This window comes from Nicotiana tabacum, chromosome 10 (assembly GCF_000715075.1).
Source record: "Nicotiana tabacum cultivar K326 chromosome 10, ASM71507v2, whole genome shotgun sequence".
NCBI classification, from domain to species: domain Eukaryota; kingdom Viridiplantae; phylum Streptophyta; class Magnoliopsida; order Solanales; family Solanaceae; genus Nicotiana; species Nicotiana tabacum.
In genome coordinates this window covers 89433177-89505265 of record NC_134089.1, presented here as the reverse complement: position 1 = coordinate 89505265, position 72089 = coordinate 89433177, and the positions used below count along the sequence as shown (strand labels likewise).

General features: G+C 37.4%; 3 protein-coding genes across 4 annotated transcripts; 2 read left to right on the top strand and 1 right to left on the bottom strand.

The window, feature by feature from the left end:
• The first annotated feature begins 25297 nt into the window (after positions 1-25297).
• LOC107767707 (uncharacterized) lies at positions 25298-40866 on the top strand. Of its 2 annotated transcripts, none has more exons than XM_016586793.2 (11): positions 25298-25590; positions 26385-28523; positions 29663-30355; positions 30668-31357; positions 32373-33717; positions 35831-36180; positions 36266-36463; positions 37893-38050; positions 38280-38371; positions 38448-38554; positions 40518-40866. In XM_016586793.2, the coding sequence occupies exons 2-10, from the start codon at positions 27834-27836 to the stop codon at positions 38489-38491; spliced, it is 4260 nt and encodes a 1419-aa protein (XP_016442279.2). In that variant the 5' UTR covers positions 25298-25590; positions 26385-27833; the 3' UTR covers positions 38492-38554; positions 40518-40866. The 2 variants fall into 2 exon arrangements, with proteins under 2 accessions (XP_016442279.2, XP_016442281.2); XM_016586795.2 differs by having other exon boundaries at positions 25301-25590; positions 26385-28520.
• Positions 40867-49927: 9061 nt separating this feature from the next.
• On the top strand, positions 49928-52569 carry LOC107767708 (putative L-type lectin-domain containing receptor kinase S.7). Its single transcript, XM_075223110.1, has one exon. The coding sequence runs from the start codon at positions 50187-50189 to the stop codon at positions 52200-52202; it is 2016 nt and encodes a 671-aa protein (XP_075079211.1). The 5' UTR covers positions 49928-50186; the 3' UTR covers positions 52203-52569.
• Positions 52570-54731: 2162 nt separating this feature from the next.
• Positions 54732-60215, bottom strand: LOC107767706 (poly(A)-specific ribonuclease PARN). The gene is made up of 7 exons (XM_016586792.2): positions 59725-60215; positions 58758-58888; positions 57399-57727; positions 56995-57108; positions 56452-56578; positions 56100-56370; positions 54732-55739 (listed from the first exon to the last, which is right to left on the bottom strand). Exons 1-7 carry the CDS (start codon positions 60090-60092, stop codon positions 54953-54955), a joined length of 2127 nt encoding a protein of 708 aa, XP_016442278.1. The 5' UTR covers positions 60093-60215; the 3' UTR covers positions 54732-54952.
• Positions 60216-72089: the final 11874 nt, after the last annotated feature.

The window sequence follows — 72089 nt, the reverse complement described above, 5'->3', positions numbered from 1 at the left end:
ATTTTAAAAGATGCATGCGGACCAAAAAATCCACTTAGGTCATCTCCAACCTTGCCTCCATCCCCCATAATGGGGGAAATATTTGGGGGAATTTAGCTCCAACTCTCCCCCATTTTTGTCCCCAAAATGGGGTATGAATAGTGTTCCATCAAATATGGGGTACACTATTCATCTCTCCCATTACTATTCATCATTTTTTATTATTATTTTATTATTTAATCTTTTAATTTATCTCTTTATATATACCTAATTATGTTTATGTAATGTCTTTATAATATTAATATTATATCTTAACTTTGGTGTATAATTTTGATAAATTAATTTTCGTGCATTTATTATTTTTATGTAGAAATGGCAGTAGATGAAAATCAACGATTTTAAGAATTTTTATTTCGACATAGAAGAATTAAGGACAACGATGCTCATTTTGCACTTCGTAATGTATTGATAGATAATTTATGGGAGAATACTAGAGGTTGAAGTTGAATATTTATCTAGTATTTCGAATGAATTTTATCGTTATGTAATATGTATTTAATTAATCTTGTATTGCAATGACTTCACTTTTGTTTGAATTATTAGTTAATTAATAATTTCTTACAAATTATATTATTTAAAATTTTATGGAATTGTTTTAATTATGGAAATTACAAATTAATAAAAATAAAAGATGGAATTTGTTTAATGGAAATTAAAAAATGAAATTGAAATGAAAGATAATAATATAATATAGAAGAATTAGAAGAATATAAAAAAGATTGGGGAAAAAAATGGGGGAATGGTTGGAGTAAGTTGTCCCCAAAATAGGGAAATCCCCACTTTGGGGACTAAAAATGGGGTAAAGGTTGGAGATGCTTAGGTCATCTCCAACCCTCCCCCATTTTCCCATAATTGGGGTAACTTTTGCCATAATAAAGCTCCAACCTTCCCCCATTTTTGCCCCTAAAATAGGGGATGAATAGTGTTCCTCCAAATATGGGGATACACTATTCATCTCCCCATTACTATTCATGCATATTTTATTATTTAACTCTTTTAATTCATCTCTTTATATATACCTAATTATATTTATGTAATATCTTTATAATATTAATTTTACATCTTAACTTTGGCGTATAATTTTGATAAATTAATTTTCGTGCATTTATTATTTTTATGTTAAATTGTAAGTTAATTTTACTATAAGTTATGATTGTACAAAAAATATATAATCATAATTATTACAAAAATGTATAATCATTTAAAAATATATAATTTTAAATGATTTCACTTTTATTTGAGTTATTAGTTAATCTATAATAATCGCTTACAAATTATATTATTTAAAATTTTATGGAATTGTTTTAATGGAAATTACAAATTAATGAAAATAAAAGATGGAATTTGTTTAATGGAAATTAAAAAATAAAATTGAAATGAAAGATAATAATATAATATAGAAGAGAGAGAAGAATATAAAAAAGAATATTCTCTTTTGGGGGAGGGAGGAGGAATAGTTTTTTCCCATTTTGGGGACAAAAAATGGGGTAAAGGTTGGAGATGCTCTCAACAAAGCTGCAAAAATGATGGTACATATTTGATATTCCTTCTTTGTCGCGGCGTCGAATCTTTAAGGATTTAAAGATATCAACTTGTATGTCTGGGTTTTACAATATCCATTTAAATAATGATATTCTATTTAATTCACTTGATTAAAGAAAAGGTTGCCCCACAAAAACATTCAAATACTTTATATAATTTCGATATATGGGTGTCACCTCCTTTTTTCCGGGAGTTGTGGAAAGAAATAAGTTTTTTCCCGATTTAAGTAATATTATTTGAAAAAGGATTGAGTTTATTTATTATTAAGAGTCATCGCTTGAAATAAATTATTAAGGTGTTTCAAGTCACCAGTTTATTTTAAATCTCAATTCAAGGAAACTATGACTCTGTTTATGGTCTGAAAACACAAAAGACCAGGTAAAAAATTCTGTTAACCCGGGAAGGTGTGAGGCACTCCCAGATTCTGTGTTTCTCGCACTTTTGTTTTACCAGTTATACTTAGCTTAATTATTTGAATCATTACATGTTTTAAAACCTATGTAGCTTTTACCTTCTACCACTCATAATTATATATTTTAAATAATTATAAAATTTATTTAAAACAAGTCGCATTGTCGTGCACTTGTTATTTATGTATACATTGTAAATCACGCCATGTGAAATTACCCGTGATTTATAATATGTTTATTATTCTTCAAAGTTGATTAGTCAAGTCACGTGAACACACACATGAATTTGAGATTACGTATCATAGTTATGCCATGGGAACCGTATCCATAATCTTGATAATTAAATTATTAATCGTGCCTACAAGCAACTAACATATTTACAAGTTTTTTTCCTAAACTACTTTAACATTATTGTGAAGCTAAACTTATGAAAGATTATTGTGGGAGAGGTGTAGATTTTTATTTCATTGTTACCTTGGCTTTGGGCCCAACTTGTATTCGAGCCCGAACCATAATCCTTGTTGTGACGTATCAAATCTGAAAGGGGCCTCAATCTAAAAACCCAAAATTCCATTAATCTCACATCAAAACTACATGGCACAATTGCTCTAATGCACCACAATTTCTTCAACTTAAGATTTCATGTTTTTTAACTTTTATGTTAGATAGCTAAAATAACTTTAAACATAATATCATATGTTATTTCATGAAACAAGAAATCAAAATAATAGAAGCGAGCAACAGAACATCAACTAAGGATAAAATACAACATAAACATTATTGATAAAAATGAATTTCTTTTAAAACATTGACTTATTTACGCTCCAAATCTAACATGGACTTATAAAATTATATTAACCTGACAACATAGATGAGAAGTTCGGGTTTTAGTTACTTGCGAAACTAATTTTAATCAAACAAACAGAAGAAAAAAAAGGAGAAAAAATAATGAAACATTTAGATAGATCTAAACCAAAACATAAGCATTATAAGAAATAAACATTAAATTAAAAAGAATGAATCCTTCATTGATAGATTTCTAACCTTTATTGTGTACAGAGAAGACAAGAGTTTTGATTTCGAAAATGGAAATCAACAGCGACGTTTCACCCTAAACTTGCTGACCGGTGCATCGAACGAGAACTCAAAAGATCTTAAACTTCGACCTCTTCTATCTCGACCAAAATAAGGTGACAAAGTCGGACCTTGCTGGGTTTAATTATGAAAGAAAACAATTGATTTCGATCTGTTTCGTAGCTAATATCTTGGCAGATTTTGGGGTTGTTTTAGAGTGACATTTTGGGACTATATTGAGGTGTTTTTAAGTAGTGTTACACTCTGTTTGGATTATTGTTCTCTATCGTTTTATAATGTATTGTATTGTATCGAACGAGAACTTGCTGACCGGAGCATCGAACGAGAACTCAAAACTTGCTGACGGTAGTGTTACACTCTGTTTGTATTGTATTGTATTGTATCCACCCTAAACTTGCTGACCGGAGCATCGAACGAGAACTCAAAAGATCTTAAACTTCGACCTCTTCTATCTCGACCAAAATAAGGTGACAAAGTCGGACCTTGCTGGGTTTAATTATGAAAGAAAACAGTTGATTTTGATCTGTTTCATAGCTAATATCTTGGCAGATTTTGGATTATTGTTTTAGAGTGACATTTTGGGACTATATTGAGGTGTTTGTTCTGTTTAGATAGATTGTATTGTTTGTTATTGTTATATAATATTTTGCTGTTTGGTTTGACTATATCGTACTGTACTGTAATTGATAAGTTTTCTAAAATATCCTCAATTATTTAAATATTAAATTTATCAAAAATTATGCATAAATAATTTTAAAAAACAAAACAGAAGGAGGCAAAACAACTTAAGAAAGCAGAACAAAGGAGCGAGATAGAAGAAGGCAAAACACAGCTAATTAGAATTGAGTTAAAAGCAAATTAGGAGAAAAAATAAAACAGAAGGTGGCAAAACACTTTTAACGTTGGCGGCAGAAGTTCTGGAAAAAAATAAAGTAGGTTATAAGTTGAGATTTGGAGTTAAAATAGAAAAAAAAAGTAAAGGTTAAAATAGAATTGTGGAATAATAAGTTAGGGCATAATTGGAAAGAAAAATAGGAAACAATCCCACCACACTAAATCGGTTGTTTCAAAAAATGGGATTTTTCATTGTTCCGGAACAATGAATTTAACAATACGATAAAACCAATTTTAATGAAACAATCAAAACAAACATTATTTTGGGATAACAATACAATACGATACAACGGGAACAACTATCTAAACAAGCTGTTAGAGATGAATTTTGAGGTTGTTTGTTGCTGGTTTTCAGCTAGTCTTCGAGATATTTTCAGGTGGTGTTAGTGGCAAATTTATGGTGGCTTTGGGGTTGAATTTTGGGTTGTTTTGGGGTTGAATTTTGGTGGAGGTGTTGGTTGATTTTGCGGTTGAAAGTGATGGAAAATCAGTTGGGTTTTTAGTTTAAAGATAGAGCTCACATAGCCAAAGGTGGGGATGATTTACGTGAGGAAAAAAGAGGGCTGACGTGGCGAGTGACACTATTTTAATATAAACTTACCATTATAGATCAAATTGGTATGCATTATTTAGTCGGTTCGATCCATTTTAAATTAATTCGATTCGGATCGATTTGATCTATTTTGAATAATTTAGTTCAATGGACAAGATATTTGGTACATAAATAAATAGGTAATCACCAAACTGAATAAGTTTTATCCAATGAAATCTAATTCTCAATTCAAATTAAATAATATAATGAAAAGATATAAATAATAATTTAAAATAAGCGAATACATCTCTTCAATCTACATATAGCTAGATTTATATCATCTCTGTTCAAAGCAGAAAAAGAAGATAAAAAAGTGAACAAGTAAAAAGTAGTCTGGTATAACATATGCAAGTGAGTATCGATTCTGCAGCAAGCATATGGGAAGTTGGCACCTAAACCTAGGCACCTAGAGTGGATTTGCTTATCTGGGTGCCATCGTTTAATTATATACTTTTTGTGGTATAAAATATTAATACATACATCAAATTTTACCCGAGCAAACGAATGATGTACCACCCATTATGCTCTACATAGATCTGCCTCTGGCTGTCGATGCTCTTTCCTTTCTTTTTAGCTCTACGTTTTTCTCTCTATTGGTCTTTCTACCTGTCTCCCTTTTTTTTTGAGTAACGGTGTGTATTTGTATTTTGTTTGTGACTTGGGGAGAAAGAAAAATGAGCACATAATTTTTTGTAAAAGAAATCCAATGTGTAATGTGTGGATTAATGGGAAATTACCAAGAAAGTGTCATGTGAGTTTGTTACCAAAACATAGGAAAGCATATTTGTTAGGTGACATTTTTGCATTAGTTTTTATTTTGTCTTTCCTTTTTTAAAGATAAGCTAAAATTATAAATACTCTACTAATATTTTAAACTAAAAAATTATAATAAATTAAACTACTAAGAAAAATTTATAAAATTACTAGTGTTACAAATTAGAAGAAAAAATATTTTTGTGATTTTTTTTGTACAAATGAAACACATCTAATATCTAAAAGCGTGACTTTTTTGTGGGTTATTAATTTTCTCAAATAAAACCTATAAAAAGGTAAAACAAAAGCTAAAATACAAAGAGTGAACTTAAAACTATCTAAATACTAGAAATTGGTAATTTTTTTTAAAATATAGTAAAAAATTAGGTGCTCACAATGGGTTCTGCATTTGCTTTAGAGTATAGACAAAACAGCACAATGTGCTTATTTATACTTAATTAAATAATAAAGTTTACATGTTTTACTTTGTTAAACTCAAAATGAAGCACTAATAAATTTGACATTAAAAAAACTATTTTTCTCTTTTTATTCGTTTTTCTTTTCAAGTTGAAGTTATCAAGATATTTTGGCCTTTGTAATATGGAATCTTTAGCTGCGAGGAAAATAAAGTAAAGTTAATTTTTTTTTAAAAAAATAAACTTCTCTAGAATGTTCTAGTCTAGTATCCTTGATATGTATCTAGTAGACAAATCTAGATGTTCTAGAATGTTGTGGGAAGATAAGGTTATCTAGTATACACATCTAGATATTGATATTCTAGAGTGTTGTAAGAAGATAAGGTTAGCTAGAATCTTACTTGTACATTATCTAAAATCTTATCTAGAATCAATCATAGACAAGTATAAATAGGGGGTGTCTTGTTCATTTGTAACTGTTAGATATGTACATAGTGTAGTCTTGTCCCGCATTGGAATATGAGTAGTATGTCCTTGTATAGTATAACTATAAATAAGGACCTCTTGTATTGTATTGAACACACAATATCAATATGTCATATTTTCTTCCGTGCCTTCTCACATGGTATCAGAGCTACGAGATTTATCGTTGTGCATAAATTCCAGCGATTTCGGTAAGTGAAATCAGTCACCAGAACCCTTTTTTTCCGGCGATTTTTCAAAGTTGTTTTGCATCTGCTCTGTCTCGGTCAGTGTTGTGAAAAATCCAACACTACCACAAGAGTAGTCACTGTCCGGCGACCAAACCCCAGTGAAAATCTCAGGCGGTACTGTAGCTGTCGGAAGAAACTTTTCTAGCGAAGTTCCGACGTCGCGTGGACCACCTTGCGGCCATTTTTTGGCGACGACTTTTCAGGATAGATTGTTCCCCTTGCAATTCCGAGCCTACCCATTCATGTTACACCAAATTCCGACCACTTTTATATTTTTCCGACGTGAACAGTGATTTCAGAAGTGGACTGTCGGCCATTTTTTGAAAAAGTTTCTTCAGAACAGTTGGGTCGTCTCGTAATTCCGATCTTACCCCTACTGTTTTATTTCATTCCGACCACTTTGAATTTTTTCCGATTGCTACAGTATTTCTGGTGTGAACAGTGTTTTCCACGCAGAAACAGTGTTTTCTTAGCGATTTCTTCAGTTTTCCCAAAGAAGTTACTAATTTCCACTATTTCAAGTTAACCCTACTACTATTAATTGTAGCGACATGGGAACCGATACTTCGAATAGTCGGATGGTTTCTTTAGCGGATTATTTTGAGTTTCTTCAGTACAAAGTAGGTAAGTAGACATCTTCTAAAATAGCTTCTGTTGTTCAAACAGGTAATATCGTGACTTGTGTCTCTCAATCTTCATCCTCTGAGTCTTGGGTCATTGATTTAGGTGCATCGGATCATATTTCTGGTAACAAATCTCTTTTCACTACTATTTCGTATTCTCAATTTCTTCCAAGAGTCACAATGACCAATGGGTCTCAAACCATGACAACTGTAATAGGTCAAGCAAGCCTAATTCCTTCTTTACCTTTATATTCAGTTCTTTATGCCCCTCATTGTCCTTTTAATCTCATAACGGTTAGTTGCTTAGCCAAACCACTTAAATGTGCTGTTTTATTTCTTGATGATCATGTTTTTATATAGGAATGCAGTACATGGAGGATCATTGGTACCGAGCGTGAATCAAATGGACTTTATTACCTTATCCTTGTTAAATTACATGGACTCACATCTTGTCTTCCATTACCAACTTGTCCTGTTACTGATTCACCAGCTTTATTACATAAACGGTTGGGACATCCCAGTTTGTCAAAACTTCAAAAAATGGTACCTGGTTTATCTCACTTGCCAGCTCTAGAGTGTGAGTCATGTCAGCTCGGTAAGCATACTCGCTCTCATTTCCCTCGACATATTGATAATCGAGCAGAGTCACCTTTTACTTTGGTCCATTCAGATGTTTGGGGTTCTAGTCGGGTCAGTTCTACATTAGGATTCTGATACTTTGTCAGTTTCATTGATGACTATTCTAGGTGCACCTGGATACTTTTGATAAAAAAACCGATCTGAGTTGTTTTCTATTTTCCAGATCTTTCACGCTGAAATTCAAAATCAATTTGGGGTTTCTATTCGCACATTTCATAGTGATAATGTCCGAGAGTATTTGTCTTCCCCATTTCAGCAGTTTATGAAATCGCATGGGATTATTCATCAAACATCTTGTCCGTACACATCTCAACAAAATGGGATAGCTGAAAGAAAGAATAGACATCTTATTGAAACTGCTCGTACCACACTCATACAATCTCATGCTCCGTTGCGTTTTGGGGGGGGATGCAGTTCTTACATCTTGCTATCTTATTAATCGTATGTCATCTTCAGCTATCCAGAACCAAGTTTCATTCTCTGTCATGTTTCCCCACTTATCTTTGTTCTCTTTTACTCCCCGTGTCTTTGGAAGTACTTGTTTTGTCCATAACCTTACTCCAAGAACAAATAAGTTAGCTCCCCGTGCTCTTAAGTGCGTATTTCTTGGTTTCTTGAGAATGCAAAAGGGGTATCGATGCTATTCTCCTGACCTCCAACGGTACCTTATGTACGCTGATGTTATCTTTTTTAAAACCCAATCATACTTTACAGGTTCATGTAATCGCTTAGATATTTCTGAGGTACTACCAGTCTCTTCTTTTGGAGATTCAGTCACTATCTCCCATCCATCTTCCTCTACATCTCCAGCTCCACCATCTATAGCTCCCGCTCCACCATCTATAGCTCCAGTTCCATCACCTATAGCTCTAGTTCCTCCACATAATCCAGTTCAACCTTCTGCAGCTCTACCACTCTTGACTTATCATCGTTGTCCATATTCAGCATCAGGCCCAGATGATTCACGTCCTGCATCAGATTCTACACCTACTGCGGACTTGTCTCCTCTTAGTCAACCAATTGCACTCCGCAAAGGTGTACGGTCCACACTTAATCCTAATCCCCACTATGTTGGTCTACATTATCATCGTCTGTTGTCACCTTATTATGCTTTTATATCTTCTTTGTCCACTGTTTCTATTCATAAGTCTACAGGTGAGACACTATCTCATCCTGGATGGCGACAGGCTATGTTTGACGAGATATTTTCTTTACATGCGAGTGGTACTTGGGAGCTTGTTCCTCTCCCTGCAGGTAAGTCTACTGTTGGTTGTCGTTGGGTTTATGCAGTGAAAGTCAGTCCGGATGGCCAGGTTGATCGACTTAAGGCTCGTCTCGTTGCAAAAGGATATACTCAGATTTTTGGGCTTGATTAAAGTGATACTTTCTCTCCCGTGGCTAAAGTAGCATTTGTTCGTCTTTTTTGTCCATGGTTGTTGTACGTCATTGGCCTCTTTATCAGTTAGACATTAAGAATGCTTTTTTCTACGGTGAACTTGACGAGGAAGTTTATATGGAACAACCACCTAGTTTTGTTGCTCAGGGGGAGTTTAGTGGTTGTGTATGCAGATTGCGCAGGTCATTATATGGTTTGAAACAGTCCCCTCGAGCCTGGTTTGGTAAGTTTAGCATAATTATTCAAGAGTTCGGCATGACTCGTAGCGAGGCTGATCACTGCATTCTGCTCCGAATTTGTGTATTTATCTGGTGGTTTATGTTGATGATATTGTTATTACTGGCAACAATCAGGATGATATTACTAATCTAAAGAAACATCTCTTTGAGCACTTCCAAACTAAGGATCTGGGTAGTCTGAAGTATTTTCTAGGTATTGAGGTCGCTAAGTCTAGCTCAGGTATTGTTATTTCACAACAAAAGTATGTCTTAGACATTCTTGAGGAGACTGAAATGGTGGGTTGCAGACCTATTGACTCTCCTATGGATTCGAATTCTAAGCTTCTGCCTGGACAGGGGGAGCCACTTAGAGACCCTACGAGATATAGGAGGTTGGTTGGAAAATTGAATTATCTCACAGTGACTAGACCTGACATTTCTTTTTCGGTGAGTGTTGTAAGTCACTTTATGTATTTTCCCTGTGATAGTCACTGGGATGCAGTTGTTCGTATTATTTGGTATATAAAGTCAGCTCCAGGCAAAGGATTACTATTCGAAGATCGAGGCCACGAGCGGATTGTTGGGTACATATATGCTGATTGGACAAGATCACCTTTTGATAGACGATCTACATCTGGATATTGTGTTCTAGTAGGAGGTAATTTGGTCTCGTAGAAGAGCAAGAAACAGAATGTAGTTGCTCAATCTAGCGCCGAAGCCGAATATCGGGCCATGGCTATGGCAACGTGTGAGTTAGTTTGGGTCAAGCAGTTGCTCAAGGAGTTAAAGTTCGGAGAAATCAGTAGGATGGAACTAGTGTGCGATAACCAAGCTGCTCTTCATATTGTGTCAAATCTGGTGTTCCATGAGAGGACTAAACACATTGAGATCGACTGTCACTTTGTCAGAGAAAAAATACTTTCAGGAGATATTGTTACAAAGTTTGTAAAGTCGAATGATCAACTAGCAGATATTTTCGTTAAGTCTCTTACTGGTTCTCGTATTAGTTACATGTGTAACAAGCTCGGTACATATGATGTGTATGCACCGGCTTGAGGGGGAGTATTAGATATGTACATAATGTACTCTTGTCCCACACATGTCCTTGTATAGTATAGCTATAAATAAGGACCTCTTGTATTGCATTGAACACACAATATCAATATATCATATTTTCTCCCGTGCCTTCTCATAGTAACGAAGCCAAAATCAAGAAATCTTTCTTTCCTAAATAAAGTTTCCCTCTCCAAAACTTTCCTTCTCGTGTGAGAGCTTTCCCTTCATTAGTAGAATCTTCCTATTTTAGTTAACGTTCTTGGGCTCTCTTGAGTTCAAGTTGCTCACTGCCAAAGAACCAATTATCAAAAATAAACATCCAATTAGAATTTCATGGTATAAACCTTGGAAAGGATGGTGCAAACTGAAAATTGATGCAGCCTTTAATTCTAGTAAATTGCAATGTGGTATTGGATGTTTAATTCGAAACATTTGTGGTGAATACATAGTAGTCTTGTACAAGTACACAAATGCACAATCTTTCTTGCATGCAGAATTTTTGGCATGGAGACAAGGTCTACAAATGGCTTGTGAAAGTAGAAACTGGTTCAAGGAAGGTAATTAAACTACTAACCAAAGGAACCCTGCTTATTGGCATTATTCGTGAATGCTGGTTGCCAATGTTGCGGCTGAAGGACCCGACGATCATGCATAACTTCATACAGGGTAATAAAGTAGCTCATCTACTAGCAAATTCAGTGGGCTCAGATTTAATTTTTTTCTTCCTATGCATTTCTGTTTCTCTTTTACTTTACAGAAATTTTCTGATTTTGAACACAAATTATTAACAAGCTTAAGGAACTTAATATTATTTTCTGTGTTCATATTAACATCTATTGGGGACGTGAAAGAAATTTGGTTTTTGGATGGTTGATACAGAGAATATTCAGTGAATTTATGAAAATAAGCAAGCTGTTTTGGATGGTATTGAGCGAAATATGCTTACTGTCTTTGATGTTGTTTGGTGGTTTATATATTTACACAAATTATCATCATTGCAAGTTGAATACTAATGACTTTGACCGACCACGTGGAAGAGATTGAAACTAAATAATTGATCATTAGATTCCAAGAAGCCATAGCCGGATCGGTAAGAAAGATTGAGATTTTCTCTTTTGAAATTCACGTTGGTTAGGCTTTAGTGATTAAATTTCAATGACATCCCTTGCAAAAGTTTAAGTCAGATACGTTATTGGAATTTGGGAGTATTTGAGACAAAGAATAATGGTCTCAACCATAATAGTAGTTTTTTAGCATTTGGTAGTACAAATACACACTTCCAAAGTGCATTTGCAGTATTGGAACAAAGGTTGTTGGCAGCCAAGTTGATTGTAATTATAAGACTATGACAGGCAGTGAATCTAAATTCGATGTTTGACGGAATAGCAGCGGCTCTTTAAATATGAATCCAACAGGAAGGCATATTACAAAGAAGTCCAAAGATATAACTCGATTTGCATCTCAAGTGTAATAATGATGGAAACACCCTTATGTTTAAATTAATGGACAATCCTTTGGATTAAATAAGGAAGCGACTGATATATGAAAGGGATGTGATGAACCGTTGCAAACGAATGATACAATGTCGCCATCCAAGAAGAAAGTGGACTTCATAATTTATATATATATTTATTCTTTGTGAAATCTGATTTCATAACTGTTAGGATAAATGGCTTACTTATGTAATGATCTCAAATATATATTGTCTTGCATGCATGCACATTAATTAGGAATAACTAAGGTTATATTGGTTATTTTTTTTGGTATATAACTTTGGTAGCATGCTTGGAATTTGTGAAAAATTATTTTCAAAGTTATAAGATATGAATGAGGTTTACATTAATACCTTTTTTTTTTTTGAGATCATGAAGATGATATGCTATATGTATATACTTTTGGATCAATAAAGATATACATATGTTAGTTTGATAAGAATAATATATCAAATTATTGAATTATTTAGGGGTTATAATGGTTAGTTGGAAAGCCATTTGAAAAAAATAATCAAAATACTTGTATTTTTACCCCTGTTTTGGAGAAAATTAAAATTCTCTTGATTTTCTACTCCCGTTATGGAGAATAAAATCTTCGTAATTTTTTACTCCTACTTTGAGATTAAAATTTGCGTGATTTTCTACTCGATCTTTGAGATTAAAGTCGTGATTTTATACTCCAATTTATTACTTGGTTTAAGATTAAAAACTTCACCGTTTATTAAATTTGGTCGTGCCAGATATTACTCGGTTTGAAGATTAAAAACTTCACCGTTAATTTCTGGTTGTGTCATATTGGTTTGAAGATTTAAAACTTCACCATTATTAATTCTGGATCTATCGTGGCACAAACAACAGATCATGTGGTTGTCTCTATAAAGTAATAGGGGTAGCAAATATGAATCTTCTTTTGGAGAAATATGTTTGAAATATGATATTATTCATCAAACAACGGCCACATACACGCTCCAATCCAATGGAATTGCGGAAAGCTTGAATCGATCATTAAATAAAATGATGAATTCTTTGTTGATAAGTTTTGGTTTACTTCAGAACTTGTGGGAGAGGCTATTCTTATAGCTAACTGAATATTCAGTCAAATTCCCCATAGCAAAATGCAATCCATTCTAAATGAAAAATGGAAAGGAAGGAAATCCAACTTGAATTGTTTTAAAGTGTGGGAGTGTTTGGTAAAAGTGTAAGTTCCTAAACCCAAAAAGGTAAAGATTGGATCGAAAATCGTTGATTGTGTTTTCATAGGATATGCAACCAGTAGTAAGCATATCGATTTCTGGTTCATAAATCAGAAATTCCGACATTCATATATTAATACGATAATTGAATCACATAATGCTGGATTTTTTGAGAATATTTATCCGTATAAAAAGGAATGTGAGTCATGTAGTGAAAGATCTAAGCGACCTCGAAAATAAGCAGAGGAAAGTACCTTTAATGAGGAAAATTCAATATATAGTAAATGTCAAAGGACAACTAATTCCTTTGGATCAGATTTTCTGACATTCTTGTTGGAAAATAAACTTCAAAATTTAAAAGAAGTTATTTCTTTCTCGGAAAGAAGCAGTCAATAGTGAGATAGAATCCATATTAAATAACCATACTTGTGAGTTAGTTGATCTTATTCTAGGAACAAACCATTGGGTTCCAAATAGATTTTCAAGAGGAAAATAAAAAATGATGGCACTATTGACATATATAAGGCAAGACTTATTGTCAAATGGTATAGACAATGAGAAGGCCTTGACTATTTTGGCACATACTCGTCGGTTACGAGTATTACGTACATTTAGATATTAGTAGCATTGGTTATAGTGTATGGTCTTGAAATCCATGAAATGACTGTAAAAACAACCTTCTTAAATTGAGATTTAGAGGAAGAAATTTATATGGAACAACTTGAAGGGTTCGTGGTTCCTGGAAAAGAAAAGAAGGTGTGTCGACTTGTTAAGTCACTTTACAGACTAAAATAAGCACCCAAACAATGACGTGCGAGATTTGGCCAAATAATATTGTCAAATGATTTTAAAATTAATGAGTGTGAATAAATGTGTTTACGTTAAGAATACTTCAAATCATATAGTCATTATTTGATTATATATGGATGATATGTTGATGAAATATTTAAAATGTGGGGGCTTTTAGTTTATGCATGACAAAAGCCAATGTTAGACGTAATATCTAAATGATATAATATTTGAACCCCACCAATCCTTAGTGGATATTGATATGATAGTCAGTGAATTCATTACTTGTTTAGTCTTAGTGATGACTAGTGATGCGAAAGTTATTTACATGTCTTTCCAGAAATAATTTGTTCTTTCTTTAACATTTATAATGTTTAGCTCTTTTATGAAAGAGTGTCACCTGAAAGGCTGTGACTTTTTATGAAAAGTGTGTGTGTATGTTTTGAATAAACATAATCATTCATGAACGAATGTATTAATATGTTGGTCAATAATTGTCACGGCCCAAATTCCATTATAAGTTGTGATGGCGCCCAACACCGTTGTTAGGCAAGCCAGCACTGATTAACTAGTGAGTTTCCGTTTATTTTATTAAACAATCCCAACATCTAACTTAACTTAAATTTAAAACATTCGATAAATAACGGATTTTTAAGGCAACTGAAACGGAAACAACTAAAAGAAATCATAATTACAGTAATACAACCCAAAAAATCAAGTCTACTAATATGTGCCAAGATCTAGTGGCACAAGTGTGTGGGCAACTAGTAGAATATATAAAAGATGACTATCCTACTGTATGAAATAGAGTAGATAGATACAAGCAAAAGAGAAACTCTGGCATGCTGCTGAATGGCTAGAAAAGGGGCAGCTCACCGTAAGTCTCAGCCCGAAACAAGTATGCGCGCCTGGTGTATAACTAGATGTGCCTGCCTCGGATCCTGTACAATTAAGTACAGAAGCGTAGTACAAGTACATAAACAATATGTACCCAGTAAGTATCCACTCCAACCTCGAAGAAGTAGTAACGAGGGGTCGACCTGACACTTACTAGGGCCAACAATAATATGATTAAAGTGTTATACTAAGCATGTATATCATAAAAAAAATACCGACAGTAAATATCAGAAAGTGACAAGTTCTTCTTTCATAAATATAATGTCAATTTCAGTCATATCAGTTGACAATTTACATTTAAGGCATTAAAGCAGTACAAATCATAAAAAGTTCCAAATAAATAATATGCGCAAGTTATGCCGAGGTCGTACGGCCCGATCCAACATAATAATAAATTGTGCACTGCCAGAGGGTTGAACGACGCGAACCATAGATGTATCTATTCACCCCGCTCGCGAATCATTTATGCGACGCAGTCAAATATAAATTTAATCATTTAAATCAAATTCTTTCTTAAATTCTTTTCTTTAAGAAAAAGGCAATTCAACTTGAAGCTTTAAATCCTTAGAAATTCTCAACTTAATTCCAGTTATTAAAGATAGCAAGTATCATCAAATAACAGTGTTCACAAAGCATGGTGTAAACCTAAAATACCCTGACATAATAAGAATAGTAGCTATGCACGGACTCTCGTCACTTCGTGCGTAAGTAGTCCCCACAATTAGTCTTATTTATAATCAAATTCACCTATGGGGAAATTTCCCTCTTACAAGGTTAGAAAGGAGACTTACCCCGTCTCAAGCCTACTTTCAAATTCAAGAACGCGCCAAAATCTCCAAATTTGATGCTAAACGACTCGAAACTAGTCAAATATTACATAAACTAATCAATCTATGCTCAAACGTTCACAATTCTCCTATTTAAGTGATTACCCAACCTAAATTGCAAGATTCATAAAATTCACCCCCGGGCCCATATGCTCGAATTTTGTAAATTTTTAAATGAAGTTGTTACCCATAATCTAAGGAACATAAATATATGATTTCTACAAAATTCTATAACAAATTTTGTGGTTAAATCTCAACAACAACAACAACAACTACCAAGTAAAATCCCACAAAGTGAGGTCTGGGAAGGGTAATGTATACGCAGACCGTACCCCTACCCCGATAGGGCAGAGATGTTGTTTTCGATAGACCCTCAGCTTAGAAAACAAGAAAAGATAATTCATTAGTAACTCCAGTAGAAACCATAATAGTAATAGAAACATAACAACCAAACGATAAATGACATGCAATAACAGTAACCTGTAACTAAGGCCTGGGGCTAAGATAAACAGCAATGAGAGTGTAAATTCAACATAAACTGCAAGCCATCTAAGATCAACCCTAATCCAACTCCGCCTCACCCCCGGTATGAAGTAAGGAAAATTCTACTACCCCCTAACCTACAACCCTAATGCTTGACCTCCAAACCTTCCTATCACGGGCCATGTCCTCAGAAATCTGTAGTCGTACCATGTCCTGCCTGATCACCTCTCCCCAATACTTCTTAGGACTCCCTCTACCTCTTATCGTACCCACCACGACCAACCGCTCACACCTCCTCACCGGAGCATCGGGGCTTCTCCTCCGCACGTGCCCGAACCATCTGAGCCTTGCTACCCACATCTTGTTATCCACAGGGGCCACGCCCACCTTCTTCCGAATATCTTCATTCCTAATCTTGTCTATCCTAGTGCGCCCGCACATCCACCTCAACATCCTCATCTCTTCTACCTTCATCCTCTGGATATAGGAGTTCTTAACCGGCTAACACTCTGCCCCATACAACATGGTCGGTATAACCGCAGATCTATAAAACTTACCTTTGAGAATCGGTGGCACTTTCTTGTCACACAAGACTCCAGATGCAAGCCTCCATATCATCCAGCCCGTCCCTATACTGTGAGTGACGTCCTCGTCGATCTCTCCGTTCCCCTGGATAATCGACCCAATATACTTGAAGCTATCTCTCTTGGGGATGATCTGTGATCCAAGCCTCACGTCTCTGCCTACTTCCCTCGACTCAGCGCTAAACTTGCACTCCAGGTACTTTGTCTTAGACCTGCTCAATTTGAAACCCTTAGACTCGAGGTTCTGTCTCCAAACCTCAAATCTCTCGTTAACACAAACCCTCGTCTCATCAATTAGAACTATGTCATCAACAAATAAGATACACCATGGCACATCCCCTTGAATATGGTGCGTCAATGCATCCATCACCAAGGCAAATAAGAATGGGCTAAGTGTAGAGCCTTGGTGTAATCTCATAACAACCGGGAAATGCTTTGAGTCGCCTCCCACAGTCCTAACCTTAGTCTTAGCTCCATCATACATGTTCTTGATTGCTCTTATGTAGGCTATCGACATGCCCTTTGCCTCAAGACATCTCCAGAGCACCTCCATGGGGACCTTGTCATACGCTTTCTCCAAGTCAATAAATACCATGTGCAGATCCTTCTTCTTATCCCTGTACTGTTCCACCAACCTCCTAATAAGGTGGATAGCTTCCGTAGTGGAGCGACCCGGCATGAACCCAAACTGATTGTCGGATATAGATGTCGTCTTCCTCACCCTCACCTCCACCACCCTCTCCCAGACTTTCATGATATGACTAAGTAACTTGATACCCCTATAATTTAACATGGTATGGTTAAATCTCATTTTTAGTAAAACCCTAGGTTTTCACCTAAACCCATGATTTTTGCTAATTTATATGTCTGCCCATAAACTATGTATTTAACTAACATGGTGTAGAAATTACTTACCTCAAAGTGCTAAGTGAAATCCCCTCTCCAAGAGCTCCAAAAATCGCACCACTTTGGAAGAAATGAGCTACAATGGCCTAAGTCCCGTTTTTAAAAAGTTCACTCCCAGGTCTGCCTTCTTTGCGGTTGCGGAAGAAGCCTCGCGATCGCGAAGGCAAACGGTCCAGACCTAGGAAGCTTACTCAACGCGAATGCGACAGGAGCCTCGCGATCGCGGAGGCTCACATGGCCTACCCTACATGAACGCGAGGGCTACTTCGCGAATGGGAAGAGTCAATAGCGGCCACCGGCTAAGCCTCCTCCACGCGAACGTGAGCCAGGCCTCGCGAACGCGAAGGCTAGAGGACCTAGACCTCCGCGAACACGATCTTCAGCATGTGACGTGGAGGGCAAAAGCTTCCCAGCCACATTACCCCAAATCCTTCATCGCAAACGTGAGGATGTGATCGCGTTCGCGAAGAAGGAAACCAGAAGCAGCAAATCTGGTGTGTTTCATCTCATCTCCGGGTGGTCCGAAATGCACCTGAGCTCCTTGGGACCCCTTCCAACAACTCCAACAAGTCTATAAACATAATACGGACTTGATTTAACTCTCAAAACACGTAAAATAACAACAAAACCAAGAATCACACCTAAAAACCAAATTGAATCAAACTTTGAACTTTAAGTTTCTAAATCGCTCCGAACGCGTGGAATCATGCTTAGACTACTCGGATTGACACTAAATTTTGCGTGCAAGTCTTAAATGACATTACAGAACTATTCCCAGTCTCGGAATTCTGTTTGGAGCTTGACATCACAAAAGGCCCGTTCCAAACCAAATTTAAAGAACTTCTAAAAACCTTCAAGAACCAAATTTCACTATTAGGCTCCAAAACGCTCCCGTGTCATCCAAAACCCGATCCGAGCATAGGGCCAAGTCTAAAATCATCATATGAACCTGTTAGAACCTTCAAATCCTGATTCCGAGATCATTTACTCAAAATGTTGACCGAAATCAAACTTGGCCTTTTAAGCCAACTTTAAGGAACCAATAAGTGTTTCGATTTCAACCCAAACTCTTCCAAATTCCGAACCAACCATCCCCGCAAGTCTAAATCAGTAAAAGCAAGAACTAGAAGTCTTATTTAGGGGAACAGGGTTCATCGTTACATTCTCCACTTCTTAAACAAACGTTCGTCCTCTAACGGGTTTAGATTCATACATGAAGTGTTGAATAAGTGTGGGTATTTGCTCAGCATGTCCTCCTTGGACTCCCAGGTCGCCTCCTCGACTAGTTGGCCCCTCCACTAAACCTTTACCGCAGAAATCCTCTTGGATCTCAACTGGCGATCCTGTCTATCAATAATAGCAATTGGCTCCTCCTCATAACCCAAGCTCTCATCTAGCTGAATAGTGCTGAAGTCCAACACATGTGGCAAGTCGGCGTGGTACCTCTGGAACATAGACACGTGAAAAACCGGATGAACTCCTGATAAGTTGGGAGGTATAGCAAGCTCATAAGCAACCTCCCCAACTCGCCTCAACACCTCAAATAGGCCTATAAACCTAGGGCTCAACTTGCCCTTCTTCCCGAACCTCATAATACCTTTCATCGGCAAGACTTTCAAGAGAACCTTCTTGCCGACCATAAATGATACATACCGCGCCTTCTAATCCGCGTAACTCTTCTATTTGGACTGTGCTGTGCGAAGTCGCTTTTGGATCAACTTCACCTTTTCTAAGGCATCTTTCACCAAATCCGTACCATATAACCTAGCCTCGCGGGGCTCAAACCACCCGATGGGAGAACGATATCGCCGACCATACAAGGCCTTAAATGGAGCCATCTCGATGCTGGATTGATAACTGTTATTGTAAGCAAACTTGGCCAAAAGCAAGAACTGGTCCCACTGCCCTCCAAAGTCAATCACATATGCCCCGAGCAAGTCTTCCAAGATCTAAACTGTCCGTTCTGACTGCCCGTCAGTCTGTGGATGAAATGTTGTGCTGAGCTCTACGCGGGTCCCTAACTCACTCTGTACGGCTCTCCAAAAATGGGAAGTGAACTGAGGGCCTCTATCTGATATGATGGAAACATGCACACCGTGAAACTGCAACTGGTCAAACAAATCATCGATACGCGGCAACGAGTACTTGTTCTTGATGGGGTGACCTTGTTCAACTGGCGGTAATCAATGCACATCTGCATAGTCCCATCTTTCTTCTTCACAAATAATACTAGTGTACCCTAAGGTAATATACTTGGTCTCATAAACCCCTTTGTTAACAACTCCTCAAGCTGCTCCTTCAACCCTTTCAACTCCTTCGGAGCAATACGATACAGTAGAATAGATATAGGCTGAGTGCCTAGAGCCAAATCAATACAAAAATCAATATCACGATCGGGTGGCATGCCTGGAAGGTTAGAAGGGAACACATCGACAAACTCCCGGACTACCGACACTATATCAATCATCCGAGACTCTGCGGTGGTGTCCCGAACATAAGCTAGATAAGCCAAAAACCCTTCTCGACCATATGTTGAGCCTTCAGAAAAGAGATAACCCGAACATATGTACTAATGAAGGAACCCTTCCACTCCAACCTCGGCAACTCTGGCATCGCTAAAGTAACAGTATTGGCATGACAATCTAGGATGGAGTGATATGGGGATAACCAGTCCATGCCCATGATGACCTGAAAGTCAATTATATCAAGTAACAGAAGGTTTTCTCTAGTCTCGCAACCACAGAACGTAACCACAAAGGACCGATAGATCTGATCCACAACCACAGAATCACCAACAGGAGTGGACACATAAACAAGAGTACCCAAGGACTCATGAGGAATATCCAGAAAATGAGTAAACAGAGATGACACATATGAATAGGTGGACCATGGATCAAATAATACCGAAACATCCCTACCGCGGATAGAAATAATACATGTGATCACGACATTTGAGGCCACCGTATCTGGTCTAGCCGGAAAAACATAGAATCTAGCTGAAGTGCTGGCTGGCCTCCACCTGATTGAGTAATAGCTGGCTGAACTCCCCTTACATGGCCTCCATATCTAGGACGACCCCTACCAGCCTGCCCTTCGCCTCTGGGCGGCCGGAAAACCGGTGCTGAAATCATAGACTGATGGCCCTACTGCACTACCTTGCCCCGAAGTCTGGGGTAAGTCCTTTTCATGTGACCCCGATCTTCACACTCATAACAACCTCTCGGTACCTTAGACTATTGTCCCAACGTCTGGCCTTGATGGCCTGAATACCCACTAGAAGAACCCTGAATGGCTGACGGGCGGTATGAACTCTCTAGCATGGCCTGAATACCCACTAGAAAAACTCTGAATGGCTGGCGGGCGGTAAGAACTCTCTGGTATGGTGCTGAAATAGGGGCGCGTTGGAGCACCTCGAGGAGGTGGTGGTGCTGAATATGGGGGCCTGCTAGGCTGACCCCTCCCAAACTGACCTCTACCCCTAACCGGGGCACCTCTGAACTCTCCAAGAAAATGGGCCCTCTTGTCTTGCTGTATCTACTCTCTACCCCTATGACGGTAGCCCTCAATCCTCCAAGTAATCTCCATTACTAGCTGATAAGAAGTCCTCATCTCAACCTCTCGGGCCATGTTAGCCCTAATACCGGAGTGCAACCCCGCAATAAATCTCCGCACTCTCTTTGCATCAATAGGAAGTATCATGAGTGCATGGAGAGACAACTCAGAAAACCTCACCTCATAGTCGGTCACTGACATCTGACCCTACTTAAATTGCTCAAATTGATACCGCAACTCTTCCCTCTCGGAGGGTGGAATATACATATCTAAGAAAAGATGTGTGAACTAGCCCTAAGTAATGGGAGGGGAACCTGCTGGTCTGCCAAAAACATAAGACTGTCACCATCTACGGGCCCTGCCCTCAAGGTGGAAAGTGGTGAAGCCAACCCCATGAGACTAAAATATCCTTAGGTTGTGCAGTCTGTCCCTGCACCTATCAATGAAATCCTAGGCATCCTCATGACACTCACCTCCGAAGACAAGAGGGGGTAGCCTAGTCCATTTGTCCAATAACTTCTGATGATCGCCGTCCGCAGATGGTCTGGCTTCAGGTGCCACTGCTGCAACTGGCTAGACCCCATCCATGGGTAGTGTGCCCGGAGTCTGATACACTACGACTGCATGCCTAGGAGCCTGAGTAGTAGGGGTCTGTGCTCCCCCTGCTGCTTGAGATGTGGCCGAGTCTACTGGAAATAAACCAGCATGGGTCATAGAATCCATGAACCCCAGCATATGGCCCATGACCTCCTGAAAGCCCAATTCTATCATAAAATCTATCGAGGTTGGCTGTGTTGTGGGCACCTCGCCCTGCTCCTCAATAACGAGATCATCTACATGATCCACTGGTGGTGCAACTAGGCAACTTTGGGATGCCCTCGTCCCCTACCTCAGGTCGGTGCCCTCCCCCGGCCTCTGCCTCTAGTAACGGGGGGGTGCAACTCCTTCCAGGTATGGAACGTCATCCGAACGCGTCCTCACCATCTGTGAGATAATAGAAGAAGGAAATTTAGTATACCATCAACTTCACGATAGAAGATGAATAAAGAGTAGTTTCCTAACACCCTATAACATCTCGAAGATAAGTACGAACGTCTCTGTACCGATCCGCAAGACTCTATGAGGTTTGTCCATCACTTGTAAGACCTACGTGAACCTAGTGCTTTGATACCATATTGTCACGACCCAAATTCCATTATAGGTTGTGATCGCACCCAACACCGTTGTTAGGCAAGCCAACACTGATCAACTAGTGAGTTCCCATTTATTTTATGAAACAATCCCAACATCTAACTTAACTTAAATTTAAAACATTCGATATTTAACGGATTTTTAAGGCAACTAAAACGGAAATAACTAAAAAAATCATAATTACAGGAATACAACCTCAAAAATCAAGTCTATTAATATGTGCCAAGATCTAGTGTCACAAGTGTGTGGGCAACTAGTAGAATATACAAAATATGACTATCCTACTGTCTGAAATAGAGTAGACAGATACAAGCAAAAGAGAAACTCCGGCATGTTGCTGAACGGCTAGAAATGGGGCAGCTCATCGTAAGTCTCAGTCCGAATCAAGTATGCGCGCCTGGTGGATAACTAGATGCGCCTACCTTAGATCCTGTACAATTAAGTATAGAAGCGTAGTATGAGTACATAAACAATATGTACCCAATAAGTATCCAGTCTAACCTCGAAGAAGTAGTGACGAGGGGTCGACTTGACACTTACTAGGGCCAACAATATTATGATTAAAGTGTTATGCTAAGCATGAAAATCATAAAAAAATACCGACGGTAAATATCAGGAAATGACAAGTTCTTCTTTCATAAATATAATGTCAATTTGAGTCATATCATTTAACAATTTACATTCAAGGCATTAAAGCAGTACAAATCACATAAAGTTCTAAATAAATAACATGCACAAGTTATGCCGAGGTCGTATGGCCCGATCCAACATAATAATAAAATGTGCACTGCCGGAGGGTTGAACAGCGCAAACCATAGATGCATCTATTCATCCCGCTCATGAATCATTCATGTGACGCGATCAAATATAAATTTAATCATTTAAATCAAATTCTTTCTTAAATTCCTTTCTTTAAGAAAAAAAACAATTCAACTTGAAGCTTTAAATCCTTAGAAGTTCTCAACTTAATTCCAGTTATTACAGATTCATCAAATAACAGTGTTCACAAAGCATGGTGTAAACCTAAAATACCCTGACATAATAAGAATAGTAGCTATGCACGGACTCTCGTCACTTCGTGCGTAAGTAGTCCCCACAATTAGTCTTATTTATAATCCAATTCACATATGGGGAAATTTTCCTATTACAAGGTTAGAAAGAAGACTTATCTCGTCTCAAGTCTACTTTCAAGTTCAATCCCAAATCTCCAAATTTGACGCTGAACGACTCGAAACTAGTCAAATATTACATAAACTAATCAATCTATACTCCAAAGTTCATAATTTCTCCATTTAAGTGATTACCCAACCTAAATTGCAAGATTAATAAAATTCACCCCCGGGCCCACATGCTCGGATTCCGAAATTTTTTAAAGGAAGTTGTTACCCATAACCTAAGGAACATAATATATGATTTCTACTAAATTACATAACAAAATTCGTGGTTAAATCTCATTTTTAGCAAAACCCTAGGTTTTCACCTAAACCCATAATTTTCACTAATTTACATGCTATAATTTACCCATAAACTATGTATTTAACTCACATGGTTTAGAAATTACTTACCTCAAAGTGCTAAGTGAAACCCCCTATCCAAGAGCTCTAAAAATCGCATCACAATGGAACAAATGAGCTAAAATGACCTAAGTCCCGTTTTTAAAAAGTTCACTGCTAGGTTTGCCTTCTTCGCATCGCGGAATAGGCCTCGTGATCGCGGAAGAGGCCTCGGGATCGCGAAGGCAAATGGTTCAGGCCCAGAAAGCTTACTCAACACGAACGCGACAGGAGCCTCGCGATTGCGGAGGCTCACATGGCCTACCCTACGCGAACGCAAGGGCTACTTCGCGAACGCAAAGTGTCAACAACAGCCACCAGTTAAGCCTGCTTTGCGCGAACGCGAGCCAGGCCACTCGAGCGCGAAGGTTAGAGGACCCAGACCTCCGCAATTGCGATCCTTAGCATGCGAACGCGAAGGGCAAAAGTTTCCCAGCTACAACACCCCAAATCCTTCATCGCGAACGCGAGGATGCGATCGCGTTCATGAAGAAGGAAGCCAGAAGCAGCAAATCTGGTGTGTTTCATCTCAACTCTGGGTAGTCCGAAACGCACCCGAGCCCCTCGTGACCTCGTCTAATAACTCCAACAAGTCTATAAACATAATACGGACTTGCTCGAACTCTAGAAACGCATAAAATATCAACTAAACCAAGAATCACACCCCAAAACTAAATTGAATCAAACTTTGAGCTTCAAGTTTGTAAATCGCTCTGGATGCGTCGAATCATGCTTAGACTATTCGGATTGACACCAAATTTTGCGTGCAAGTCTTAAATGACATTATAGAATTATTCCCAATCTCAAAATTCCCTTCGGACCTCGATATCAAGAAACCCCTCTCCAAACCAAATTTACCTTATCATTTTATTTATATATTTTTACCTTCGTGGGAAATAATAGTTTTTTAAGAAGAAAAATATTTATTTGCTCTTCAAATTTTCGGAAATTTAATATGAAAGAAACTTATTTTGCTTCGAGACAAAAACATAAATACAAAAAATAAGGTATTTGTCTTTTTATATTCTTTTGTTTCGCTCCTATTTGCAAAAAAATATATTTTCTTTTAAATAGTAACAGAGACGATTTGAAGGAACCTAATTAGCAAGTTAATATGTTTTGTCTTAAATTATTTTTATGAGAACTATTAATAAATAAAATATTTACAACAATTACGGATATTTAGAAGACTTATCAATTATTGGATAATATTAAATTATATAATTTATTTAAATATTATATTTAAAATATTATAGTATAATAATATGCAATACAAAATAGAAGGAATTCATTACGAAACAACCATCCAAAGAAGGTGTAAGGGATTATACCAATTGTAGAAAGCATTTGCCCGATGCCATTTATTACTCTGAGGATAGGAGCCTACGACGTCGTTCGGTATTCAGCAAAATTTGAAAATGCCATCCGCGCTCACGCCAAAGTGATCTCGCCCCATTCCTCTTCCTCAAACGTTCACTCTCTCTACACTCCCCCCTCCCCCCTCCACAGAGTTACCGGACGGCGTAGATTCGACGGTAATGCGGTGTCGTTTGGGATGAACATGTCCACGGTGGAGAATCTGTTCGTACAAATCTTCGAGAGGAAGAATCGGATCATCGAACAAGTCAAGCAACAAACCGACCTGTATAGCCAACACCTCGCTTCTAAACTTATAATCGAAGGAATTACTCCTCCTCCATGGCTCTTGAATAATCACCAGTCGTCAAATCCTCAAGGTAATTTTTCATTTCAAGCTTTTGCTTGTATATATATGCCAATTTCTGCTGTTCCACTTTTCTAGGGTTCCGTTGTGACCCAATTAGGCGAATGCAAGTATAGGATTCAGTTCAACCATTGCCTTTGGCTCGACTTCCATATACATAGTTAAATATTAATTTTCTTTTGTAGGAAATTCAACAGTAGAATCGTTTTTACTGTACGACGTGGTAAAAGCGTAGTATTTATCGTTCCGGATAAATATAATGATTGATAAGTTACCTCATTTATCTATTGTAAATGGAACTTTTGAAATTCGAACAGCAAAGAGTTAAGGATTTTCATGTGCCCCCAGGGCTTAGTTCAAGGGGTAAAGGTTGAGGGACTTGTGACTTAGGTCACAGGTTCGAGCCCTGCGCCATGCCAACTGAACCTGGTAGTTAAGTGGAGAAGCTAGAGGAGCGGTCCCATTATCCCCGAGTTTCGAAGGCTGTAGTTGGTCCTAAGAGTTGGCCCCACACGTTCACAAAAAATATAAGTTTAGGTTTTTCATGTTTCTTCACTCTTCCCCTTTTTCTTCTGTTCGGTACAGCTAAAATGTGCTTGTGTATGTCCTTTTTGTGGTCTTGCTGGTTTTCAAACCCAAATTATAAAGAAAACCACAATTTAACCAAAAAAAATGTCTTCTTTTCCCTTAATAAATTTACATTTGAAACTTTCAATTGCTAATTTCTACACTTCGATAGTTTCATGTTTTGGCTTGGTTGAAGGAACACTTAGATCTCTCTCTCTCTTCTCTCTCATTTTTTTCCAGAGCTGAACAAAGAAGAGCTGATTTCTGAAATTTTAGTTCCACGACCACGGCCACCTACTGTGCGCCATGCTAGTGCTCGTTGCTCATTGAACAAGAGGCCAGTTGTCACAGATGACAACGAAGATCTGTCTCATGGAACATTCTCCGAGATTCATACTTCCGACAAAGGCCTTTATCACGCAGATGGGACAGCTAATAAAGTTGTAGATCATGATAATAACCAGGAATATGCTCTGAAAGGTGTTCCCGAGCTTGATGTAAGTGTTAACTCTCCCCTAGATCAGAGAGATACAAGATTCCAGAACAATCGTAATGATCTAGACCGGTCACTAGCTAGAATACAAAGGTCTAAGTCTAGACAAAAGGCTCTTCAGCTTCGTAATAGTGCACAAGGGGAAGTGGAGGGCTGCTCCAGTCAGCAGAAAAATTGTGATGCTGCCTCTATAGGGATTGGTCTCTCTACTCCTGAACGAGTTAATCTCAATTATGGGTTGCAGATATTGTCTGAACCTTGTGTAGTTAGTAATGGTAGTGGCGGGTTGAGGGAATCAGCTGAAAGAAATCATGAAGGTCAAGAAAGGGACATCAATTTACATACTGGTGAGAGTTCTAAGCATGAAACATCTGCGAAGCAACTTGACTGTGCGAAAAGTCATACAAAAAAAGTGGATAGCTTGTCTGATGTTGCTGAGAAAAGTCATACAAAAAAAGTGGATAACTCTTTTGCTACAGCTTCAAGCCACAAACGTAGCTGCAATTTTGCTTCCAAAGGTATCAATTTGTCTGCCTCTGCTTCTCAACTAATTGATTTTTCCAACAAGTCAGACCACTTGTTGGAATCTTTTCCTGTTGGTAGTGAAGCTATCAAATTAAAGGAATTTGTAGAAGTACACCAGCATGAGGGGATTGAAAATAGAGTCACAAGGTCCAGAAGTAATGCCAAACAACTGAACTGTATAAATGATTCTCTTAAAGTGGATGGTTCTGCTGGCGTAGTTCAAAACGATGATCATACCCAAGCACGCTCTACAGGTTGTGTGTCAGGTAGGTCATGGGAAGAGACTAATACATCTAATACTCACAAGCCAATAGTCAAAGGCTGCCTGAAAACTAAGAAGAAGAATGACATTTATTGTGGTAGGATCACAAGATCCAAGAGTATGGCCAAAAAATTGCCTTGTCTGGTTGATGATTCACATGCCACTATATCTGCATTCTCAGATAGGTTGAGCACTGATGTTTTTGCTACAGCAATTGGTGGATCATCAGAAGTGTTATCTGACAATCCTGGTTCATTCAAGTCAGTTAAACCTTCTCTTGGATCAGATCAGAAAAGCAAAAAGACACAAAATAACATTGGCAACGAAGTCACAACAGAGCCTGTAACTTCCACTGTTGCTGGTTCTGAAGGTGCCCATTCTATATCTGCTGATTCAGAGAAGTCTTCCAATGAAAAATGACGAAACTCATTGTCCAACAGGCAGTAAATCGATCATCCCTTGCTCTGATAACAATGACACCCATAATCAGCAAGGAAACACTGAAGCTGCGACGGAAGGATCTCCCACTTTTAGGTCTAGAACCAGCAATTCTGACCCAGAAGTGGGAGTGGAATGTCTGGTTGCCAATCCTTCACCTGATTGTTTTATGTCAATGAAGCCGAAACAACTTCACTTTGATGACATGGAAAAGTGTAACCTGAAGAGGAGCTTTACTCCTAACTTTGAGGAGAAGAGCTTGAAACCAACAGATGATATTTCCAATACCTCACTAGAACCAACCTCACAAAAGAAGATGTCCGGCAGCCCTGTGGATAACAGATTTTCTTGGGAACAGTCAATACCCGAGCAGGAAATTTCAAGTAAGTTAGACGACGTTCCAGGGAGTTCTTTTGCTTTGAAAATCAGAGACCCTGCTGGTACTGGAATGAATGGCTGTGTATCAGACATGAATGGACATCTTGCATCAGGGAATACTATATATGAGTCAATGGGCAGACAATGTTCTCGGCAATCTCCTTATATGCATGATGATAAGACACTGTCAAATGATGTTGGTCATTATGATGCAGAGCCTCAGCATGTTAAACTCAATTTAGAAGAATCACATAATTCTGTGGTAGAACTGCACGCAGAGGTGGTATGTTTCACTCTTATGTTTTTCTTACATGCATTCTTTTTTGGCTTCAGGCTATCTTGGTAAAAGCTGCATGACAAAGTAATATGGTCCTAATATCCATTATTACATTTTTATTTTTTAGCTTCATTATCTATTTTTGGATATCATGGAGTGTATTAACAGTTTTATGGTGTATGGATCTCTTGATTTGGCATCGGGACGTCCTTATGATAGATCTGCAATTGATTGATGTATATTATTTAGTTACATTTATAAACTTTTTGCTGCTCCTAATTTTAGAACTATGTATTTCAGTAGGCATATATGTTTTACTTTGCCAACTTTTGGATGCCTGCAGATTCTGAATCTGATTAAGTAGCTTTGATTTAATAATTCGGAAAAGAAGATCATCTACTACTTAATTAAGGTGATTTTTGTGTGTTTTGCTTTGTCTTTTCTTTATAACTATGTTCAGTTATGAGTTTGTTAGGTTTGTTCTGAATTCGGATGACTTACTTAAGACTTGAAAGAGAGTATCTATATCATGATGTGATCAAACACTTACACTCAAGCCATATTTCTGGTAGATATGTACTGGTTTTGACCTACATCATATATGACTGATACACAAAGAAACGATGTGTAAGTCATCTCTGAAATTAATAGTGGCACTAGCATCATTGTTTGCATTCAAAGTTTGGGCAGGAACTCTAGTAACTCATAGGAACTTGATATTCTATAATTCGGCAACACCTTGGAGTCCTTTCCAATTTTTAGTCAAGTGGAGAAAAGGTAGATGGTTGCCCTCTTTCTTTATATTAGGGGTGTAGGCCCCTCTTTTGGCTGCTACATGAAGAAGCTGTTTGAGCTTAGAACCTGCTTTTCTTGCAATACAACTTTTTATTTCAGAAGGAAAAGCACTAACACATGCTCCTCTATTATGCAAGTTCAATCAATTTATTCCCTGTATGAAATTTTTGGATTTTTAATGTAGTTTGTATTTGTTTTGAGTAGTAACACACAGAATTTACACAATTTTGTGGTATCTAGGCAGAACAATGCTCTGCTGACGTGTAACTCATTTTTTAGTTCGCAAGGGAAAGTTAAGCATTGGTTTCAACCTTATCTGAGTCTGAACTTTTTCTCCCATGGCTGGACAGGGAGGTAACAGTTGTGACAGGAATGCTCAGTGTCTACCTGCATCTTATGTTGCCAACACCAAAATTGCTGCAGCACCTTACATCTCAAGTTTGACTAAAAAGGTGACTGGAGATTCCCAGGATTGCTTGGCAAAGAACTTTGAAATTGAAGATCCAACTTTCATTTCCCAAGATGCGAAGAGACAGTCTTGCATGCCAAATGATCCAAATTTAACTTGTTTTAGTGGTGAAAACAGTGATGGAGATGTTACCATCAAGTGCAACATTGATAGCGATTCCCATCAGAAGGAGAATGACTTGGATACGTCTAGTCCCCTACAATCTGGTCACAATGATAATGAGAATCTCAATCTCTCCGTATCAAGTGATATTGAAAATGCAAAGGTGCTGTCGTTGTTTGATGGCAGATTCAGATCTTCTAAGATGGATTCATGGCCACAAGTCAAGAGGAAAAATATTGAAGATAAGCAGGCTAACTGCTTTTCTGATTGTCCAAAATCTGAAATGTCAAAGCTTTACCGGATACATATGGATGCTATAAGCTTAAACATCAATACCATTCAAGAAAAATCAGACAATGTTGTGGAACATACACCTTTCAGAGTCAAGAGTTCTAATGCAGGTATATCCGAGAAAATAAACTGTCATTTGAGAGAAGGAGCACCTTCCTCGCCAAAGCTGCAAAAAGAAGTGGTATGTGAAGAAGCTGTTTGAGCTTAAAACCTGCTTTTCTTGCAATGCAGTTTTTTATTTCAGTAAGAAAAACTCTAGTGCGTGTTCTTTTATTATGCATGTCCAATCGTTGTTCCTTGTATGAATTTTTTTGATCTTTTATGTAGTCTATGTTTTGTAAGTAGTAAACACTCAGAATTTACAAAGTTTCTGTGGTATCCAGGCAGAACAATGTTCTGCTGACATATTACTCAATTTTCGCTTAGCTATAGAAAGTTATGCATTGCTTATAAGCTTATCTGAGGCTGAAACTTTTCCCTCATGGTTGGACAGGGAGGTAACAGTTGTGACAGGAATGCTTGTCTACCTGCATCTTATGTTGCCAACACTGAAACTGCTGCGACACATAACATCTCAACTATGGCCGAAAAGGTGACTGGCAATTCCCAGGATTGCTTGGTGAAGGAACTTGAAATTGAAGATCTGACTTCCATTTCCCAAGATACAAAGAGAGAGTCTAGTATGCCAAATGATCGAAATTTATATTGTTTTGATGGTGAAAGTAGTCATGGAGATGTGTGTGTCAAGTGCGATATGGATAGGGATTCCCATCAGAAAGAGAATGACATGCCTACATGGAGTCCTCAACAATCTGGATGCAATGATGAGCAGAATCTCAATCTTTCCATATCAAGTGAAATTGAAAATTCAAGGGAGTCCTTGCTGTTTGATGGAAGATTCAGATCTGCTAAGCTGGATTCGTGGCCACAAGTTAAGAGGAGAAGAATTGAAGATAGGCAAACTAAATGCTTTTCTGTTTGTCCAAACTCTCAAATGTCAAAGCTTTATCACATGCAGATGGATGCTATAAGCTTAAACTTCAACACCACTCAAGAGCAATCAGACAGTGTTTTGGAACTTACACCTTTCAGAGCCAAGAGTTCTGATGTGTGTATATCCGAGAAGAAAAATTGTTCTTTTGGAGAAGGAATTAGTTCCTTGTTGAAGCTGCAAAATGAAGTGGTACAATACTTAAATTGAATTTATTCCTTGCATATTTAAAATGATGTTCACATTCTTTTGTATACACAAGTTGACTTCATTGGCGTATACAATATTTTAATGGGACGAGGTTTAGGAGTAAGAATTTCCTATTGCACTGCCTTTTTCCAATTTGTTTAGCTGGGAAACAAAATCTTATTTTGCAATTTCCATCTTGCACTACAAATTGAACTACTGTGAAAGATTTCTTCATGTCTCTTCTTACCATTTACTGCTATTTTCTTGAAGCACATGTTCACTCTGGTAATAGCTGTGACTCTTCCATTATAGGCAGACCTACAGCAAAGGTTTTTTGCATGCATTTCTTTACACTATCTACTGTCTTTTGTTTGGGGCACATGTCACATTGATTGCTGATAATAGCCGTGACCTTCAAGTAAACCTCTCTTTTGTAGTTATACTAATATTTTCTTGTTTGGACGACCTACAAATTGTTTTGAAATACACAAATATTCGCTCAAGTCAGATCGATTCATTAAAGAAGAGAATAAAGGATAAGAAACAGAGGAAGACCCGATTTTATTTTTAGCAGACTATTATCTTTATTTGTGTGTGTGTGTGTGTGTGGGGGGGGGGGGATGGAATGAGAGATCTGGGAAGGAGTACCATGCGCCGAAAAACAGCTATCCATGTTAAGTGTGTTTGCTTTGGCAATTGTGACCTCAAGGGCAAATTAATGACTGCATGAAAGATGTAAAGTCCTGCCATATTCTGCTTGTCATGAAGTCCATTTGGCGGACTAATGTGTTTCAGGTTGTTTGATGACTCACATTTCTTCAAGTCTAGTTTGATTTTTTCAGGGGCAAGTTGTTAAATCTGATCAACTGCCAAGATCATCTACTGTATTGCACCTTGTAAAGAAAAAACTAGGAATCCTTTCTTTGCTTATAATAATATTGCGATCTTTTTGCCATGATTCAGCTGGCTATCTTAACTTCCTCTAGGACATAATTTCTGCCATGTCACTTATCTGCAGGATGCGGTACATTTTAAACAGTTCGGATCTGCTTCCTCTTCTGATGACAAACTGTTACGTGTATCTCATGTCTCAAGTTTGTTTAAAGAGCCAGCTGAAAAGGAACTGGAAACTGGAGAAGAACATGAACTCCTTTCTGATGCTGAAAAATCCTCTGATGAACAAGACATTTCAGACTTGCTGCACCTTGAAAAGAATGTTAAGTTGGATAATCCTAAAGACGTGACTTGTTTGGAGAGAAAATCTCATACTGGAGACCAGAGCCTATATTCCCAATCATGTGTTAGCAGTTCTCCGCAAAATAAAGACTTGGATATCACCGATGCTGATCAATCTAAGCCTGTGCTCGAGGGTTTCATTATTGATGCCTCAACAGCAGATGGGGAAATGGATATTGCCCAATTTGGGATCAGCTATGATAACCTGAACTTTCCAAGCACAACAATTCAGCGTGCTAGCATTCTGGAGCGCATCTGCAAATCAGCTAGTGCAAATACACCCTTATCTCATCTCACATCTGCTTTTGGGTTGCACCATACTCAAAATCTATATCAATCTTTACCTAATGGGCTTCTTGAGCACCTGGATCTGAGGAGCACCTTGTTTCCGGAGGAGGGTGTCAACAAACAGCTTAGGGCAAGTTATAGCTGTGTGGATGAAGTGAATGATTCTAAACTGGAGATACCTTGTTCTGATTATCAATCTTCTTACCAATGTCAATTTGGAGGGAGGTCAGGGAGCCAATACCAGTCTCCTGTTGGAAAGTTTTGGGAAAGGATCTCGTCACATTCTACCAGTTCAGAGAAGCGTTTGAGCTCAAACCCGGAGCTCACGTGTTTCCCAATTGAGGAGGATCCCAATAGTAGTGAGGAGAATGAGGCTGCAGATGAGGTGGCTGGTAAAATCTGTGATGAATTTGATTCAACGGTAGTGAATAGTCATGTCAAAAGACTACCACTTGCTGATGTAACTGACTCATATCTGAATCCTCCCGCTTCAATCTCTGAAGCTGAGAGGTCTCATGCTAGGGGAAGTCTGGATTCTCTTAAGACAGATGCTAGCTGCACTGGGCATCATAATAAAGCCAAAAGAAAGCTTGGAAGTAGCTTCAAAAATATGAGTGGGGCAAAGGTGAAACAGAGTTTTTTGATGGGTGCAAAAGGAATTAAACAAGGTAAGGAATCCCTTAGGAGGTCTAGTAGGCAAAAGTTATCATCTAAATCCAGTTTTAAGAGCGAGAGACAGAACCTATCAGAAAAAGGGGCAAGACAGAACAACATTGTCTCAAATGTGACTTCATTTATACCACTAGTCCAACAGAAACAAGCAGCTGCTGTATGTACAGGTAAAATATCATTTTTCCCCTTCTTTTATAGCAAAATTTGGAACTATCCTTATAAAAATAAAAAGAGGAAAAAAAGAATTTGTAAATAATCTTGGTGACCTTTTGTGGCAGGATGCTTGCTAGCATTAAATGGTACTCCCTCCGGTCCACAATAAGTGACCAATTTGCCTTTTTATTTTGGTCCAAAATAAGTGTCTATAATCAAGAAAAACATCAATTGTTTTTTCAAAATTACCCTTACGTATCCCTAAAAAATCTTTTACTCCTCACATTAAATTATGCTGCAACATTTAATTAAGGGTAGTTTAGTCATACTAACTATTTTTGTCTAAAATTTAGTATTTCCTTAATGGGTGTGCCCAAGGCTAATTGGTCACTTATTGTGGACCGGAGGGAGTATTTGTTAATCTCGGTAGAACTTAGCATAGTAGGATATTGATGAAAGTGAATCAAGTTTTCTGTTATGACTTAACGTGGTACTTAAACAATTAACTTTGGTGGTGTTTTGCATCAATAAATCTGATCTCCCTGGACTTTGATTTTGGAGATTGGAAAATTCAGTGGTTTCTCCTTTTTTTTTTTTCCTCCGGAAAAAGGCCAGTGGTCGTTGGCCTTTGGTTGTCATTGTAGCATCTCCTATGTTCTTCTATGGAGTATCATGCTTCTACTATGCCTTAGGCATGTTATATCTTTTTTTTTCCGTTGAGTATGTTATACCTGAAATTTGAGAGTTTGAAGTTTGAAGCTTTAGTGGCTCTTTCAGAAGTATTCAAGGTAATACCTGATTAGCCTTTGATTATGTGATAATAGCACCTCATTATTCTGGTAAGAGAATAGCACATTGTATAATTCTCCGAATTTACTCACTTTCAGGCTTCAACTGTTTATTTTGGTTGTGCCGTGGTGGTTGATGGGGGATGAATCTAGATTGCTACTAGCTTCTTCTTTCTTCTTTTTCTCTGCCAAAAAGATTGCTTTTGGTATTTCACTGTGTGATAGGAAGAAGTTAATAACAATCTTTACTTATAGCCCGTTTGGCCAAGCTGCAAAAATCAGCTTATTTTGAGAAGTGTTTTTTTTCAAAAGTGCTTTTCTCAAAAGTACTTTTGGTGAGAAGCAGTTTGTGTTTGGCTAATTTGTTTGAAAAGCACTTCTGAGCAGCAATTAGTGTTTGGCCAAACTTTAAAAAACTGCTTCTAAGTGTATTTTTCTCAAAAGTGCTTCTCAAAAAACTGCTTTTGGAGAGAAGCTACTTTTTTCTGCTTCTCCAAAACTGCTTCTGCTTCTCCTCAAAAGCACTTTTTTTCCTTTGAGAAGCTTGGTCAAACACCTCAATTTTTGGCCAAAAGTGCTTTTGGCAAAAAAAAAAAAAGCACTTTTGGCAAAAAATAAGCTTGGCCAAACAGGCTATTAGTGTGATGTTTAATGTTTGCATTCTACAGGAACATAAATGAGGATTTAAAAACTAAAACAAGCTTCTTAGCAGAGTATCACATTTGGTTGATGATACACTGGAGATATCAAAACTAGGTGGTGAGAATTTGTGCTTTTTTCTTTCACTGAATTTTCCAGGTAGAAAAGTAGGACATGATGGATGAAAAAGTTCTATTTAGGTGACACCAATTAGTTGGGATTAAGTTTTTAGTCATGTTAGTATGTGTACTATAGGTCCAATATTACTAGGAGTCTTGTGAGTCCTAATAGAGATTTATATGCCAGTAGAAAGTAAGAGAACTTTTAGTCCCTTTTGTTTTTATTTGTGTTTTGTATAATATTGGATATAGATGAGCTTAATGGAGCAACATCAGAAATGATATACCCAACCCCAAGCGACCTCGGCTTGCATGGGATTGAGGCATAGTTGTTTTCTTTCACTGAATTGGATTCCCTTGTGATGATATATTGCAAGCCAAAGAAAATCAATCTTGAAGATTCAACGTGTTACTGCCCCCACCTTTGCAGCTTTGCTTATCTTGATCAGTAATGCAAACTTTTCCCACCCACCCTTTCTCCTGCATGCCAAGTCAGATTATGCAAAATGAAGCTTGTGCATGATCAAGGGATGCCTTTTGATAGTACTGGTGTAATTACTAAGTTTTCTGTTATTCCACAGTAAAGAGAGACATCAAAGTGAAGGCTCTGGAAGCTGCTGAAGCTGCAAAACGCCTGGAAGAGAAAAAAGAGAACGAGCGTAAGATGAGGAAAGAAGCAATGAAGCATGAGCGGGCACGGTTGGAGCAAGAAAATTCAAAACAATTGGAATTACACAAGAAAAAGAAGGAAGAGGAAAAGAAGAAAAAGGAGGCTGATGCAATAACAAGGAAAAGGCTGAGGGAAGAAGAAGAGAAAAATGACAAGGAAAAGAAAAGAAAGCGAGTAGAAGAAGCACGACGACAGCAGAGAGAGCATGAGGATAAAACTCATGCGAAAAGAGCGGAGAAAGGCAAAGGAATTCTCACTATTGTATGCAACATTCTTGTTTAAAATTCTGCCTTTTCTGCTTGTGTTTTGTTCTGCTGGCACTAATTATTGATTACTTTTGCTGTAGGACGAAAAGATGACAGATAAAAAGAAATGTAATAGTGACGTGGAAAAGTGTCAAACAGAGAAAGAAAGAGTAGGAAAGACCTTCAAGAAGCAAGAGACTGAACCCAAGCCGGTGGAACCCGTGAGAAATGATTCATTTCAAGCAACGACACCACCAGGAAAATGTCACGTTTCTGACAATTCTACTGATCATGAAAAGGTAATGCATCTCCATAGAAACGTCTTAGTTAGTAGCTGATCAGTAGCTAAGTTCTTTACAAGTTCTGATTGTCCACGATGTGCACTTGCTTTTCTCTGCAGCATCACTATATTATCCCCACCCCACCAAGAAAAAAGTTATGATTGGCTGCTATCTGTAGGAACTAGGCTATCTATACCTTGTAACCCTGTTTGCATTGTAAGATTTGAGTTCCAAAATCCCAGGGGGCTTTTGTTTTGACACGTCTTCTTTCACTTATCACTTTGAGATGCCATCCTTCAATAGGCACTCTCAGAGCACCGACTGTGCTCCCTAGCTAGTGTTTCCTGCAGAAACATCAACAACGAATCCAGTGTGCTTGAAAAGGCCTCCTCCTTTATTAGCAGTAAACCAAACAGCAACAATCCTTACATACTCATTTGTCCTTGTTTCTTCCTTTCTCTTCCACTACCTTTTAGTATCTACTTCTCTATTTATCTAATTCATTTTTAAGTTTCTCTAGTGGACAGGCTTTAATCTCTGCAGTCCAGCATGACTTTTGTTAAGAAGCAACCTAGCAAAGCATCATTAGAAAAAGAGAGACACATCCCACAGAGAAGCCAGTTCCAGTTCATTTTGCAAGGATAGATCTTGCTTTATCTAGTAGACATTCACAAAATATTATGTATGAGATGCATATGCAATTCACATATGTCATTCTACTCTGAAAGTGAAGTTAGTTGACATACAGAAGCACAATCCAATAGTGCTCAGCAAGGAGTGGACTTAGGTCTGAAGCCGTTTTTTATGTATGCTACAAAATTGGTTGACTTTTTATTATTGTGCCAAAGGCAAGGAGCTTACCTGCTTCTGATGCAAATGGGTTGTGTGCTGCTACTGCCCAAACAATCCTAGCCATTATATTGTATTCTCTGAACTCTAGTCCTGCCCTCTTCCTTTTTCTATTTTCTACAGAAACTTTCACAGGAGAAAGTTAAAAGACAATGCATCCCATAGCAAGTTCATAATCTAGATGAAGAATGGCTATGTTATTTCTCCTTATAAAAAATGGCTATGTTATTTCTCCTTATAAAAAATGGCTATGTTATTTAGTCACTTTCTGCTAACAGAATTAGTGACAGTTCAATATTGTGCCAAATATAAAGAACTTACCTGATTGAGATACAAAGAAGCGCTGTGCTGCTACTGCTCAAACCACTTCTAGCCTTTCATCGTATTCTTGGATCTGTTAGGCATGCCCGTTTTTCTATATTCTTCAGAATTCTGAAGTTGTTAGGTTACAATCCATTTGGGACACTTGCCTTACCTAGGTAAAATTTTATATTTCACTAATTATAGAAAGAAGGCTTGTTTTATATTGTCTGATCCAATGTTCATAAATAGAGTTTTGCTTTCAGTCCTCACACTTGCATGCATTTTATTTGCATAGGTAACATGTGTATTGGGGAAACCTGATGCAAACACTGAATGCGTTGCCAAGAAAAGTCAAGAGAAATCATATGAGATCTCACCTTATCAGTGCTCCGATGATGAAGAGGATGAGGATGAAGATCTACCCATTCGAAAATTTGTTCCCTCATGGTCCAGGTGATTAAATTAATTCCTTATTAGCACCTGAAGCAATAAATCTTCAGGTTTTCCTTTACATTATATTGGAAGCTGATCATTATGTTTGATAGTTACAAACAGTAAAGAAAATAATAACCTTAACTGTCTTAGATCCTCATTGCTTTTGCACTGCATATGTAATATTTAGCTTGTTATGTACCTGTTAACATTCTTCTTAACCAAAATTGGTTGTTTCTTGTTTATGCAGCAAACTCAGTGTGGCTAATGCCCTACCTCTGCAGCAAACAATTGACCCTGATTCCATATTCCCCCCCGAAAGTTTCTGCAGTATGGACGAAGGTATCTTTTTGCGCCTTATATTTAACATCTCATTTCTTTGATTGTTTTCACAATTAGCAACTTTCTTTCTTTGTAGTACTTGTGCCCAGGAAGTTACAGAAGAGACATGCACCGATCTGATTATGTTTTCCTAGACTCCAAGAACTTGTTTATACAAGGCTAGTGCTTCTGCTCGAAGACAAGGTTGTCTCTTCTTTCCCATGCTAACTTCCCATTCATAGTTTCTTGTTTATGCTTGTCATAACCATATACTAGAATTGACTTCTGGTGTGAATTTGGAGAAGTTTCCTCGTCCTGTGTGCCATACACTTTTTATGCTGTTAACTATATCATCCTTTTTCCTTTTCAAAAAAATTATATCAACCGTTTCCTAGAACATAAGACAGGAATTTGATCTTTTATCTGTATTTTAGCTGCTGATTTGTCTTATTCATTGCTGTTTCCTTCCAGACTAAACTTGGGGGTCAAATAAGATTTTTAGCGGAAAAAGAACCTTTCTTTTTTAATTGAAAATCCAATTTTCTCACAATTAAGGTGAATTATGAAAATGTGATCATGTCTATGCATCTAAAGGACTTGTATGAGGTTCTTGTGTGAGACAGCCAATAAATGGATTTCTTAGCCCATTTCTCCCATTCTGCTCCCCAACTCCATCCAGTTGTGATTATTTTCTATCAGTTTTATATTTAACTCCAAGGTTATTTTCATCAAAATTTAATTATCTCCAAAACCTGGTTTTATTTCCTCACTAGTAATCTTTTCTTTTTCCATCTCACTGATAATCTGTATAAAGCGGTGGTCAGACCGGCCATGTTATATGGGGTAGAGTGCTGACCAGTTAAGAACTCATATATCCAGAAGATGAAAGTAGCAGAGATGAGGATGTTAAGGTGGATGTGCGGGCACACTAGGATGGATAAGATTAAGAATGAAGAGATTAGGGAGAAGGTAGGTGTGGCCCCCGTGGATGACAAGATGCGGGAAGCGAGACTTGGATGGTTTGGGCATGTGCGAAGGAGAAGTCCAGATGCCCCGGTCAGGAGGCGTGAGCGGTTGGCCTTGGCGGGTTCGAGAAGAGGGAGAGGGCGACCTAAGAAGTATTAGGGAGAAATGATCAGGATGGATAAGATTAAGAATGAAGATATTAGGGAGAAGGTGGGTGTGACCCTTGTGGATGACAAGGTGGGTCAGACCGGCCATGTTATATGGGGCAGAGTGCTGACCAGTTAAGAACTCATATATCCAGAAGATGAAAGTAGTAGAGATGAAGATGTTAAGGTGGATGTGCGGGCACACTAGGATGGATAAGATTAGGAATGAAGATATTAAGGAGAAGGTGGGTGATGCGGGAAGCGAGACTTAGATGGTTTGGGCACATGCGAAGGAGAAGCCCAGATGCTCCGATCAGGAGGTGTGAGCGGTTGGCCTTGGCGGGTTCGAGAAGAGGGAGAGGGCGGCCTAAGAAGTATTGGGGAGAAGTGATCAGGCAGGACATGGCGTGGCTTTGGATTTTCGAGGACATAGCCCTTGATAGGAAGGTGTGGAGGTCGAGCATTAGGGTGTTAGGATAGGAGGTAGTTGATACGGTTTGTCGATGGGAGAGGCTGGTCTGATAATGTTGGGTCCTAAGCTGCTACCGATTATTGTTGTGTCCACACTATTCTTTCGTTTTTCATAATAGCGGGCTTTATTCACTGGTTTTTGTTATTTTTCTTATCTATTTACTTGTTCTTATGCTGTTGTTATTGCTGATATGGTTCTAACATTTTGTCTCTCTTGTCTCTTTTCCTTTTTTTGAGCCGAGGGTCTTTCAGAAACAACCTCTCTACCCCTCCGGGGTAGGAGTAAGGCTTGCGAACACTCTACCCTCCCCAGACCCCAATTATGCGAACTCACTAGGTTGTTGTTGTTTTTGTTGACTGATAATCTGCCACTAAATTTCAAGGCATTGGTAGAAGCAATTTCCTAACTTATATCGTGCACGTCTGTTATCAGCTTAATCATAAAACAGAATGCAGTAAATATAACCTGATTTCATCAGTCGTTTGTTTGTCCAAGAAATTTCTCTTCCATGCATGTATCTCATATCCAGGACAAAAGCCCACGAATTTACGAGTTCACCTCTATATATTTTTTGTTGTTGTAGGATTGTATACATAAATTGTACAGATGGAAAGATGACTTGCTATGCAGCTCGGCAAAACAAGCTTTAACGGCTGTGCATGCTGTTGTTTTACCCCTTGAAATGTGCACTTCCAGTATCAGTGATTCAAAAACCTTTCCAATGTAAGTTGGCTTGAAGTTTTTTGTAATATGGCAATTAGTTTTAGTACATCATAATTTGAGATGATTTAAAAGCAGAACTACAGTAATCTACTTGGCTGTCTTTTGTAGAATTTTAATATCTTCTTTGGACATATTTATTCGAAACGAGAAGATAATCACAAGTTGTTATGAATGAAATGGCCGCGGATGACACATTTGGGAAGTTAGTAAATAATGTGTGGAACCCGAGTTAGGAGCACGTAAGCGTGAATTGGGTGAGGTAAAGTAGTTAAAGAGCAGTAGAATAGGCAAAATTAGCTACGGAATTTGTGTGTTAGAGTCCTTTGATTCCAGTTAAATTTATTCAATTAGTGTTTGTAATTTGCTCAGTTTATTAGTGGAAGAATTTACATTGGTTCAGATCCAACTTGTGGTGTTCAGTAACGCTCCTTACATTTTTTTGAAACTAAAAAGAACAACAAGAGCAATACCTCACAGGCTAAAGCAGGAACAAGGGGCGCAAGCAGTCTTTAGAAGTCTAAACTAAGAAAGACTTATGAACCACTTAGGAAGGATAAGAGCCGTAGCTACAAAGCAAAAGAAGTTGTCGGAGGCGATGCAACCATACTCACCTCAGCCTCTCTGGCGGCATTAGTTACCAGATTCATTCCGTGACAGCTTTAGGATAAGGAAGTCCTTTATTTTCATTTAAGAAATAGGCGGCCACTCTCTCTCTTACTTTCTTTCATTTAGTTAGGCATGGTAAAAGATCGTTGTAACTAGGCAAAATATGTCAGATATCCCCTTAAAGTTGTCCACACATTTCACTTAAACACTTTATCTTAAATAGGTTTCATTTGAACACTTTAACTATGACTTTACTGTGTCATTTAGATACAAAATTTATAGTCACCCAAACCCAAAAGGTGCGTGTAATTCACATAACAGAGCAACCAATAAGACGAGGACATGTAGAGTTAATTTAAATAAATTTGTAAAAAATAAAAATATAAAAACGAAAATCCCATCCCACCCGTCTGTCATCTTCGCCAAGGCCATAGGCCTTTTTACAGAGGTAAAAGAGTGTTGTTGAGGTGGGGTGTTGATCAGTGATCGGAACAGCATCACCGTGTCTTTCTTTTTTTTTAAGATAAAGTTAGATTGAATATATATATATATATCAACTAAAATCAATCTCCCTTCCAGAAATTTTATCCACTTGACTCGTTTTTTTCCCATTATCCCCTTTTTTCCCTCTAAGATATTCTTATTTTTCTCCTCTTAATCTTCTTCCATTTTTTCCCTAGAAAGAAAAGAAAAAAGAAAAAAGAAAAAAGAAAAACAGAAACTTTAGCAGCAACATGACGAGAAGGCAGCAGGATCATCACTATAAGCTTTTGAGATCTTTTCGCTGTGATTCTTAACATTCTCAGATCTCCAAATTTATGGTGGTTACCAAATATAAAGGTGGCAGTGGTGGCGTGCCTAGATTTTGGAGAGGAGATGATAGTAGTAGTGTGAAAGAACTAAAAATTTAAAAGAAACATTCACCAAAAAAGTTTTCCGGCAATAATTATTCACTTTCCGGCTAGATGTATGAAATGTTTATTTTTTTTGGGACCATTTTCACGCGTTTAAAATATGTGAAAAACACGTATCCTGTGACATTGTGTCTAAATAACATAGTAAAAGCCTGGTTAAAGTGTTTAAATAAAATAGACTTAAGATGAAGTGTTTAAGTAAAAAGTGTGAAAAACTTTAAGGGTGTTATGAAATAAAAGCAATTTAGTAAAACATGAACAAGAAATAAAGACAATTTAGTAAAACATGAACAAGAAAGAGATAGAGAGAAAGGAAGAAATTTTCTTCTTCAATTGTGTGTATTTTCCTATCTATTACAAGACCTTTATATAGGCATGAAAAGTGAAGAAAATATGACATGGAATATGTCATTGAACATAGAAAATATGTCATTGAATATGTCATTAACCATTTGAGAGAAAGATAATGGAGGAAGAGTAGACATCCACCATATTTTGATTTTTGTCATAACACTCCCCCTTGGATGTCCATAAATAATGTGCCTCGTTAAAACCTTATTAAGAAAAAACCCTATGGGAAAAAAATCCTAATGAAGGAAAAAGAGTACACATATTTAGAAATACGTCTTTTGGTTGCCTCGTTAAAAACCTTGCAAGGAAAACCCGATGGGACAAAACCTTGTAAGGGAAAAAGAGTACAACGCATATTAACTCCCCCTGATGAGATCATCAGTTCACATCGTTGAGCCTTCGTATCCCAATCTTGTACACTAGTTTCTTGAAGGTTGACGCCGGTAGATATTTGGTGAACAAATCAGCCATATTATTACTTGAACGGCTCCGTTCCACATTAATATCACAATTCTTTTGAAGATCATGTGTGAACAATAATTTAGGTGAAATGTGCTTTGTCCTAACTCCTTTATGAATCCTCCCTTTAATTGGGCTATGCATGTTGTATTTTCTTCATACAAAACTGTAGGTAGTTTATCACACTTCAAACCACATTTTTCTCGAATAAGATGTATAGTAGACCTCAACCATACACATTCTCGACTTGCTTCATGAATAGCAATTATCTCAGCATGATTAGAAGAAGTAGCCACGATTGATTGCTTAGTCGATCGCCAAGATATGACAGTGCCACATATGTAAACACATAACATGTTTGAGATCAAGCCTTGTGTGTGTCAGATAAATACTCCACATCGACATAACCAACAAGATCGGTATTGCAATCATTGCCATAAAATAAGCCCACATCGGTAATCCCCCTTAGATAACGCAATATGTGTTTGATTTTTTCCAATTTCTCCTTGAGCGGAGCAATATCTTGTTAAGACATTAACTGAAAAGGTTATGTCATGCCTTGTAGTATTAGCAAGATATATTAGCGCACCAATTGCATTACGATATGGTACTTTAGGACCAAGAAGCTCTTCATTATTTTCATGAGGTCGGAGTGGATCTTTATTTATATCGAGTAATCTCACAACCATCGGGGTACTTAATGGATGTGCTTTATCCACATAGAAGCTCTTTAAAATCTTTTTAGTGTATGCTGATTGAAGGACAAAAATTCTATCTTTCATATATTCGATTTGTAGACCAAAACAAAATTTTATCTTTCCAAGATCTTTCATTTCAAATTCTTTCTTTAAACAGTCTACTGCTTTAGGAAGCTTTCCGGGAGTTCTAATGATATTTGAATCATCAACATACATGGTGATTATAACAAATTCAAATCCATATCCTTTTATAAGGACACAAGGACAAATTGAATTATTCTTATACCCTTCTTTCAACAAGTATTCTCTCGGGTGATTATACCACATGGGCCCTGATTGTTTCAATCCGTATAAGGATTTTTGAAGCATTATTTAATAAATTTCTTGGAAACCTTAATATGCTCCAAGACAATTTAAATCTTTCAATTATATTCACTCTATGCATATCAAAATTTTCATATATTGCTAGATTAAAACCTGAAGTGACTATATCTACTATAAGAGAACATGTCTCCATATAATCAATGTGAGGATATTTACTAATTTTCTTGTGCCACAAGTCGTCTTTATGTCTATCGACTTGAACCTTTCGCACAAGAACACATTTATACCTCAATTGACTTTATACTTTTAGGTGTTGGACTATCCGTCCAACTTCACATTTTTCAAATGAAGTAAATTTCATTGCGTATTTTTTATTTGGCCAATCTTTTATCCGTCCAAATTTCATGACAGATTTGATCTCAAGATCCTCGTCAATATTAATCATATTGAGCGCTACATTATATTAACAATATCGTCAACAATCATTTTATGTCAGTTCCATTATTACCCAATAAAGACATAACTTATTGAGATCTCTTTATTTCATTATTTTCAGGTACCTGAGCCTCTCCCATGAGGTCTTATGAAGTATTATGTCGTGGTGCTCTTCTAGGGCACTTGCCTCCTTATTATGACCATTTTGAATATTTGCCCCTCTCCTTCTTCAAGGAGTTTTATCTTTGGAACCGATTGGTCTGTTACACTTCATGCGTGCCATAGACTCTGTCCCTCATGGACTTTATTCTATTTGGAGCATTAGCAGCTGAAATATGACATTTAGCTTTGGGTCAGCAAATGCGCCTGGCAATAATTTGTAAATGAATTATCACTTGAACTTCAAGTTTATATTTTCTTGTACGAGGATCTATATGTATTCATAATAATTCATTTCACGTATCACTTTCTCAGCTGCCCATTTTCTCCCCCTAATGTTGGAATCACCAACACATTTCCCAATTATCTCTGGGAACTCGTTTTTGTGCATTTTGGTGGCATAATTAAATCATATAACACATCCATATTTCTATATAGAAATTATTTAGTTCCTGACCCTGAACCGATTGTGATAGGGAATTTTTTTTATAACTTGGCTAGATGCGTACAAGTGTTGTTGTATATTAAATAATAAATCTCATACCAAATTTCGTTTTTGGGAGTTTTGTTCTTATAACCAATGATTTAGCTATAATTGGAGGCATACAATTTCTGCTAAACCAACTTGGATTTAAACCAGTATTATTAAGATAAATCATCATAATTTATATTCTGGAATTGTGCTCTAATAATTTGAGCAAGCAATCTTGCAAAAACCAAACTGCAAGTTGATAACAAATGCACATGTGACCATAAATAGCATCTATTAAAATCATATTATAATAAACAGTCCACATGGCAGGTGACTGGACCCATATATATATCACATTTTATTCCTTCCAGAAATCAAAGGATTCAATCCCAACCTTTAACTGGTATATCATGAGAATAAGCAGCACAAGAGAATTCTTGAAGAATCTTCTATTCTTCAATATGTGTCAATGTAATTCTTAATTAATTTTTCGCATCATAATTGAACCGATATGGTCAACCGGTCATGCCAATTAATATTTATTTTAGTAAATCTCTAGTTTACTTGTGGCATATGATTCCAGCATCATGCTTATATTTGTGTAGTACAAATAGAAAGAAGATCGGGTAACCTTTCATATTTACCCGGTATGATTATAGAAATATGAAGATATTCAATCTTCCTTTCATTTATAGTCTCAATATACCAATCACTTTGACTTATATATTTGAAACTCAAAAAGTTTCTTTTGAGACTTTACAATATCAATGTCATGAATAAGTTTATTCATCGGGGTAGTAACAAATTAGTTTTTCCGGAGTTCTTAACAACTTTTGTACTATAAGATCTTTTATCATACCATTCATATGGTAAATGTCTCCTTCACGGAGAAAATTATATCATAATAAATTATCATGGTCAAAATCATCATAAGCAAAATCATTTCTTGCTTTAATTTTGCCTTTAATAACTTTTATAAGGCATGACAAAATAATATTTGGCATATCACATGTACGCGACCAATGACATATTCATGTAACCACACAATAATATTTATTCTCTTTATTTTACTCAAACCTCCCTTAGAGGTGAGTTGTGTGGTATTCATATAATCATGAATTGCATATCTTTATTCATTACTTTTATCACGTATTGCCACATTCAACTTTAGGAATGAATTTGCATTCTCAATGCTTATCATAAGTCACATTCTCTTCAAGGAATGGATCATAATCAGCGACGTGCTTTATTATTTTCATACCAATTTGATGGTAAACATTGCTTTCACATTTTGAAGGACTATTTTGAGAACCCTTATTGTTCTCATTTTATAATCATAGTGATGATTATTATTATTTTGATATTTGGAACGCCCACGTTCATTGTTCAACCACTTGTCTTCATTGAAACTTATTATGCATTGTTATCACATTCATTTCAAGAATGGAACAAATCAAGTGGGACAATTTTCATGCCTTTTCATGAAAAATATATTATTTTTCTTTAGTCATCATTATATCATCAATATGGTACATTGGGACTCAAACCCAATGTCTTACCAATATAAAGGCATGGTAGGACCATAATAAATTGGGACTCAAACCCAACTCTTATCATTATGGAGCATCAGGACTTGATCCCGATGTCTATTCCTCAATTAATGGCATAATAGGCTAAACAATATTGAGATTCATTCTCAAGCCTTAATTTCAATCACATGCCAAAAAAAGTTATACACAACTAATTTGCAACTTAGCAAATCAAATTTGCTTTCTTAAATAAGTTTACAAATCTCAAATCAGCGTAAAGCTTTATTAATTATTTGTAGCATCTATATGAAATACAACCGTTTGTAGTCAGAATATTACTTCTAAATTCTATTAGAGTTTAAAAGGATCATAAAATCATTGTCATAATATTTATTGAGTCTCTCTCAAAAATATTGTTGTTTTCGGGGTATATCCTACCTATTGGATTTGATTTAACACCATCACTTTCCTTCACTCAATTCAACCAAGCAGTTAGTGAATAAATTTATCAAAAGTACACCATATAGATAACAACACACATATAATACTAATACATAAATTCAGTATTTATATTACCTGAAAAGTGACATTATAGGTAACAACTTACCAGTTGTAGCTTGTGCATCATTCATATAAAATACTTAAAAATGGTAAGTCAGTAGCAAGCATCAAGTAGGTCATGGATACTCAAAAATACCTCTTCTAGTAGTCATACTAATCATTGTTTGCTTTCAAATGATATGACCATAAATTATGAAGGATACTCAATAGCTGGTTTGTTTTCCAAATTTCAAAGAAGTAATTAATCAACCTAAATAAAGATGTGAAGTATTTTTTTGTTTTCTTCAAGGTGATTTATGCTTTTAATCAGTATGACCATTTTTTTTAATTCTTTTTTTGTACTATATGCAAGTATAAAAATCCAAAAGGAAAAAAAAATATTCATCCAAGTAAAAGAAAATGTTAAAAGCGGCAGGACAGATTGAAGATAGTTAACACACAAATATGCATAAGACAATTTATATAAAATATCCTTGGTTACCATGACATGCATCATATCAACAATTAACTGCTACTATGATTTTCACATATAGAACTTCGAAAATTTTATTCCATTCATGCGATATAAAAGATGTAATATTAATATGTGCTTATGTAATATAGGTGTAGTACGAAGTTGTGTGCATATGGGATTTTAGAGGAATGACAAGTATAAGATAATCATACCTTCTTACATTTCATTACTTACCATATGTAGTTTCTCTTTACATTTAACCATATGATGATATGTATAGCTTCTAATTGTAATCTTTCCAGATGTAGGAAAATTTTTGTAGATATATATACAATTGGTTAGAGACTCGTGTTGATAACGTGTTATGAAATAAAAGCAATTTAGTAAAACATGAACAAGAAATAAAGACAATTTAGTAAAACATGAACAAGAAAGAGATAGAGAGAAAGGAAGAAATTTTCTTCTTCAATTGTGTGTATTTTCCTATCTATTACAAGGCCTTTATATAAGCATGAAAAGTGAAGAAAATATGACATGGAATATGTCATTGAACATAGAAAATATGTCATTGAATATGTCATTAACCATTTGAGAGAAAGATAATAGAGGAAGAGTAGACATCCACCATATTTTGATTTTTATCATAACAAAGGGGCTATTGTTGAGTTTCTTTTTAAGATAAAAAAAGTCTTAAAAAGATGGTGAATGGGAAATAGAGGGAAAATGAAATTTTTGAGTAAAATTTTAAGTTTTCTTCTCTTGACAACGCGACATTGTCCCATAATGAAAGAGGAAAAGACTTTTGGTGGGTATATATACAATTGCTCTTCTTGTAGCTCTTAAAGAGCTAAGAAGAAGACAAGCATCACGAAACGAAATTGAGAGCTTCACTGTCGACGTTTATACATTAACTTTCTTTTCTCCAGAATTATTATTTACAAATACAGCAAGAAATACAACCAGCAACTATCGACATATTTTGCCTTACAACTAAAAGTAGTGTTTTGAGGATCATCTGCCCCTAGTTGTTGTTGGCAAAAACAGTAACGATCATTACACGTTATCAATAAAGTGAAATCATTTCATCCCAAAAATTGGCGCAAGAGCTCAATGAAAGTGTCTCCGATTGTGTTAGTTTTTGCAGAATCAAAAATGATTTTTTTATTGAGCTCCAACGGCTCTATGAGTGTAGTATTATAGAATTTTTAGATTAAACTAATTGGAAAGTCGATTCAATAATCTCATGGTATTCAGTGTCATTGTTGATTCTCGAGGCCATTGTTCCCCAACCTTTTGGTGATTCTCTGACACAACTTTCTAAGGTTTTATCACTCTTTACTTTTCTATTCGAAGATTGTGAGTTTGATTGCTTCGACCCACGGTTAAGTTTATCTGCTAATAAATTAATTATAATTCTGCTAAGTAAATTCACTATAAAACAAAATAGTGGTAAATAATACTTGTAGGTAAAATGGTAAACTCTATCAATGTTAAATTTTTTTACCCCTATTAAGGCGCATGACTTTATTACACATTAGTGTTAAATCAAAGCAACTCATTTGCAAAAAAAATAAAAATTAAGAAGTTAAAATTTCACCTAATTGAGAATGTCCAGCATATTTTTTTCACCTAGCTGGATCACTATAACTGGCCATTGAATTCATTGCAGTAGAACTCAACAATTACATTTGTTTAACATTATTCTTCGATTCTATCCTTTCAAAAGAATATTATATCTAACAATTCCATCGCCGTATACTAAATTGATCAAAAAATATTTATTAAAAAAGTTAACATACGACATATAAAAAGTTCATGCCCTTCTTTTATCCTAAAGATTATAAAAGCTACTGTATAATTTTGTTTTTCTTTCCATTTTATATAAACTTTAACTATTTAAAAATAATTCCAGAAAACAAAGCTCCTTGACCTATTCAAAATACTTTTCGTTTTCCTTAAAAAGATGAACCCATGATAAGTAATACAAGAAATATGCACGAAGAGAATATAGGTGTATAGGGTATACAATTATTCTTTCCATAATTTCTTTCTTTTTTGTACAGCCAAAAAAAAAACATGCAAGAATTGGTCAAACCAACGGCTTGTTTTGAATTTCATGAAGTCCCAATGATAGAGATCAGTGGGACCATATAGATTCACACTGAATAATAAATACAACTGGGTCTGTATATAATAATTACAAACATATCTAAATCCTAGATATGCAGTAGGGACCCCTCACTCCCAATATTCGTCCGCTTTACCTATATTACCGTTATAGTAAAGCTCTATTATATTCTCCTCGTTTATATTCTTCCATTTTCTCTTTCTCATTTTTTTTAAATACTTATTTCATTAAAAAAAAAAAATTCTTTCTTTCTTCAAACTTAAGAGAACCGACCAAAGGCGCCTATTTTCTTAACCGTTTATACCCCATTTTCCCATTCAGATTCCCACCATCTATCTCCACTAACTCACCACTTTTTCTCCTATAGAACTTAACCCCAGCAATATGTGTAAATTCAAGATTTCTTGATAACACTTGGATTTTATTTCAGTTGTCAACAATGAGTAAGTTTTTTTCTTGCTCCATTTTCTTCAACTTCTTGTACTGTGCACTATTGGTATCATCACAAAATTGCAGCTTTGATTTGCAATCTTTTACACTGAGAAATTTCACACTTCTTGGAGATTCTTATCTCAGAAATGGGGTTGTGGGTCTAACAAGAGAGCTTCAAGTTCCATCTTCAAGCTCTGGTTCTCTCATTTACAACAACCCCATTTCATTCTTTGATCCAGAATCTAAAAAGACTGTTTCTTTTTCCACAAGATTTGCTTTTTCAGTCAATAACATCAATCCATCTTCATTTGGAGATGGTTTGGCTTTTTTCCTTTCACCTGATAATCAGACTTTAGGTAGTCCAGGTGGTTTCTTGGGTCTGGTTAATTCATCACAATTGACCAAGAACAAGTTTGTTGCTGTTGAGTTTGACACTAGGCAAGATTTACACTTTAATGATCCTGATGATAACCATGTAGGTCTTGATATAGATAGCCTTATCTCAATCAAGACTGCTAATGTAAAGTTGGCTGGTGTTGATCTCAAAAGTAGGAATTTGATTACTTCTTGGATTGATTACAAGAGTGAGGAAAAGCAGCTGTTTGTGTTCTTGAGTTACTCAAGTTCCAAGCCTAAAAAACCACTCTTGATTGTGGATATTGACCTGTCTGATTATCTAAAGGAGTTTATGTATGTGGGGTTTGCTGCTTCTACTGAGGGAAGCACTGAATTGCATTGTATTGAGAATTGGAGTTTTCAAACTTTTGGATTTAGTCCAATGAGGCCAAGGCATAATCCCCATAATGTGTCTGATAATTCTGTGTTAGTGAAACCCCCTACTATTCAGGAAGATTCTGACAATAAACATCATAAGAGGTTAGGTTTGGGTCTTGGAATTGCTGGTCCAGCTTTCTTTTGTGCTGTTCTTGTAGCTTTTGGTTGGATTTCTTTCAAGAAATGGAGGGGCCTTAACACAGAGAAGAATTTGACAGCTGAACTTGTTACTGGACCAAGGCAGTTTAGCTACAAGGAACTGAAGTCAGCTACAAGAGGATTTCATTCAAGTAGGATCATAGGCAACGGCGCCTTTGGTACTGTTTACAAGGCCTTTTTCATGGATTCGAGCTCTATCTCTGCAGTGAAAAGATCTAAGCACAGTCACGAAAGTAAAACTGAGTTCGGGGCTGAATTATCGATCATAGCATGTTTAAGGCACAAGAATTTAGTTCAGTTGCAGGGGTGGTGCATTGAGAAGGGAGAATTACTTCTTGTCTATGACTTTATGCCTAATGGGAGTCTTGATAAGGTACTATACCAAGAATCTGAGAATGGGAATCCATTGAAATGGCCTTATAGGTATAATATAGCTGTTGGTTTGGCCTCTGTTCTGACTTATTTGCATCAAGAATGTGAGCAGCAAGTGATTCACAGAGATATAAAAGCCAGCAATATTATGCTTGATGTCAGCTACAACGCGAGGCTTGGCGATTTTGGGTTGGCAAGACTTATGGATCATGACAAGAGTCCGGTCTCGACTCTTACAGCTGGAACAATGGGATACCTTGCTCCTGAGTACCTTCAATATGGAAAGGCAACCGAGAAAACTGATGTTTTCAGCTATGGCGTGGTTATACTAGAAGTGGCTTGTGGGAGGAGGCCAATAGAGGGAGAAGGGAGTGGTCATGAAATGGTGAATTTGGTTGATTGGGTTTGGAGGCTTTACTCTGAAGGTAGGATAATTGAAGCAGCAGACAAAAGGCTAAATGGTGACTTCAAAGAGGAAGAGATGAGAAAGCTGCTACTTGTCGGTTTAAGCTGTGCAAATCCTGATAGTATGGAAAGACCTTGTATGAGAAGAGTATTTCAGATCCTCAACAATGAAGCTGAGCCTATCTTTGTCCCGAAAGTGAAACCGACGCTAACTTTCTCCACTAGTCTGCCTTTCAGTATTAATGACATTTTCTCAGACAACGAAGACAATGAGGCAGCACCAGAACCTGAGTTTGAAATCAGAGTAGATTGAAGTAAATGTCTTGTGAATTTTCTGCAATATATAGCTAGAAATTCTTTCATTTTTTCATGTCCGATTTTAATGAGAGCTGATATATACTATAGTTTTCACTATGTTTGAAATGAGGGAAGCTAACTAGCCTGAGTTCAAAGCCAATATATTGAACTCATATGCTCTTGTCCCTTTTCCTGAACTTTTTCAGTTGTTCAATCTAATCCGATTAACATGTCATTTGTTTCATCTTCTGCATCCTTTTTTTTTCCTTTAACTGCTAAGAGTAGTTATGAAAGTAGAACTAGCCGAAAACAATGTTTGAAAATATCTGCTTATTCTGGGAAGAGTTGTTCATGTAATAGTGAGCTCTTCAAGATTATGCTGGGCGGATGAAGAATGACTTCTTCTTAGTATTTGGATGACATTTGGTTTGTGTACTTGCAATGACTTGATAAGTTTAAGGCATCCTCCTTTTTTACAATTTTTAGTTAAGAAAATACTCAATAAGCAAAGCTAAATTTTTGATCACATGACCTCTCATTAATGCAATGACTTTCAGTTCAGCATCGTTTACCAGAGTACGCCATGTTAACATCAATCTTTGGTTCAGAAGATCTACTGGACATGTGAAATATTAAAACATATTTCTCTTCAATTGTATCCAAATTTCTCTGAGCCGAGGGTCTACTGGAAACAACCTCTCTATACCTCCGAGATAGCCGAGATAGGGGTAATGTCTGCGTACACTCTACCCTCCCCAGACCCCACTGGTGTGATTCTACTGGGTTGTTGTTGTTGTTGTAGTTTCTCTTCAATTGTATCAAGTTGAAAATCTCTCTTCCTTGGTATAAAAATATTTACAGTGTAATTGCTGAAGGATCAAATAAATGTGCTTAAAAGCAAAACTGATACAGAAACTTGCATTACTCTTCAAACTAGATGTCATTTTCAGTTATGTACCTGATGGGACTTTGAGCAAGCCATAACAGGATGAAGAAATATGCTGAACAAAGAAAACTATGCATCTGTGCTAGACTAATAACATTTTTGTGTAGTGTAAGAGATGTTCATTTAATTAACAGAACATGTATCTACTCTCTAGAAACAGAACATCTAACATCAATACAGTAATGACTTCTGGTTTGTGTTGTAGATTGATGTAAACAATCTGAAATATTTTTCACTCTAGGCTAATTTTTTAACACATCAAATTATATTCATTATGAATGGGAAATGTGTAATCTTTGTTGAGGATCCAAAAAGGATATTTAAGTTTCTATTGGCAGAAGAAGAGAGAGCACATTCCAACAAACAACAACATCATTTTGCTGATGGCAGATTGTGCTCTCTCTCTTCTGTCAACAGAATTCCTCACTTTAAATCCTCAAAGATTAATCTTTTCACGTTCCTTCTATTCTGTCAGCTAAATATTTGATAAAGCCAAAATTATAAGCATGATCCGAACTGATATGTCCACAGACGAGACAAAACAAACAGTATATAAACATTTAGTTTATTTTCTTGCATGAGAAAAGATGATGGTTTTCTGGAAGCTCCATATGTACTGACGGTGTAAAATATATGTTACACAATCAGGTCAGTTATAACAAGTAAAAATGGCGATTAATCTACTACCACATGTTAAACTACACTGCTAGTATGAAAAATGTTTGCGCTATCTGTGCGTTTAACTTAAATCCAAATAAACAAGAGTTGGTGATGAATATGTGGGATGTTGAAGAAAGAAACAAGAGTTGGTGGAAAACTTTTGGACTAAGAGAGAAGATTATAAAAGCACAAAGGAAGAAAAGAAAATAAGCTTAGTAGCAGTAGTGAGGGGCATGAAGATGATGAGTTACATATAGCAAATTTATAGAGAAAATGAGAAGACTGTAAGAGAACTTTAATTCTGTGTTGGGGTAATATTTGGAGGTTCCTTTGGATTTAGAGAATCAGCTAAAAAAGGCAAAGAGAAGAGAAGTTTCTTTTCATGTATATTTATTACAGCTATTACATTGGACAGAAGTAACCTGTATCATACTGAATTTACGTGGAATAAGTGTTCATGATAATGAACCTTCAAAGCCACAATTGATGTCATGCTTAGCTATTTCTGGTTTTAAGATAATGACTTGGTTTGATACTCAAGCATCCGAGGACTGAACATTATTCAATTCTGAAACAGAGTTTTTCTGTTCTCAACTGTAACTAGGGGTTTGGACAATACTTGGTTAAAGTTGAAAAGAAATACCCCCTTTTTTCTTCCTTTTTTTTTTAATAATTGCGCTGCCGGACCAGCTTACACGCATCTCGACTTATAATATTTGATGTTTGTTATTTTTAACATTTTTAGGAAAAATTCAAGATTATAATACGTTTACATAATAGCATTAAAAGATTCTTTAGTATCTCTTTAGGTTTATATGACTTTCATGCAGAATTTGTGTTATTACTATAGTGTTTGGCACACACATTGTTACTACAAAACTGTAAAGGCCCAAGATAAATGAAGTGGCAATTAGATTGATATCTGCTCATGAAGAAGCATTAAAATGGTAAATTGATCTTTAGCTCTTTGATAATCTCGCTTTTTTCCTTGACAGGTAGCTCTTCAACATCTACATTACAACCTCAGTATTATGTTACAGAATTATCAGCAAAAATACAGCACTATGAACCTGTAGGGATCCGGAGAAACAGATCTCTACATCTGGCCAACAGTGATCTAGATATACATGAATTTGGGCCTATAAATTTATGAAAACAATCTATTTGCTTGCCAGAGCTTCATCGATATAAAAAGAATCGGCAGATCTATCCGTTTCAGAATAACCATATGATGAACTCATCATATCATCTACTACCTCATCAAACACTCTATTTACCTGATTTCCCTTTTTTTTCCCTTCTGCCCTGGATGATGCTGTTTTGTGTTTGATACCAACAGCTTCAGCCTGATCTGCAAATAATTTCTTTGAGATGGGTGAACTGCATATTTGATGATACACATCATAGTTAGCTGCGTGAGTGCAGTTGGCATTCAGCATATCCGAAAGAGGATGCAACACTGAAATTGGATCGCTGTTCCTACTTAGAGTTTCCTTTATTTCCAGAAACTTAGAAACCAGTTCTGGCTTGCTAAACTGAATAAAGACAGCACTTTCATCCAAATGGTAGACAGAGGAAATAGAATTTGGGCCAAAGACTTTTACTATACAAGCTTTGATCTCCCTTGCTTTTAGTTTAGATGTTAATCCCCACAACAAAACGATGCTAGGAAAGGAAATCTCCTGGTACCGACTTTTGAGGTTACTCGAAGCTGAGGTGTCTGTTGTACATTTCCCAGTACTTAGATCAATGATGTCTCCACTAACCCAGCTAAGGTAAAGGCGATTGATATAATTCTGAAGCTTTGTCTCCTTGGGTAATCCTCCAGCAAGCACATGGAGGGTGAAATCAATGCCTAGATGATTGCACGCCTGTGCAAAAATGCATCCAGTCATAAATGCATCATAGCCAGCTTCGTGCTTGGCCCCTGAGTTCCAGTTCAAGGATCTGCAAATTAACTTAAATTAGAGACAGGGATCATTCATTCTGATCTCATAAATTGAGATACAGAGCAAAAGATTTAAGCAACAAGGGGGCTGAAAGAAGCGAAAGATTTTCTTCACAAGCTAAGGAAATATACCAAAGAGGCAAAACAAACACAGTTGATAATGTTGATGCAAATCAATGGTAAAGTGAAACATCAGAGTCAAATGCATGCAGGAGCTAAAGAAAGATATTGTGTAAAAGATGTAAATCAAAATCAATGGTCAAGCTAGAAACAGCCAGGCACATGGTAAGCACATATAAAGTAACAAAAGAGCATCATGTTGATTCAGTACCAAGAGTTGAGTAGAATTGGTAGTAAACCTTTTTTCATCTACTTGAACCTCCACCTCTACACACGGTCTATCAGCCAAACCAGAAGTTTTGACACCTAAAGCAATTTGAGGACAGATAGAGACAAACGCTCTGGATAGTGATGTGCTGCTTTTATTCACTCTCTGTTGAAAAACACCGTTTGCATTCAAGAGTATTTTGGTGTCAATTATGCAAGGGAAGTACTTCTGAATGGAAGACACATAGTCCTCAGCAGTCAAAGGTAGTGTACCAATGAATTTACTGTATATATGTGCCATATCTGCATTGATTGCATAAAAGTGTTAAGCAAATCTTGCAATAGAAAAAGTAGCTTTCCCATAAACTGAAGAGATTTATTTACCAAGAAAGCAATTGTGTCCGACAATCAACTTCCGCTCCGAGGAAAGAAGATCAATAACATGTCGAAATCCAACAGCAGATTTGACCTTTATTTCCGCTTCTTTACGAAGGTCTTCCTTCACCTCTTTCTACTTGATGTTAAGACATGAATAGATATGATGAGATACAGTCAAGGTACTGATCAGACAAGGAATCACTTACTTTCTTTTTCTCTCATCATTATACGCTTTATCTTAATCCGAGGTGATTTTAAAGAACTCTTTCGGGAAATGGAACTCAAACATTATTTACTCACAGGTTTCCACTTAATTACTCATCCCATTTAGATAAATTATCATAAATAGTTAATAAGGAGAATAGATCCTCATATTGGCAAAAATGATACCAATAATAACAGCTACTAAACAAAGAAGGTTATAACTAGTACTTATAGACTTTCAAAAACTGGAACGTACCGCAATGGTCACAAATGTAATCAATGTGTACATATCATGTGATGTTTCAACAAGAATTTTCTTTATGAATCAAAGCCTTTAGGCCTTACCATCAGTAGATCCTTGTCATCATTGGAATCTGTATAGACAATCAATTGCTGCGGAGATGTTGCTTCGCCAGCTACTCTGACATAGGCTAGATCTTTGAAATGCTTTTTAGTGACCTGGATTTTCCAATTCACAAAGTCAATCATCATCAGAGGAACAATAGCATATCAATAAGTATAACTATATACTTTAGCACTCCTCTCATTTCTGGGGAATTGCCGAGGAACAAAGAAAAGGTATAACTGATACTATTAAATAAAAAGAATGCATCCTCTTATACAAACTTTTAGACAAAAAACAAACACTAGATAACATTGGAAAAAAGAAGATGCGCTCACAGTCTCACATCATAAGTTGATCCTAGGACAAAAAGAAAAGAATGAAATGGAAGAGAAGAGCTTGTTACCGATTTAATCACCCTTAGCTGGCGAGAAGTAAACCCACTAAGGGCAAGGGCTGGACGGGTCTTGAAGAAAACCATTTGAAATCTCTGGTTTGGATCAGTTGACATTTGTTTAATTTCAGAGCTACTGCTTCCCTTACTTAACAAACTAGCATGCCATTCCCTTATTGTGTTCTTCATTCTTTCAGCAAATAGAACATCTGCCATCCTAACCAATGGAAACTCTGCATCTTCTCTCAAGCCATACACGGAATCCGATGATTCATCCATGAATGTTGAACTTATACGTTCCAGTGCTTCCTCTTCTTGGCTTCTGGATAAATAAGAGACTCCTGAGATTACATAGACGTGTAAAATCTCAAAAATGAAAGCAATGAAGAGATAACTGAGCTAGCTAAAAAGAAATTCATTGGGTGCATAACTCTAATATAAATCTAAACAGTGAAAGTCTCTGAAAATTTAAAATCAAACTTAACAAAGTATAACAGCTCACCAACCAAAACCATCTATGTTTGACAGCACATCAGTTCACCTACTTGGAGATGAAACTAATGATATTTGCAGCCTACCACTTACAGTGGTAGCAAAGAGACTAAAATGTAAAACGTTCTATTTGATAAAGCCAATTCTATAGAATGCTTCCAGTGCAAGATGGAACATAATGTATCCAAATTGCAAGAGAAAAACAATGACACTCAAAGAGACTGCCCATCATAGGTAAGTCAAACTACTTATATAATGAGGGGGCGGGATGTGGAGTTAGGAACTGATATCTCAATAGACAACTCTTAAGTTTGCAGTCCTTACGTTCCGTCACAAACTTTTAAAAGAATGTATCCTGATGCTGGATGCATCAAAGGAACTTTATCCAATAAATGAATTCTATACGTTGTTGTTCTTCTGGGTAAAATACAAATTAACGCTAACATTTAAAAAAGTTGACATGGGTTTGCTGGTATTCATGATTTAATGGTTTAAAGTTTAAACCTTTCTTTCAAGTTCCAGCCAACGAAAATCTAGTAAGTTGACAACGTTAAAAGCCAAAAGATAGCAAAAAACCTAGTATGCTTTTGTATACTAAAAAACTCAGGATCAATGCCGCAACTTCAGTCAGAGCCAAGTTCAGTCAGTACATTTGATCTTAAACAAAGGCCGAGAAAGGTATAGGTTCAGCCAGTACACTAATGTTCCAACTATCCTTGTGTAACTCGTGTGACTCACCTCGTATGACTCAGACAAGCCGATGCAGACCCATATTTGAACAAGGCTGACTAGCAGTTAATATAAAGTTTCCGAATCGCAAAACGTGCTATAATCTCATTAAGTTGTCCAAGAGAAGAAAACAAGGTGTTAAGGAATTACCTTCACGTATGCACACATTGAAATCAAACTGGTATTTTGCCAGAAAATCAAGTGAGGCTGTCTGGCAAAGGAACTCACAGGATTGGTTGCTACCAGGGATTTCTTGCCGTGGGAATATATAAAAGTTATGTCTGCCAAAGAGAAATCAAAGCATCAGATCTGAGAGGTGGAATATAATATTAACTGATGAAGACAATCTTCGCTGCTTTCTCCCCTTAAAAGAACACGTTTTTCTCTTTTTCCTTCTTTTAAAAAACAAGTATTATTTACCAGTGGCGGACGCAAGTAGTGGCAAGCGGGTTCAACTGAACCCGCTTCACCAAAAAATAATACTGTGTATATGTATAAATTACAATTAAAGCTGCGTAAATTTTGTATAAATATTTTATTTGAACCAACTTGACGACTACTATTTTACGACTAAAGTTATGTACTTCTAAGATTGAACCTGCTTGCACAAAATCCTGGGTCCGCCACTATAATTTACCAGTATGGCAGTATCGCAATGTGAGCCCAAATAGAGCTGAATTGATATAGAAAATGCAATATGCAACATCTCTAAGTCAAACAAAGTAGGTCGCTGCTCAATTAGGTGATAATCTATATTTCACCAAAAGCAAAAGAAACAAACCTTGCATTTCACCAAAAGCAAATGAAACAAACGTGTAGCTACTATTTTGAATCACTAGCTTAGAGCATATTTCAATACAATACCTTATCTTTTATCATTCAAAGAAACAAACTTTGCATTCTGAAGATACTGAAAAACACTCACAAAAGAATCAAAGGATTTAAGTAATATACACTATCACTATAGCGTTAATTACAATGTCTATTAATTAATGCATATCATAAAAATTACATGTAATTAACTTAATCTTGTAAAAAAAATTACGCTTTTAGTGCACATAACTTAAACTCAATTACATGTAATTAACTTAATAGAAATGAAAGAACGAAGACTTACGGATGCGCGAGAAAGGATTTCTTGTGAGAGTCCCAACGGAAAGGACAAATGCCGAACTGAACAACGGCGAACTTCTCGGCGGAGTCCTTAACTTTGAGGTAACGAATATCATATCGGTCGAAGTCGAAGGAATCTCTCCAAGGAGCGCTGGTTACTCCGGTCATTTCCAAATCGACAGCGACGAAATCGGCGTCGCGTACAAGACCTCGTAGGTCATTGAGAGCTGATTCGAAGTTCGATTTGGTAACATTTTTGAGCGCGAAGGAAGAGGAAGAAGAGGAAGAGAGGGCGCGGCGGCGCGAAGCGAAAGAGGTGATCGGAGCGTGGGATATTTGGATTAGGGGTTTCAACATACACTGTTTCTTCATTCTATGTTTAGTCCTTCATCGCGTAGCAGCTTCTTCAGGACTCGGGGGGGGCATGGGCACCAAGGGTTTACATTCCCAGGAGCGAAAAACGACTAGGTGCGTGTGTGTTTTCTATTCTTTCCTAATTTGTTGTTTGGAAATTGAAACAAATAAAAGAAAAAAAAATAAGTATCTTCTTATTTGTTTGAGTGAATATCTTTTTGATGCTTCATATTTGTGTTGTATAATAATAATGTTATTATAAAATAACAAAAGAAAGTATTGAAGAGAAAAGTAGAGAAATAATTTTATTGATTTTGAGATGAATTACAATGGGATAAAACTATTCTGTTTACAGGAGAAAAACGACTTATCCACAAAGTAACAAACTCTCTAAAAAATAGACATTAACCTAAAATACAATTCTATTAATAACACTCACCCTTGAATGTCTATTCAACAGATAATGTGTCTCGTCATGAATTACAATGGGATAAAACTATTCTGTTTACAGGAGAAAAACGACTTATCCACAAAGTAACAAACTCTCTAAAAAATAGACATTAACCTAAAATACAATTCTATTAATAACACTCACCCTTGAATGTCTATTCAACAGATAATGTGTCTCGTCAAAACCTTAACTAAAATAAAACCCAGTGAGAAAAAACTCTAGTGAATGAAAAAGAGTACACAGGTTTAGAAATACGCCTTTTGGTTGACTCGTTAAAAACCTTGCAAGAAAAACTCAGTGGGACAAAACCTTGTAAGAAAAAAGACCACAACGCGTATTAACTCCCCACGACGATAGCATCAATTCACATCTTTGAGCCTTCGCATCACAATCTTGTACACTAACTTCTTGAAAGTTGACGCCGGTAGAGATTTGGTGAATAAATCAGCTATATTATCACTTGAACGAATCTGTTGCACATTGATATCACCATTCTTTTGAAGATCATGTGTGAAAAATAACTTTGGTGAAATGTGTTTTTTCCTATCTCCTTTTATGAATCCTCCATTCTTGGTTTATGCATGTTGCATTGTCTTCATATAAAATCGTGGGTAGTTTGTCACACTTCAAACCACATTTTTCTCGAATAAGACGTATTATAGACCTCAACCACGCACATTCTCGACTTGCTTCATGAATAACAATTATCTTAGCATGATTAGATGAAGTAGCCACAATTGATTGCTTGGTCGATCGCCAAGATATGACAGTGCCTCCATATACACATTGCCTATTTGAGATCGAGCCTTGTGTGGGTCAGATAAATAACCAGCACTGGCATAACCAACAAGATCGCGACTGCAATCGTTGTCATAAAATAAGCCCATATCGGTATTCTCTCTTAGATACCGCAATATGTGTTTGATTTCATTCCAATGTGTTTGATAAGACATTAACTGAAAAGGTTTTGTTAGGCCTTGTTGTATTAGCAAGATACATTAGTGCACTAACTGCTCTAAGATATGGTACTTCAGGACTAGGAGTGGCAAACGGACGTGTCGGGTCGGATACGGATAAATTATCCGACTCGACCCATATTTAATACAAATAAAAAATGGGTTAATCGGATAATAATATGGGTAATCATATTATCCATGACTTCTTGCATATGATCAATTTTGAGAGAATTTTTAGTCTCTCTAACTTGAAGAACCCCAATTTGAGGCTTTATAAATGTAAAAGTTAGACCCATTGGTTATCCATTAATTATCCATTTTCTAAATGGATAATATGGTTCTTATCCATATTTGATCCATTTTTTAAAAGTTCATTACCAACCCACTTTTTAGTGAATAATATGTGTGGTTAACTATTTTCTTTTAATCATTTTGCCATCTCTATTCAGGATTAAGAAGCTCTTCATTCTTTTCTTGGGGTTGGAACGGATCCCTATTCACATCAAGCGATCGAACAACCATCGGAGTACTTAATGGATGTGCTCCATCTATGTAAAACTGTTTCAATACCTTTTTTGTGTAGGCAAATTGATGAACAAAAATCCCATTTGCCAAATGTTTAATTTGCAAACTGAGACATAATTTTGTCTTCCGAGATCTTTCATCTCTAATTCCTTCTTTAAATAATCAATTGCCTTTTGGATTTCTATAGGAGTTCCAATAAGGTTTATGTCATCAACATATACGGCAAGTACAACAAACTCCGGTGTTGTTTTCTTTATAAAAATACATGGACAAATGACATCATTTATATAACATTCCTTTAATAAATACTCACTAAGGCAATTATACCACATCTGTCCTGATTGCTTTAGACCATACAAAAATCTTTGCAATTTGATTAAAAATATTTTTCAGGACTTTGAATTATGTGTGTTAGGCATTTTAAATTTTTGGAAATGTTCATGTATATCTCATTATCAAGTGAGCCATAAAGATAGGTTGTAACCATATCCATTAAATACATGTCAAGCTTTTTATGGACAGCAAAATTAATGAGATAACAAAATGTTATTGCATCCATAATAGGAGAATATGTCTCTTCATAATTGACACCAGGCCTTTGTGAAAGTCCTTGTGTAACAAGGCATGCCTTATAGTATAAAGACCCATTTATAGCCAACATGATTAACACTATTAGGTGTTTGGACTACAGATCCAAAAACTTAATGTTTCGCAAATGAATCCAACTCGAATTACATTGCTTCTTGCCATTTTGGCCAATCACGTCTTTGTTGATTCTCCAACATATTGAGGTTTAATATCCTCACTATCTTGCATAATGCTAGATGCAACACTATATGAAAAGATATAATCGATCACTATATCAGATCGATTCAAATTCGTCTCAATATCGGTTGGATTTGTTAATAATTCCTTATTTTCTTGAGTCTCAAGCTCAGTGATTTCCTCATGAATCTCAGTATTGGTTAACTCATGGATTTCTTTGATACTCTTTCGTATTATCATCTTGATCATTTTTTTATATGATTTCGATCCTTAGAACCTGTCACGGCCCAATTCCATTATAAATCGTGATGGCGCCCAACACCGTTGTTAGGCAAGTCAACACCGATCAACTAGTGGTTTCCCGTTTAAATAAATTATTAAGTAGTAACATTTTCTTATTTGTTAAGAAGATTTCAAAATTTGCATGTGTAACATAAATAAGCGGAAGCAATAAGTATCAATAAGAATCATATAAGCAAATCCAAAATCATAAGTCTACTAGTGACTGTGCCAAGACTTGATGTCAAAAGTTTGTGGCAATCTAGTAGAATATACCAAAGAATACTGCTAGCTTACTGTCTAAGAGAAAATAGATAGAAAAGTAAAACATAAGGAAGACTCCTGCTACTGCAGAATGGCTCGGAAGGTAGCTTGTCGTAAAGTCTCGAAGTGGGATCAACTATGCGCGCCAGACGAGTAACTAAATGTACCTGTCTCAGATCCTGTACAATTAAGTACAGAAGTATAGTATGAGTACATAAACAACATGTACCTAATAAATATCCAATCTAACCTCGAAGAAGTAGTGATGAGGGGTTGACTTGGACACTTATTATGGGCTAACAATAATATAACTAAAGAGTTATGCTAAGCATGGATATCATGAATAATACTGAAAGCTCAATAACAGAAAGTGATAAGTTCTTCTTTCACAAATATGATTCAATTTCAGTCATACCATTTAACGGCTTACATTTCAAGGCATTTAAGAAGTATAAATCATGGAGAATTCCAAATAATTATCATGCGCAAATTATGTCGAGGTCATACGGCCCAATCCAACACAATATTAAATTGTGCACTATGGAGGGTCGAACGACGCAAACTATAGATGCATCTATTTACTACCGAGGCGCTCGGCCCGATCTACAAATAACAATTATTTTTAAGAAAACACAAATTTCTCATTTACAGTCAAGTATCTCATGCAAATCTTCAAGTAAGTGAGTTCAACCTTATACAATTCTTTTTAGCAATCCCTAACATGACTTAAGTGATTATATTAGCAAGTAAGGACGCAAACATTTTAAATATAGCATGACATAGGTCCTAAACTACCCGGACATTAGCATAATAGTAGCTACGTACGGACTCGCATCACCTCGTACGTACGTAGCCCCCACAAATAGGTACAAATATTTATTTAATTTACCTATGGGGTTAATTCCCTATTACAAGATTAAGAAGGAGACTTACCTCGTCTTAAGGCCTACTTCCCAATGCAAGAATTGCGCTCAAACCTCAAAATTTGATACCAAACGACTCGAAACTAATAAAACGTTATATAAACTAATCAATTTATGCACAAAAGTTCATTTTTCCACTATCAAAGTGATTACCAACCCAAATTGTAAGATTTATAAAATTTACCCCAGGCCCACATGCTCGGATTCCAGAATTTCCGAAGAAAGTTGTTACCCATCACTTTAGGAACATAAATATATGATTTTCACTAAGTTTCATAATCAATTTCACGGTCAAATCTTGTTTTTATAAAAAACCTAGGTTTTTCTCTAAACCCTTGATTTTCACTATTTTTTTATATATTAATCTACTTATAATCTAAGTGTTTAACTCAAATTTGGTAGGAATTACTTATCTCAAAAAGCTAGGTTGAAATCCCCTCCTTAAAAGCTCTCCAATCGCCCAAGTGTGGAAGAAAATGAGTTAAAAATACCTAAGTTCCGTATTAAAAAGGTTATGCCTTCTGCGATTTTCGCACCTGCGGAGGGACTTTCGCTTCTGCGAGACCGCTTCTGCGGTCAAAGGTCCGCTTTTGCGGAGGAGCCTAAGGCTGGCTAGTTTTGCTTCTGCGGGCGAGGTCTCGCTTCTGCGGCTAATAAGTCGCTTCAGCGATCTCTACTCTGCGTTGACTAGGAAGCCCATGTTGGGCCGCTTCTGCATCCTTTGGCTCGCTTCTGCGAGCTCACACCAGCGGCTGGCCAAGCGCATGTGCGATTATGACAGTAGTTGGAGCTTCAACTCTTGCTCTAAATTTTCAACTTGGTCCGAGCCTCGTCCGATTGACGCTCAGGCCCCCCGGGGTCCCACTCGAACGTACCAATAAGTTTGGAATCATGAAATGGACTCGCTCAAACTCTTGAAACGCTCGAAACAACATTAAAACGAAGAATCACACCCTAAATCCAATTGAATCCGACTTATGAATTTCAAGTTCTTCAATTTACTTCTAATGCGCCGAAACGTACTTATGCTACTCGGAATGACACCAAATTTTACGTACAAGTCTTAAATGACATTACGGAACTATTTCAGGTCTTGGAATTCTGTTTTGGACCTCGATATCACCAAAACCTGCTCCAAAACAAATTTAAGGAACTTTCAAAAACCTTCAAGAACCAACTTTCACTATTAGGCGCCGAAACGCTCCCGGGTCATCCAAAACCCAATCCGAACATACGCCCAAGTCCGAAATCATCATACAAACCTAATGGAACCATCAAATCCCAATTCCGAGGCCGTTTACTCAAAATGTTGACCGAAGTCAAACTTGGCCTTTTAAGTCATCCTTAAGGAACCAAGTGTTCCGATTTCAACCCAAACTCTTCCAAATTCCGAACTACCCATACTCGTAAGTCATAAATCAGTAAAAGCAAGTACGGGAAGTCTTATTTAGGGGAATGAGGCTCTAGAAAGCAAAACGACCGGTGGGGTCGTTACATTCTCCACCTCTTAAACAAACATTCATCCTCGAACGGGTTTAGATTCATACCTGAAGTGCTGAATAAGTGTGGATATCTGCTCCACATGTCCTTCTCGGACTCCCAGGTCTCCTCTTTGACTGGATGACCCCTCTACTAAACCTTTATCGTAGAAATTCTTTTGTACCTCAACTGGCAATCCTGCCTAGCAACAATTGCAACTGGCTCCTCCTTATAACCTAGGCTCTCATATAATTGAATAGTGCTGAACTCCAACACATGTGACAAGTCGGCATGATACCTCCGGAGCATAGACGTGTGAAATACCGAATGAACCCCTGATAGGCTAGGAGGTAAAACAAGCTCATAAGCAACCTGCCCAACTCGCCTCAACACCTCAAATGGGCCGATAAACCTGGGTCTTAGCTTTCCCTTCTTCCCGAATCTCATAATACCCTTCATCAATGAGACTTTCAAGAGAACCTTCTCGTCGACCATAAATGATACATCACGCGCCTTCTGATCTGCGTAACTCTTCTATTTGGGCTGTGCTGTGTGAAGTGGCTCCTGGATCAACTTTACCTTTTCCAAGGCATCCTTGACCAAATCAGTACCATATAACTTAGCCTCGCCGGGCTCAAACCACCCGATGGGAGAACGACATTACAGACCATATAAAGCCTCAAATGGGGCCATCTCGATGTTGGACTGATAACTGTTGTTGTAAGCAAACTCGGCCAAGGGTAAGAATCAATCCCACTGCCCTCCAAAGTCAATCACACATGCTCCGAGCATGTCCTTCAAGATCTGAACTGTTCGCTCCGACTACCCGTTAGTCAGTAGATGAAATGTTGTGCTAAGCTCTACACGGGTCCCCAACTCACTCTGTACGACTCTCCAGAAATGTGAAGTAAACTAAGGGCCTCTATCTAATATGATGGAAACATGAACACTGTGCAACTAAACTATCTCCTGAATATAAATCTGGGACAACCTCTCTGAAGTATATGTAGTCACAATCGAAATGAAGTGTGTCGACTTGGTCATCCTGTCGACAATGATCCAAACTGCACCGAACTTCCTCAAGGTCCGCAGCAACCCAACTACGAAGACCATAATAATGCGCTCCCATTTCCACTATGGTATAGTCATCTACTGAAGTAGGCCACATGGCCTCTGGTGCTCATACTTGACCTGCTGGAAATTTAGACACCTAGCTACATACTCTACTATGTCTTTCTTCATCCGCAACCACCAATAATGTTGTCTTAGGTCACGATACATCTTCGTAGCACCTGGATAAATATAATACCGAGAACTATGTGCCTCCTCTAGAATCCTCTCCCTCAAGCCATCCACATTAGGAACACATAGACGACCTTGGAGTCGCAAAACACCATCCTCGCCCATTGGCACCGCCCTGTAGTACCGTCTCTCTGAGGACTGCCAAGTGCGGATCATCAAACTGTCGAGCCTTGGTATGTTCCAATAGTAAAGACTGGTCAACAACATAATGCAAGAACTCAACTGGGCTCTGAAATGTCCAACCTCACAAGTCTGTTAGCCAAAGAATAAATGTCCAAAGCTAGTGGCCTCTTATTTACTGAAATGAATGCCAAGCTACCTATACTCTCGGCCTTCCTGCTTAAGGCATCCGTGACCACGTTTGCCTTACTTGGATAATAAAGAATGGTGATATCATAATCCTCTAGTAACTCAAGCCATCTACGCTGCCTCAAATCGAGATCCCTTTGCTTGAACAAATGTTGTAAGCTGTGATGACCATTGTAAACCTCACATGACACCCCATAAAGATAATTCTTCCAAATCTTAAGAGCATGAACAATCACGGCTAACTCTAGGTCGTGCACATGGTAATTTTTCTCATGAATCTTCAGGTGACGAGACGCATATGCAATAACTCACCCCTCTTACATCAATACACAACCCAAGCCAACGCGTGAAGTGTCGCAATACACCATATACATTCCTGAACCAGAAGGCAACACTAGAATCAGTGTTATAGTCAAAGTTGTCTTGAGCTTCTGAAAGCTCGCATCACAATCATAGGACTAACAGAACGGAGCACCCTTTTGGGTCAATCTGGTCGGAAGTGCTGCAATGGATGAAAAACCCTGCACAAACTAGCGATAATAACCTATCAACCCCAGGAAACTCCTGATCTCAGTCACCAAAGTGGGACGAGGCCAACTCTAAACTACCTCAATCTTCTTGGGATCCACCTTAATACCCTCGTCTGATACAACATGCCCCAAGAATGCCACAGACTCTAGCCAAAACTCACACTTGGAGAACTGAGCATACAACTTCTATTCCCTCAAGGTCCGAAGCACCACTCTCAAATGATGCTCGTGCTCCCCCAAGCTACGTGAGTAGATTAAAATGTCATCAATAAAAACAATGACGAACGTATCAATATAAGGCCTAAACACCTTGTTCATAAAATCCATAAATGCCACTGGGGCATTAGTCAAGCAGAAGGACATCACCAGAAACTCATAATGGCCATATCTAGTACGAAAAACAGTCTTCGGGACATCTGAGTCCTGAATCTTCAACTGATGATACCCTGATCTCAAGTCAATCTTAGAGAACACCCTAGCACCCTGCAACTGGTTAAACAAATCATTAATGTGCGACAACGGGTACTTGTTCTTGATGGTAACTTTGTTCAACTAACGGTAATGAATGCACATCCGCATAGTCCCATCTTTCTTCTTCACAAATAACACTAGTGCACCTCAAGGTGATACATTTGGTCTCACAAACCCCTTTTATAACAACTTATCAAGTTGCTCTTTTAACTCTTTCAACTCTTTCGGAGCCATGCGGTACGGTGGGATAGATATAGGTTGGGTACCTGGAGACAAGTCAATACAGAAATCAGTATCACGATCTGGTGGCATGCTTGGAACTCAGAAGAAAACACATCGGCAAATTCCTGGACTAGTAGCACTGAATCAATCGTTGGAGACTATGCAGTAGTATCCCAAACATAAGCTAGATAAGCCTTCTCGACAATATGTCGAGCTTTCAGAAAAGAGACGATTCGACTCGCTGTACTAACGGAGGAACCCTTCTGCTCCAATCTCGGCAACTCTGGCATCGCTAAAGTAATAGTCTTGGCATGGCAATTGAGGATGACGTGATATGGGGATAACCAGTCCATGCCCAAGATTACCTCAAAGTTGTTCATATCAAGTATCAAAAGGTCCACTCTAGTCTCGTAACCACATAATGTGACCATACAGGATCGATAGATCCAATCCACAACCACAAAATCGCCCACAGGAGTGGACACATAAATATGAGTACCCAGAGACTCACGAGGAATATCTAGGAAATGAGCAAACAGAGAAGATACATATAAATAGGTAGATCCTTGATCAAATAACACAGAAGCATCCCTACTACAGACAGACATAATACCTGTGATCATGGAATCTGAGGCCAATGTATCTGGTCTAGCCAGAAAAGCATTGAATCTGGCTAGAGCGCTGGCTGGCTGGCCTCCGCCTGACTGAACAGTAGCTGGCTGACCTTCCCCTACCTGGCCTCCACCTCTAGGATGGCCCCTACCAGCCTGCCCTCCACCTCTAGGCAGTCGAACAACTAGTGCTGTAATCATGGGCTGCTGACCCTATTGCACTGCCTTGCCTCGGAACCTGGGGAAGAATTTCCTCATGTGACTGAGATCTCTGCACTTGAAACAGCCTATCGGTGCGGTGATCTACTACCCTGATATATGACCATAATGGACCTTAGACCCACTGGAAGAAGCCTGAATAGCCGGTGGGTGGCATGAACTCTTTGTCATGGTACTAAAATAGGAGTTGGAAGAACCCTGGTGGCCTGAGTACCCACTAGAAGAACCCTGGATGGCTGGTGGATGGTAAAAATGCTCTGGCATGGCACTGAAATGGGGGTGCACTGGAGTACCTCGAGGTGATAGTGGTGTTGAATATAGGAACATGATAGGCTGACCCCTTCCAAACTGACCTCTACGTCTATCTAGGGCCCCTCTAACTCTCCAGAGAAATGTGCCCTCTTATCCTGCTGCATCTTCTCTCTACCCCTATGACGGTAGCCCTCAATCCTCCAAGCAATCTCCACTACCAACTGATAAGAAGTCCCCATCTCAACCTCTATGGTCAAATTGGCCCTAATACCGGAGTGCAACCCCGCAACAAACCTCTGCACTCTCTTTGTGCCAGTAGGAAGTATCATAAGTACATGGCGAGACAACTCAGAAAACCTCACCTCATAATCAGTCACTGACGTCTGACCTTGCTCGAGTCACTCAAACTGATACCGTAACTCTTCCCTCTCAAAGGGTAGAATATACCTATCCAAGAAAAGTCATGCAAACTAGCCCCAAGTCATAGGAGGAGAACCCACTGGTCTGCCAAGAAGATAAGACTGCCACCATCTACGACCCCTGCCCTCTAGCTGGAAAGTAGTGAAATACACTCCATGAGACTCCAATATCCTCATGTTGTGAAGTCTGTCCCTGCACCTATCAATGAAGTCCTGGGCATCCTCATGGCACTCGCCTCTGAAGACACGAGGGTGTAGCCTAGTCCATCTATCCAATAACTTCTGTGGCTCGCTGTCCGCAACTGGTCTAGGCTTAGGAACAACCGCTACAACTGACTAGGACCCATTTGTAGGTAGTGTACCCAGAGTCTGATACACTGTAGTTGCATGCCCAAAAGCTTGAGCAGTAGGAGTCTGTGTTCCCCCTCCTACCTGGGATGTGGCTGGGTCTGCTGGAAATAAATAGCTTAGGTCATAAAATCCATGAACCGAAGCATACGGCCCATGACCTCCTGAAAGCCCGGTGTTGTCATGAAATCTACCGGGGCAGGCTCTACTACGGGCACCTTGCCTCGCTCCTCAATGATGGGATCATCTACTAGATCCGTTGGTGGTGCAACTGGGGCAACTTTAGGATGTCCTCGTCCCCTACCTCAGGCTGGTACCCTCCCTCGTCCTGCCTTGACCTCTAGCAATGGGGGGAGCAGCTCCTCCCGGGTACATTTGCTTCGCACGTTCTCACCATCTGTGAGAGAATAAGAGAGAGAATTTAGTATACCATCAACTGCATGATAGAAGTTGAATAAAGAGTAGTTTCCTGACACCTCACAACCTCTCGAAGATAATTACAAACGTCTCCGTACTGATCCGCAATACTCAATTAGGTTTTCCCATAACTTGTGAGACCTACATGAACATAGTGCTCTGATACCATGTTGTAACGACCCGATTCCATTATAGGCCGTGATGGCGCCCAATACCGTTATTGGGCAAGCCAACACTGATCAACTAGTGGTTTCCCGTTTAAATAAATTATTAAGTAGTAGCATTTCCTTATTTGTTAAGAAAATCTAGAAATTTGTAGGTGTAACATAAATAAGCGGAAGCAATAAGTACCGATCAAAATCATGTAAGCAAATCCAAAATCATAAGTCTACTAGTGAGTGTGCCAAGACCTCGTGTCATAAGTGTGTGGGCAATCTAGTAGAATATACAAAAAAATACTGATAGCCTACTATCTGAGAGGAAATAGACAGAAAAGTAAAACATAAATAGACTCCAGCTACTACAGAACGGCTCGGAAGGCAGCTCATCGTGAAGTCTCGAAGTGGGGATCAACTATGAGTGCCAGACGGGTAACTAGATGCCCTGCCTCAGATCATGTACATTTAAGTATAGAAGTGTAGTATGAGTACATAAACAACATGTACCTAGTAAGTATCCGGTCTAACCTCGAAGAGGTAGTGACGAGGGGTCGACTTAGATATTTACTATGGGCTAACAATAATATAATTAAAAATTTATGCTAAGCACAGATATCATGAATAATACTGAAAGCTCAATAACAGAAAGTGATAAGTTTTTCTTTCACAAATATTATTCAATTTCAGTCATATCATTTAACGGCTTACATTTCAAGGTATTTAATCGATATAAATCATGGAGAGTTCAAATAATTATCATGCGCAAATTATTCCGAAGCCGTACGACCCGATCTAACATAATATTAAATTGTGCACTACCGGAAGGTCGAACGACACGAAAAATAGATGTATCTATTTACTATCAAAGAGCTCGACCCGATCCACAAATAACAATTATTTTTAAGAAAACACAAATTTCTCATTTATAGTCAAGTATCTCATGCAAATCTTCACGTAAGTGCGTTCAACCTTATACAATTCTTTTTATCAATCCTTACCATGACTTAAATTATTATATTAGCAAGTAAGGATGCAAACATTTCAAATATAGCATGATACGGGTCCTAAACTACCCGGATATTAGCATAATAGCATAATCGTCTCAAAGCCTACTT

Bases quoted from the DNA above. Each gene is read 5' to 3' on its own strand.
- LOC107767706 (XM_016586792.2), bottom strand. From the start codon at position 60,092: ATGAAGAAACAGTGTATGTTGAAACCCCTAATCCAAATATCCCACGCT. The intron at 57,728-58,757 runs GTAATTCCTTAA...ATGTAATCTCAG, and splicing joins CAATGTGTGCATACGTGAAG to GAGTCTCTTATTTATCCAGA. The intron at 57,109-57,398 runs GTAACAAGCTCT...TGGAAAATCCAG, and splicing joins AGCTAAGGGTGATTAAATCG to GTCACTAAAAAGCATTTCAA.
- LOC107767708 (XM_075223110.1), top strand. From the start codon at position 50,187: ATGAGTAAGTTTTTTTCTTGCTCCATTTTCTTCAACTTCTTGTACTGT.
- LOC107767707 (XM_016586793.2), top strand. From the start codon at position 27,834: ATGAAAAATGACGAAACTCATTGTCCAACAGGCAGTAAATCGATCATC. The intron at 33,718-35,830 runs GTAAAATATCAT...GTTATTCCACAG, and splicing joins AGCAGCTGCTGTATGTACAG to TAAAGAGAGACATCAAAGTG. The intron at 38,051-38,279 runs GTGATTAAATTA...TTGTTTATGCAG, and splicing joins TTTGTTCCCTCATGGTCCAG to CAAACTCAGTGTGGCTAATG.